This window comes from Budorcas taxicolor, chromosome 19, assembly GCF_023091745.1.
Source record: "Budorcas taxicolor isolate Tak-1 chromosome 19, Takin1.1, whole genome shotgun sequence".
NCBI lineage: Eukaryota > Metazoa > Chordata > Mammalia > Artiodactyla > Bovidae > Budorcas > Budorcas taxicolor.
Window position 1 is genome coordinate 32840121 of NC_068928.1, and position 71879 is coordinate 32911999.

The following is a 71879-nucleotide window of genomic DNA, read 5'->3' on the forward strand; positions in this document are numbered from 1 at the left end:
ATTTTCTAGAAACTGAATATTTGTATTTTTAACGTGAGAACTTGAAAGGGAAGAACTAAGATGACATTTTTCTCAATGAAATTTAAAGATAGTTCTGTTACCCTTAATTTTTAAAAATGGCACAAGATCCAGAATCAGTAAGTACTACTAGAAGGTATAAAATTAGGTCCTTATAGGCATACAGTGTCTTAAGGTTTGGAAGAACACAGTGTTGAGAGGTCCCTGAAATATTTCCTGAATGAGTATGGAGACATGCCCTCCAACCCCCAGGCATGGTAATGATTTTCCAACTGTAGAAAACAGATGGTGTTAGTAGCGTTTGAATATTATTCTTGAGTAAGATAGATAATTTCTGAGAAACAGACTTCATCCTCATAGGAAAAAGAATTATGTGGCATCTAAGACCCCTTATATGTTTATTTTTGTTTTGATAGGTTATTTGTTAGAGCCTTTAAAACCTATACAGTTATATCTTTCTCAGTCTTGTGTGTGTCATTGTCTCAAACAAAATGAAAGAAAGTTATGATTGGATGTTGCTATGGACCTTAATTTCCTCCCTAAATAAAACAGTAGAAGAGATGTATCTACACCACGTCTGCGGTGGACTGGTGGTGCTTGTTGAGGCTGTGCTGTATGTAACAGGTAGGCATGGAGTGATCTTATCCTGTGTCCCCTCAGAGTCCTCAAGTTTTCCAGCCAGAGGAAGATCTTCACCTTCAGGCAGAAGAGCCAGAGTTGGTAAAGGTAATACTTGGCATTGTATCTTAAGGAGAATGAAGTGACAGCTCCTCTTTTACTGCCCTAATTCTTAATGTTCCAATACCATTGCAGGTTCACCATGCATACCATCTTGCTTGATCAATGCAGTAATCCCAGGGCTAGTAGCATCAATTTGACAGATTTTGTTTCTCTTAGTGGTGGCAGCCCTAATTTGACAGGTGGTCTTGTTATAATTCCTGATGAAAAAGTAGCCTGTGTCACATACTTCACTTCTTGCTCAATCATCTGATTCCATTTTATTGCTGTGCAAACTGGATGTTTGCATTGGAAAAGAAGGGCAAGGGTTGCTTCTTTCTCTTTACCAGTCTCCAGGAATCCTCCAAAGTTGATCAATGAGTATCCTTTTAGTTTTATAATGAAATAATAATTTTAAATATATTAGATATTTTTGAAATCCATTACAGTTATTGTTCTTATTGATGCTCAAGTCTTCCCATCTTTGGCTAGTGGGAGCCTCTTCAAGTTGTCTCCAATGTCTTAGATATTTTCCTCTAGTCTTTGAGAGTTTCCTTGCTTTTAATTATGACAGAAAGTTCCAGGTCCTTGTTTCGTTTAGTGGAATCTGTAGAGGTCACAGTCTAAACTGCATAAAAGTACCTTTTTGGTTATCATTTCTAGACCTTTTCAGTGGACAAAGCTAGGAAGTATGATGGGATATTTTCTTTAAACTACTTAGTGAGTTTATACCAATATTTCCAATTCAGTTTTGAATTTCTTGAGTTTATACATAATCTCATTGATATTGAATCTATATGTTCTTTCTCCCATGTCAGATTTATTAACTCTGAATGATACTTGTATTCTAATTTGCTTTATCCAACACTGCACACATAATGTGGGTAAATACTGTGGCTCAGATGGTAAAGAATCTGCCTGTAGTGCAGAAGACCTGGGTTTGATTCCTGGGTAGGGAAGATTCCCCTGGAGTAGGAAATGGCAGCCCACTCCAGTATTCTTGCTGGGGAATTCCATGGACAGAGGAGCCTGGCAGGCTACAGTCCATGGGGTGGCAAAAGAATCAGACATGACTGAGCAACTAACACACACACAACAGTTACAAAATAGCTTAGCATTTCCATCACTGCCACCAGCAATAGGATTATTTACTGAAAATGTGCTGTTTTTTACAATTCTTTTTCTCCTCAGAATATATCTCTCAAGAGATACACAGAAAAATTACTGTGTTTTAAAGATGTTCAAAATAGTTCCTCTCTGATGAATGTGTATGCTACCAGTTGATTTCATTTTACTTTTAATTTTTAGGAATTGCTTTTTTAAATTTAGTTTTTCTTTTATAATAATATAAAGTATTTGTATGGATCAAAAGTCAAATCTGTAAGGCAGGAAATATTCAAGGAAATCTAGCTTCTGCTCCAGTTCTCTTCACTCTGTTTCCTCTTTCCTCTAATAGATAATCATTAAAATAGTTTTATAGCTCATTCTTTGATTTTTTTCTTTACAAGATGCATATACATATATTTTATAACCTGACCAAAAAAGCTCCTCAGGGTCCCATGATTTCTTATTTTTCTTTCTCAGACAGCTTATTCTATAACTACAATCTGAATGATAAACTATGTGTTTTATTAAGCCATATTTTATAGAATAGAACTGAAAAAAAGTTGATAATATACATATGGCAGGATTTTGAGGAAGGAAACATTTGGGTGGAAACTGCTAGTTTTCTTCCCCAGTTTTGTATGTGTTAATCTACCTAATAGATCTAACTGTATAGTCCCCTGAGGGATCTCTGTATTTATTTCAGGAATCAGTGACATTTAAAGATGTGGCTGTAGACTTCACATTGGAAGAGTGGAGGTTGATGGACCCTATGCAGAGGGACCTGCACAAGGATGTGATGCTAGAGAATTATAGGAATCTTGTCTCCTTGGGTAAGGATAAGCTCTGTGCATATGTACCTGACACTGGACCAGATTTACTGAAGATAATAGATTCTCTAAAATACTTAACTGAATTTTGGGTTAGAATTTAAGCATTAAAATCTCAGTCTTGGGGGCATATTGTTAGGAGTTATACTGTCTCTTGCTCTTAACTCAATGGTCTGCCAATTGTAGAGTAAGAAATATGTACTTCATTGTAATCTTAGAGAGTGTTGACAGTCCCTCTGATTGAAGACTAAAGTTTTTTCCAGTCATTTCCAGAGTAAGAGTTATCAGTGCCTCTAGAAAGAATGAACAAATATGTTTATTTTCTTTCTAAACAGATTATTTCCAAACCTAGGATTACAGTCTAGAGCTTCTTTGAGGTACCTTTGTAATTCTCTACAACACTGCTGTACAGTAGGATGTTCTCCTGTGACGGGAGTTTGCTGCATCTGTGCTGTCCAGTATGACAAGCAGTAGACACTGTGGCTACTGAGAACTTGAAGTCTGGCTAGTAAAATGAAAAACTGAATTTTAAATTGTATATAATTTTAACTAATTTAAATTTAGAGTTAAGTAGCCATAGGTGGCTCTTGGCAGCTGCCTTGGACAACGCACCTCTAGAACTTCTCATAGCCACTCCACACAGGAGATAAAGAGCAGTTGACCCTGGTTCTTGCTCATAGGCACAATCAAATCCTATTCGTTTTTCTCTGAGCAGGGCTTGCAATTTCCAAACCAGACATGATATCTCATTTGGAGGATGGAAAAGGACCATGGGTGGTAGTGAGAGAAATTTCAAGAACCCCCTTTTCGGGTGAGTTAATAAGAAACTGGAGGATGAGATTTATTTAAAGTCAGTAGGTCTTGGATGGAGCAGAATATTTGAAATATCTGAGGGATATCTTTGTTCAAAGCTGTCTCAAAGGAAAAGACTCTCCCCATCTCATCCTCTCTCCTTACGCCTCCCTCCTGCCTTTTCTCCCTCTCTCTCTTTTTCTCTCCTTTTCCTTCTCCCTCATCTCTGCCCTGTACTTGTAGTCCCCATCCCATCCTATTTTATTTTCTTGGGAACATGATTTTCATAATTGTTCTTTCATTTCTTCTTCATTCTTTCAATTCTCTCCTCTCCAGTTAACTTTATATTTTTCTCATTTGTTTAACTACTATGTATCTGATATCTCTTCTTTAATTTTCCTGAAAGTGCTTTCTTAAGGATCATCACTGATTTCTTTTACACGAAACCTGTTGACTGATTATTTAACTTTCTTCACTTACAAGCCTGCTGAACCCCCCTCCACTCTGCCAGGATCTTAACTTATTGAGAATATGAACAATAAATCAGTTGGGAATCAAAATACAGTATTTATCTATTTAGCCAATATTTACCCTTTTAACTAAGATTATTTTTCTTCTACTTAAAGAACACTGTTCAATACTCTCTTTTATTCAGATATGCTGGTGTCATATTCTCTCCATTTTTCTTTTTCCCCTAAAAAAAAATTCCTGTCACCTTAATTCATTTAGATATTTAAATCATCTGAGTTTTAGTCCTTGGATTCTAGAGTGGTCTTTTTTGGTGACCCTGAATTCAGACCTGTGTCTCACCCTGTGAATTCATTGAAACTTCTACTTAACTTGAGTTTTAAAATCATCGAACCATTTCTTTTTCCATAAAACCATTTTACTAACCACAGATTTTGATTGCTTTTTTTTTTAAATTTAGATGTGATTACTTGGAAATAAATTTAAAATTTTCAAGAAGTTTGAAAGTGTTTTAAAAAGTAAAATATTAAGTTTGCATATACAAATAAATTATAAGACCACCACCACCCAGTATAATTGTTTAAGAAAATTTTGAAACTGTCAGAAATTTTCTTAAGACCCATAAAAAGGTTGCAGAACTACTCTTGATAAAAGTAATTGTCGTTATTTGTAATATTCACAACTATATTAATTTTGACTAGTTCAGCCTACTTTCTGAAAAATCAGTGTCTTCCATAAATGTTGTGTAAAAAGATACAGAAAAGAATATTAAAAAAAATAACGTATGTATGTATAACTGAATCACTTTGCTGCACAGCAGTAATTAATACAACATTGTATAATAATCAACTGTACTTAAATAGATAAATACAATTTTTAAAATCAAAATTGAGAGCCAAAAAAAAAAAAGGATACATATGAAGACTTGAAGAAGCTATTCTGACAAGGAAATGTCAGAGAAAGCCTTCACAGAAAAGCTAGTGAACAAATAATGAGAACAAGTGAAAAGTATTGTTGGGGGTGAATATCTGGTTTGTGGAGTAAATGGAAATCAAGGAAGTAGTTACAGCTTTTGAAGTAACTCTCTAAAGAATTTGACTCTAAAAGGAATGAGAAAAGGAAAACATATTTGAGAAACTTGGATCGTAGAAGGGTTACTGGGAATAAATTTTTTTTAATAGGAAGAAAACTCCTTGAATTACTACTATGGTTCTTTGCTCAATCAGCCACCCTTAACCCTACCCCCTTCTTCCTAGAAAACAAGGCCAATTTGCAAGCAGTTAAAAACATATGTTCATTATCAATTCAGTTCTCTTTTGTTATGCTGTTAGTACAATCTCCTCAACCTAGGAAATAGGAGTCATTTGACTTTTCTTTTTTTCCTCCCAGAGTTGGAGACCAAACCTACAACCAAGAATACTATACCAACAGAGGATTTTTCTAAAAAACATTTATCACAGGATGCCATTGTAGAGAAACTCACAGAGAATGGTCTATGGGACCCCAGAATGGGAGGATTATGGAAATGGGGCGACAGGATACTGAGACTGCAATATAGTCAGCAGAGTCCTGTAGGCCAAAGAACAGTTAAACACAAAAAAATCCCCACTATTCAGAAAGGCTTTGGGTTTGGATCTGTTCTTCTTCCAGAACCAGAAGTTATCACAGAAGAACCCCATGGCAAATACCAAACACATGATGAAAATTTTACAGAGGGTTTAGATTTGATCACAGATACCCATCTGAGGAAGGAAATTTGCAAGGATACAGAAGGCAGCAAAGTCATGAGCCCTGCCTCAGAACTCACTTTAGAGAAAAAACCCAATAATAAAGAAAAACCCTATAAATGTAGTACATGTGAAAAGGCCTTCCGTTATAGGTCATTACTCATTCAACATCAGAGAACTCACACTAAAGAAAAACCTTATGAATGTAATGAGTGTGGGAAAATGTTCAGCCAGCCTTCTTATCTTAGTCAACATAAAAAAATTCACACTGGAGAAAAACCCTATAAATGTAGTGAATGTGGAAAGGCTTTCATTGCTTCTTCATCACTTATGGTGCATCAGAGAATTCATACTAAGGAGAAACCTTATCAATGCAATGTCTGTGGAAAATCTTTTAGCCAGTGTGCGCGCCTTAATCAACATCAGAGAATTCAAACTGGAGATAAGCCCTATAAATGTAGTGAATGCGGGAAAGCTTTTAGTGATAAATCAAAACTTGCAAGACATCAGGAAACTCACAATGGAGAGAAACCCTACAAATGTAATGATTGTGGGAAAGCCTTTAGGAATAAGTCATATCTTAGTGTACATCAGAAGACCCATACTGAAGAGAAGCCATATAAATGCAATGAGTGTGGGAAGTCTTTCAAGAATACCACAATCTTTAATGTTCATCAGAGAATTCATACTGGAGAGAAGCCCTTTAGGTGTAATGAATGTGGAAAAGCCTACAGAAGTAATTCCAGTCTTATTGTGCATATCAGAACTCACACTGGGGAAAAACCCTATGAATGTAATGAATGTGGGAAAGCATTCAATCGTATAGCAAATTTCACAGAACATCAGAGGATTCATACTGGAGAAAAACCCTATAAATGTAATGAATGTGGGAAATCATTTATTAATTATTCATGCCTTAGTGTACACCACAGAATGCATACAGGAGAGAAACCTTATAAATGTAATGAATGTGGAAAGGCCTTCATGCGTTCTTCATCTCTAATTATACATCAGCGAATTCATACTGAGGAGAAACCTTATCTCTGTAATGAATGTGGGGAATCTTTCAGAATAAAATCACATTTAACTGTACATCAGAGGATTCATACTGGAGAGAAACCATATAAATGTACTGACTGTGAGAGGGCATTTACCAAAATGGTAAATCTCAAGGAGCACCAGAAAATTCACACTGGCGTGAAACCCTACACATGCTACAACTGTGGAAAATCCTTCAGAACTAAGTCATACCTTATTGTACATCAGAGGACCCACACTGGAGAAAAACCATATAAATGTAATGAATGTGAGAAAGCTTTCACTAATACATCACAGCTTACTGTGCATCAGAGAAGGCATACTGGAGAGAAACCCTATAAATGTAATGAATGTGGGAAGGTTTTTACAAGTAACTCAGGCTTTAATACCCATCAAAGGACACATACCGGGGAGAAGCCATTTAAATGTAATGACTGTGGCAAAGCATTTAGCCAGATGGTACACGTTACAGAACATCAGAAAATCCATAGTGGAGAGAAACCCTATAAATGTGATGTCTGTGGAAAAGCCTTCAGGAGAGGTTCATACCTTACAGTTCACTGGAGGACACATACTGGAGAAAAACCCTACATGTGTAAGGAATGCGGGAAAGGTTGTATTACTCTATCACAGCTAACTCTGCACCAGAGAATTCATACTGGGGAGAGGCCCTATAGATGTGAAGAATGTGGAAAAGCCTTCAGAACTAACTCAGACTTTATTGTGCATCTGAGGATGCACACTGGAGAAAAACCCTATAAATGTAGTGAATGTGGAAAAGCCTTTAGGAGTAGCTCCAGCCTTACTGTACATCAAAGAACACATCAGAGAGAAATTCAGTTAGTATAGAGAACAGCAAATCATCGTTCAGACAGTAACAAGAATCTTATAAACTGTATATTTTATGAATGTGGGATAACATCCAGGAGCAATTCACCAGAAAATACACACTGAAGAGATGCTTTATAAGAATGTAGAAAAGTAGTTGGTCATCTTAAATCTTAGAAATTATAAGAAAATTCATAATAAAAAGGGCATGTGAAAGCCTTCATCCAAATTTCATATTTTATTCATTTAACAAGTTGTCTTCAATGATTGCTTATATATATTTTACATATATATATATATATATATATATATTCCTATTGGCCTGTCTATATTTCTTAGGAATCTAGAGGTGCTCTTAATGTATTTGAGATATTAATCCTTTCTCATGTGTGTTCTAAATGTTTTTCTTAACCTAGTATTTGTCTTTGTATTTTTTATATAGTAAAAGATTGTAAGTCTTTAATTTTTTATAGTAAAACATCTTTTCCTTTTTATATTCCTGATTTACTGTTAAAAGGACCCATGTAATCCCCAAGTTATATATAATCTCTTAAATTTGTTTCTAAGGTTTTTATAATTTTATTTTTTTACCTTGAGGTTTTAATCCATCTGGACTAGATGGCTGTTCATAGAAAAACAACTCCAAATGCATTAACCTGTGACAGTGTTATGAACCTAAATGAATAGTACTCAGGGAAGTGCATATTAAAATAACCCATGAGATGTTAACTTCCACTTCGTGGAGTTGGCAAAAATTAAGAGATGTTTTGCTAGTGGAGTTTGGTAAACCATGTGCTCTTGCAAAATGGTTATATCAACTTATATTTCCACTTGGAATCCAGCTATATATTTTTCAGATTTTTAAGTAAAAGTTTAAAAGCATTTTGACCCAGCAGTCTCACTTTGAGAATTTGCTGCACAAAAATAGTAGCATCAGTGAAAAATATATGCATAAGGAGGATGTTTGTTAGAGTGTTATTTATAGAGACAGAGATGAAACCCAGCTGGAAACAAAGTGAATGCCAACTAATTGGGGAATGGGTGAATTAACTGTTATATAGCCATACCATGGAACAACATGAGAGTAATTTTTTTAATGAGTTATATTTACAGTAGTTGACTAACAGGTGTTACCACAATTTTTTGGTAAGTAATTGCTTTATTACAGAGATGTATATGTACAAAATTTCATTTTTAAAGTAATGATCACATGCATTTGTGTGTATATGTGTGCATGTCATTAGATGAGCATGGAAACAGGTAACAAGAATATACACCAAGCTGTTAATATTGGTTACCTTGAAGCGGGGGAGAAAAGGGAAGCATGAGATAAGTGCGGGGAAAGACTAGGATAACAGAAAAATGTAAATGCAGTGTTTATGGTATAAAACTACTATGTATTTGTGTAAACATTTGATAACCATGAATGAAGGGATGGTCTCCTAAAAGTTAATGACATTCATTTCAGATTTTTTTGAGAATCTAGTGTTTGTTTGTTTTACCTTTCTGTGCTTTTCCATATTTTTCAGTTTTTTTCTTTGCAGTGAGCATGTAATTTTTATGTAAACATGAAAAACCTATTTTTCTGTGAAGCTCATTTTTTTTCCTGTGGACACCTGTCATGTCCCAGGAATTACCCTGGATGCTGAGTATACCTTGGCAGAGCAGGAGTGGTGATGGATCTTAAGAGCTTGGGAACTGGTGTGGATGCTTCCTAGATTCCAAAGAAATTATCCAGCGTTTCACCACCACCCCTCACTCTCTCACTTTCATTTGGAGGAGGTAATAGAAATTTCAGGTAGATGCAAAATATATCCAAGAATATCTGGAACTTGTGTCCAGGTTATAGACCAGAAGGCTTGCAAGCCTCAGGACAAGTTCCACTTTCAACATGGCACCGAAGGAGATCACAGTGGTGAAAAGGTCTGTGTACAGCCCCACACAACATTGCAATACTGGAGTATAGAGAGGGAAACAGCCAAGGACTCCCAAGTCCATTTTAAAGTATTGGAAATACTAAGAGAGACCTGCAGTCAAAATGGGAACCCAGAGGCTGTAATCCTGGTCCCAGAAGGCCCTAACAGACCGTGGACCTGACGCCTGAAAAGGACAAGGCATGTAGGGCAACACTTTAATGGAGACTGAAGGAAAGTCAGATACCCTCCCACAATGTTGTAAAGAGGATCTCGGGTGAGTGATGGGAACTGTCTCCCTAAAATGAATTTGACATTGTGGTTAAAGTGACTATTTTGATTGAATTTTAATAGTGAAATTTATTAACTATTACTAGATGTGTCTTCTTTGGACAAAACGTACCACTTTCTGATTGGAAGGTTTTGAGGGTCTAACCTTGAAATACTACCCTTAAGAAACTATATTGTCAAACAGTCTGCATGACTTGATAAACTCTGTTGGCTGTTCCTTTCTGCCTTCAACCCCTCATCACACCTATACCCTGTCTGCCTTACCTCCCCAAGAAAGGAGCAAAGCGGTAAGGTCAGCAGGTTAAAGTGACATAAGAACTGAAAGATGTCCATTGGATTTGGGCACAGAGATAACGCAGGGCACCTTTACTAGAGCAGTTCCATGAACTGGAAGGTGCCAGAGCCTGGTTCCAGTGTGTAGTGTTATCACGTTAGAGGTTTAATCTGCATCACCTTACACTCTATTGATGTTGAGTCCCTTTCCAGGTGTTTACTGGCTTCTTGAATATCCTCTTTTGAGAAGTGCCATTCAAGACTCTCCCAAACTTTCTGGTTATTTGCAGGTTATTAGAATATCTTTCTATATTCTAGATATAATTTTCTTTCAGTTCATGTCTGCATGGTGTGTTAGGCAGAATTCTAAATTGCTCCCTAAACTTCTGGCCCCTGGTATGCAAGAGGTTCCCAATTACTTAGTCAAACACTAATCTAGGTACTTTTGTGAAGGGATTTTGCAAATACAACTGAAGTCCCAAATCAGTTGACTCAGAATAATGAAATTACCCCAGTGGGCCAGACCAAATCAGTTGAGATCTTAAAAAGTGTGGTGCTCCTCCTGGTGAGTGAGATTGGGAATATGAGGGGGAGTCAGTGTGAGCTATGTTCTTCATTGCTGACCTTGAAGACAAAGGGGCCACGTGACAGGAATGTGCACCCTGTAGGACCTGAGAGCAGCTTGTGACTGAGCCCAGCAAGGAAACAAGAACATCAGTCTTGTAGCTTCAAGGAGCTGAATTTTGCCAACAAGTTGATTTAGCTCAGAAATGGATTCTTCCTCAGCCTTCAGACAAGAATCAACCCTGCTGACTCATTGATTTCAGCCTTTGAGACCAGAGCAGAGAATCCAACCTCACTGTGCTTGAACTCCTGACCCACAGAGCTGTGGGCTAATAAACAGTTGTTGTTTTAAGCCACTGTTCCCATTAATGCATTATGCAGCAGTAGAAAGCAAATATACATGATATATGTCTTTCCCCTATTTTTTACTTTTAACCTAATCTGTGACCTTATATTTATAGTATGTCTCCTGTAAGCAGCATCCATTTAGGGTCTATCTTTAGTCTGACAATCTCTGTAGTTTAATTAGTGAGTGTAATCCATTTTCATTTCATGTACTTACTCATTGGGTGTAAGTCTGCTTGTGTTACCTTGTTTCTTCCATTTCTCCTTTATTGCTTTTTTTGTATTAATCAAATATGCTTCATTATCTCATATTCTACTCTATTCAACTTAATTATACATTCAGTTATTATTTTGGTTGCTACCCTAGAGCAGCAGGACTATTTTCATAATCTAAGGCATTATTTACCTTTCTCATTCTCATTTTTCATACTCATTTTCTCATGAATGTAGATTACTGTTTTTCGGAAGCTGCATGGCATGAGATATTGCAAAATATTTAATGCAAAAGAAGATCTCAGAATTCAGCTATCTTCTATTGAGCCATTGTTATTGAGTGAACTGTGTCCCTCACCCCTCAAATTCATGTGCTGAGACTGACTCCCAAGTGCCCAAGAATGTCTGCTTTAGGACATAGGCCCTTTAAAGAGGTGATAAGTTAAAAGCCACCTTTCCACAAGGAGGCTTTCCTTGTGGCTCAGATGGTAGAGTCTGCCTGCAATTCAGGAGACCCGGGTTCAATCCCTGGGTCCAGAAGATCCCCTGGAGGAGGGCATGGCAGTCCACTCCAATATTCTTGCCTGGAGAAGCTTATGGACAGAGAAGCCTGGTGGGCTACAGTCTGTGGGGTTGCATTGAGTCAAACACGACTGAGCAACTAACATAACAAGTTAAAATGAGGCTGTTAGGGTGGTTCCTAAATAAAGTCTGACTGATGTCCTTAAGAGGAAACATGGATGAACAGAGAGTCCACCAGCAGTGCACACTCAAAGGGACAACCATGTGAAGAGGCCCCAGGAGGGTAGCTACCAGCAAGCCGAGGAGAGGGGCCTCAGGAGAAACGAGCCTTGCAGACACCTGGCTCCTGGACATCTGTCCCCAGAACCGTGAGTAGATAAACTGTCATTTAAGCCATTTCATCTGTGGTACTTTTGTTATAGCAGACCTCGCAAACTATTCTAGTCAGGCATTAAAAGAGATTTGCAAAAAATTTCAGACACCATCACTCTTAGCACTAATTTTTTGTTTTGAAGATTTTTTTTTCAAAAATATATTTCAATATCATATTGTAAGTTTAGTATTTTTAATCAATAAAACAGTAAACATTTTTCCAATTTTGCTTTCAAATACAGTAAATATTGATATAATTTATAAAAATAAAAAGTCTTTGGTTTCCTTAATTTTTAAAATTGTAAGGTTGTCCTAATATTGAAACATCTGAAAAATCATTACCCCTAAAATGTCTTTGACTCGTTGGAGCACTCTTGAAATTAGTATTTCAATATTTCAAAGCAATGAAAAAAAATAATGATTTAATTCCCTTGATACTCTGCCTTTTGTTCCATTGTAGTCATATATTTTATTTCTGTTTTAAACTCCAAAAGATATTATTATCACTATTTTAAACAGTGTTTACTCATATTTATTCACGTATTTGCCTATTCCTGTGTTCTTAGTTCATCCCTGACTTTCCTCATTCTAACTGGATCATGCTCCCTTTGCCTGGTTATCAGAGCATCCAGTGGCTTATCTCAGCTTTTGTCTTAACTGTATCTTTTTTTTTTTTTTTTTTTTGTATATTTACTTTGCATTCACTTAGGTAGGATATTTTCACTGGGATAAGGGTTCTAATCTGGCATTTGCTTTTCATTATAGTTAGTTTTGGGGATCTTTTTCATAACCTAAAATAAAATGGCATTCCACTGTCTCTCACTGTGGTCCAGGTCTCTCTTAAAGCTTCTTCTGTCTCCCATCTCTCTCTTCTCTGTGTGCATCAAACTATATACCTCCACTATCCTAATCTGCTAATAAACCCACATTTTGAATTTTTAACTTTAGTCAGATTTTCTTTCTGGAATTTTTGTCCGCTCTTTATATGGATTGTAGGTATCTGCTGAAATTCGCCATTCTTTTCTCCTGAATATATTAATAATATTCATTTCAAGTCCTGGGCAGTTAACTACAGTAGCTACACTTTGGAACCTACTCCTATGTCTGTTGTTTTTCTTGCTATCTAGTCAGCTGTTATCTTTTTTTTTTAATGGAGGATATTTACTTTATATGATTTTTTAATACACCTACTAAATATTAGTAAAATATTTCATTTGATGCCAGCTATTGTAAGTATAAAAATTGCAGAGATCCCTGGTTTATCTTCCTCTAGAGAGAATAAGGTTTTATTTTAACAGAGTACTAGTGGATCACGTTAAAGTTGGTCTGTCTCAGTTTTGTCCTTGCTCTAGAGCATGGTCCTCTTGGAGTCTCAGCGCAAGCTCCAAGGCCTTTACCAAGCCCGTCTAACTTAGTAGAGCTTGATCTTGAACTGTAATCTCTATCTTCCCTGTACTGTGCCAGCTGCTGAAAGCAGCTCATCCATTTAACCTCTCGTAACCTCACTTTGCCGACTAAGGTCCGTCTAGTCAAGGCTATGGTTTTTCCAGTAGTCATGTATGGATGTTGAGAGTTGGACTGTGAAGAAGGCTGAGCGCCAAAGAATTGATGTGTTTGAACTGTGGTGTTGAAGAAGACTCTTGAGAGTCCCTTGGACTGCAAGGAGATCCAACCAGTCCATTCTGAAGGAGATCAGCCCTGGGATTTCTTTGGAGGGAATGATGCTGAAGCTGAAACTCCGGTACTTTGGCCACCTCATGGGAAGAGTTGACTCATTGGAAAAGACTCTGATGCTGGGAGGGATTGGGGGCAGGAGGAGAAGGGGACGACAGAGGATGAGATGGCTGGATGGCATCACGGACTCGATGGACATGAGTCTGAGTGAATTCCGGGAGTTGGTGATGGACAGGGAGGCCTGGCGTGCTGCGATTCATGGGGTCGCAAACAGTCGGACACTACTCAGCAACTGAACTGAACTGAACCTCACTTTCCCCGGTGGCTTCCCCAGTGGCTCAGAGAGTAAAGAATCTGCCTGCAGTGCAGGAGACCTGAATTCAATTCCTTGGTTGGGAAGATCTCCTGGAGAAGGAAATGGCAACCCACTCCAGTATTCTTGCCTGGAAAATCCCATGGACAGAGGAGCCTGGCAGGCTACAGCCCATAGGGTCGCAAAAAGTCACAACTGAGCAACTAACACACACACACAACCTCACCCTAAAAAGGTGCCACTTTTTACAGGGTTTCTCTTGTTTCACTGCTTGGAAGTCAGCTAAAGGTTTGATGGGAAATAACACTAAACCTTTCTCCTCTAGTATATCGCCCCTTTGTCTCCCAGCAACACCCCTAAATTCTGACAGTAAGAGAGGAATTTTCTCCCTGCTCTCCATAAACAGAGGTAAAGCCAGGTAAATGTAAGCCCAGCTCCTACACTTCATTTCTATCCAGGATCTAAGTTGATGTCCATCAACTTTTGTTCAGTCGCTCAGTGCTGACAACACAAGCTTAAATTTTGAAGCCCTGGTGGCAGAGATGGAAGCTCTGCATATATGCCCATCATCCCAAGCTGCCCCTTCCCAAGGCTTGTTCACTTTCTGCAACTGCTGACTGTCCAGCCTTCCAGCCACAGGCTCCCCAGTGCTAGGTCCCTAATATGGTTACCACCCCGCTAGGAGACCAGTCAGACACTTGGTGGCAAGTTAGTGCCACTGGATCCCTTCTGTTATGAAAACAACAGCAATTCATATGACTGAATCAACTCATATTCTAGCTATTTGCTTTCCTTTCCTGCTTGCAAGGTCTCAGACAAAACCACTCACTATCGTGGGGCTCATAGAACGTTTGATTCATCCACATGACAACAACCACATAATAAACAAGGAATTTTATCCTTGTTTATCCTTTATCCTTTATCAAACTTTACAGCAGAGGAGGTTAATGCAGTGTGCATATTCTCACAAGATCCACTAGTCCTATCACCAACCACGTCCCCAGAAGCTTCCAGGGTGATGGACACTGGAACTGGAATGGCCTGTTGAAGGCATGCCATAAGTGCCAGTTTAGGCCGCACTTTGTGGAACAGTTAATTCAGGAAACACATTGATAGTCATTGATAATCCCTTTGAGATGTAAACTGCAGCTGCTGCCAGGGGACCAGGCACCAACAAGAGGAGCCAGCACTGCTACAGGGATATCTGATCTGATCTCTAGGAGAGGGTGGGGCTGTTACTGCAGTGGGGGAAGGGAGGCATATGTTTGGCACCCAGGTAATTCCACATTGTCTTAGAATACCTCCTAGTACCAACTCACCCATCTTGGTGGTGAATAACGAACACAGCAGTCATAGCCTGAGGAGCACACAGCAACCAGGGCCCCAGGGATGAATGTCTGAGTCTTGCCACTGGGTAAGGCACCAAGATGAGTGCAGGTGCTGGCTGAGGTTGAGGAGGCAACAGTGAATATAAATTAAAACCTTAAGACCAGCAGCAGAGGGAGAGGAGACTGTAGTTCATCCCCCTTGTAAGTTTCTTCCAGGAAAACAGACCCTCCAGAATCCTGGTGTTTCTTTTCCCAAAAGTCATATGAAGTGAATCCAGGTGATGAAACAGTGGGCTGCCCTGTCCCCACTTTCAGAACTGAAGTGTTTATTCTACACACCCTAGACATACCCTAGACATGCTGTTGGCAGGCAGTCCTGAGGTTGAGAGTCACCTCACCCCTGAAGCAGACCCATTCCCGGGACAGCCCACATCCAACAACTAGTTGACCCAGGAGTAGAAATCTGGCCTTTCCACTTAACGCTGAGGCAGTTGTGAACTTGGAGCTCTTCCTGGGGTCAGTTGATGTGTTCATTGAGTCTGCATAACAGCCGTCTCCTCTCTCTATCCAGTCCTGCTTCCTTCTCTTGTGATCCCAAAACCCTCCGTGCAAAGATCCACTCAGAGTCGGCTGGGGAACCCAACCTGGAGTATTCTTCCTCCTTCCTCTCATATTTCAAAAATCTAGACTCTGCTTCTGGAAAGGAGCAGCTAAAACTGCTGCTAATTCTTCACTGTTATAAACAATTTTAATAACCCTACAGGAAAATCACTGCAAATATGCTTAACTGTTTTCCATGGGGTCATAAAAATGGAATTTCTGGGACAAAGTGCACATATTAATAAGGCCTTTTAATACACATGCCAAATGCCTTCTAAAAGCCCTGACTCTGACCAGTCACATATGAGGGTGCCTTCTGCCCCATATCTTTGCCAATACTGGGCAATTGCATCCTTTTTAATAATTGTTATTTTGACACTGCCTTTACCAAGTTGGAGAATTTTTGCATCCCATACAAACTGGAAAAGGAATCTCCATGTAAAATCCTTTCCATGTAAAATCTCTATACATTCCATTGAATTCTCCAGGCCACAATACTGGAGCGGGTAGCCATTCCCTTCTCCAGGGGATCTTTCCAACTCAGGAATTGAACCCAGGGTCTCCTGTATTGCAGGCAGATTCTTTACCAGCTAAGCTACTAAGGAAGCCCATGAAATCTCTAGAAGAAGGAAATGAGCTTTTGAGAACAGCAAAATAACAGAGGAGAGCAGGATCCCAATCTTCAAAAGAAAACTCTCAACTCCTGCCAACCCATCTGCACCAGGGATTTCCCTGAAACCACTATGTGAGCAGAGCACCACCCTGTCACTTTAGTTGATATTTTCACCTTAGAAAATCCTGACGTTCCACATCCCCAGGCAGTAGATCCACCAGGAAACCCAGGTACATCCAGAAATGTGATAAGAGGATTGGTGCAACAGCAGATTCTGGACTCGAGTCTCCTGAGGAGAAAGCTGTTGTCTCCCTCACAGTGGTTTCTCTGTGGGGCCAGTGCTCATGGCTTTACAAGGCAGAAGGGAAGGAAGTTAGTGTAATCGGGCCAGAGCTTCTAAAATTTACGTTCATCATCCACATTGTCCAGAAAAAAAAGTTAAATCAACATTCACCAGAGGGGAAAATTGGTGAGCAATAATAAATGGAACAGTCAATAGAAACAAATCCAGAAATGATTCAGACCTGGAGTGAACAGTCAAAACTGCTGTGATTCATATGTTTAGAAAGCTAGAAGGAAAGGGGGTTACAACTGATTTTTAAAACATCTGGGATAGAATATTTCAAAACAATTAAAACCTGCCAGAAATCAAGTGGACATTTTAGAACTGCAAGATAAAATATTTGAAATTCATATTACTAAACAGAAACAGACGGACATTGAGAAGAGACTTGTGGTTGCCAAGGGCGAAAGGAATGGGGAGTGTTGGATTGGGAGTTTAGGATTAGCAGATGTAAATTATTATATGGGGCTTCCCTGGTGGCTCAGCAGCAAAGAATCCACCTGTAATGGAGAAGAGATGTGTTCAGTCCCTGGAGAAGGAAATGGCAACCCATTCCAGTACTCTTGCCTCCAGGACTCTTCCATGGACAGAGGAGCCTGGTGGACTACAGTCCATGGGGTCACAAAAGAGTCGGACACGCCTTGGTGACTAAAAACAAAAACAAGTGGATTACTACAACCTTCAACAATTTTTTAAAAACCTGTAAAGGGGAGAATCTGATTACTCCTCTATTTGAAAAAATCTCCATTTGGTATTTTGGTAGATTTTAACTGTACCAATCTGATAGACAAAATTTGATATATCCATGCAATGGAATATTAGGCACTAAAAAAGAATGGAGTGTTGAGACATACAGCAACATGGATGAATCTTGGAAATATGCAAAAACTATGGGAAATTGGTTGAGTAAGCTGTGCTTGCATCCACACCAGAAAGTACTGTGTAGCTGTAAGAAAGAAAGATCTCAACAAACTGACGTGGAGTGATTTCCTTTTCACTAAGCTAAAAAAAGCAAAGGGCAAAATAATAATTATAGTGTGCTATCCTTTATCTAAGAAAGAAAAGGGTGTAATAGAATAAACATATACCTGCTCATTTGTGCAAAAGAATGCAAGAAAGATCAACCAGAAACTGAAAAGATTAGTTACCTGCAGCTGTAGTTGATGAAGAGCTGGAAAGAAGAGGGCAATGAGTCTGGGTAATAGAGATGACAAGAGAGTGACACAGTTTTTAGTATACCCTTTCACACAGCTCTGGCACTTAGAACCATGGTAATATTTTACAAATGCTGAAGTTTAAAGAAAATAACAGTAATCAGGTGTGTTCCTGCATGAACCAGAAATGGAATATAAAAGTAACAACCTAACTGTACTACAGATAAATAATATAACCAGGCATGAAGGACTTGGGGAAGAGAAGAACTAATGTTAATGACTTTGCAAAACAGTATTTTGCCTGTAAAGCTAAAGGCAAAAACAAAAAGCCATACACATATAAGGTAATCCTCTTAGTAAATCTTTTTCTTACAGGTGTGCTGCTAAGTCGCTTCAGTCGTGTCCAACTCTGTGCGACCCCATGGACTGCAGCCTACCCGGCTCCTCCGTCCATGGGATTTTCCAGGCAAGAGTACTGGAGTGGGTTGCCATTGCCTTCTCCTGTAACTGCACAGTGATACACCAATTCAACTTACTGCTATGGGGGGAAAACACCATTCAATGAGACATGAAGACAAAGCACAAACCCGACTAAGGGCACACACACTGTGGACCACAGCATGGCTATGACCAGAGCAAGTTGGGGGATGGGGGAAGGGAGATGGATGGGTAAACTACAACCTTGGGGGCAGGGGAGGGGTCTGGATTGACGACAACTAAGCAGACAACTGGATGAGACGGGACATCGAAACCAATGATGAAAGCAGACACACCATCAGAGAACTCCAAAAGCAAGGAAAACATACAGAACTGTTCTTTAACAAATATTCGGAAAGAAATCAAGCATGAAACCACAAAGAAATCAAAGAATTTAGGTGTATAGGTTAGTAATTCTGAAACACATATATGTATGTTTACATATGTATCATAAGTGCATATATTATTACTAATGAGAGCTGTATTTCTCAGTGTCCGAGAAGCTACAAATAATGAAAAGGAGGGTGACAGCCCATTGTAATGAGCACACCCAACAGCCAGATCTTGATTTCTTAAAACCATACTCCAAAAACAGGAACCAGAGCTCCTTGGAGAAATGGTTTTCTGGTTAATTCCTGGTGCAGGGAAACTAAAAAATAATCCTGGAACATCTTGTGTCAGAAACTAAAAAAGTGCTGAAAACAGGATGCAGATGTCAAAAGGCCACATTAACTAACCAGAAGGACTTGTAGCCAAAGCTGGGAGACTTTCAGAAACATTATTAAAAATGATATTCTATGGATTAAAAGAGTTTCCCTGGTAGCTCAGATGGTAAAGAATCTGCTTGCAATGTAAAAGACCTGGGTTCAATCCCTGGGTTGGGAAGATCCACTGGGGGAAGAAATGGCAACCCACTCCAGTATATTTGCCTGGGAAATCCCATGGACAGACGCGGCTGGCGGGCCCCAGTCCATGGGGTCACCAAGAGTCAAACAGGACTGGGCAACTAATACACATGGATTAAAACTATAAATTTTAAAAATACCCATGAATCTGTATTGATGCAAATAAATAAATGAATATGTAATACCTAAGTAAATGGAAGAGAAGTACCAGTTCTGTTTTTGTTTTCAACTTTTTGATCCTGAGGGATCTTAGTTCCCCAACAAGGAATCGAACCAGTGGCCCCTACAATGGAAGTGCAGAGTCTTAACTAACCAGTCACCAGGAAAACCCCAAGAAGTACCACTTCTTTCCTGTAGAAGAATTATGTTGATGAACATAGATGGAAAAAGGGAAACAGAAAATGACCATGAGACAACACCACAGTCATAGTTGTTGCAGTCAAGTCTGGATGCTAAAATTGGTGCAAGTTTGAAGAGAAACAGCTTGTATACCTTGAAAGCATTTATCCCCAAAATATTTATTAATTACCAAGGGGGAAATAGTAGCATACAGTGGAGGACCACCATGGAAAGCATAACTAAATAATGTAAGTCAGCATTCTCCAGTAACAAGACACACTGACAACAGAAATGCGAAACCTGAGAACAGGGTGGATGAAAAGTGACATATGCCCCAGACAGAACACCACCACAGTTTTTACTGATGCACATTTGGGTGATTAAACTATGAAGCAAGGAAGTCCTTTCCATAGACATCCACGTGGACTGCTTGTCAGGGAGGAAGGCAGATGTCAAGCTCTTGGGGTGGCTGGCAGGTCTGGGGGAAGCAAGGGTTTGCGATCCTTCTCTTTGTTTTGTGCCAATTTCTGTAACTGCTGTACTTTACAGCAAAGAAGGTTTAACACACAGGTGGACACTCATGTATGTGGTGGTGGTTTAGTTGCTAAGTCATGTCCGACTCTTGTGACCCCATGGACTGTAGCCTGCCAGGCTCCTCTGCCCATGGAATTCTCCAGGCCAGAATACTGGAGTAAGTTGGAAATCTGGAAAGAAAGACATCAAAATGCTTTACAGCGGGTAGTGGGATTATTGATTTTAATTGTTACTGCACATTTATGTAATGTTCAAAAATGACGGATGGGGCGAAGGGTGGACACAGGAGCATCTAATTTTATGCTAAGTTCCAAAGTCATCTCCCAGCTGTGCCCGCTGATTTCGGGTTTTGTTCCCCTCTTTAACGGTTTTCAGCGGCGGGAATGCGGTACTGCACTCACCCCACCCCAGCACCGGCCGGACTTTGGGTTTTGCAGCTGTTTCCCTCCTTGGGCTTGGGTGGGCTGGGAGTCCCGGGAGCTCGCACAGCCAGGTCCTCCGCCCAATTCTCGCTCTTTTTCTGTTTGACCGGAAGTTTACCAGAAAAGCAAGGAGTTTAATCCAAGAAGCGACCTGGATGGGCGGAACTGAGGAGCCTTAAAGGATCAAAAGTCAGGGATCCTTTGTGACCTCGTGGCGCAATGGTAGCGCGTCTGACTCCAGATCAGAAGGTTGCGTGTTCAAGTCACGTCGGGGTCATAGTTTCACATTTTCGCACCGAGCGAACCGGGGACTTTGGACCGTTCGTGCTTCTGTGCTCCTATTTCTCTGCAATAGTGTCGTTTTCTTATCTGACAGGGGTGACTTGGAAGACTCCTGGGGGTGTGAACCGAGCACTGCAGCCCCTTGTCACCCGAAGAGCTATTTTAAAAAGAAAGAAACAGTACAGGCTTTCCTGGTGGCTCAGTTGGTAAAGAGTCTCCCTGCAACGCGGAAGACCTGGGTTCAATCCCTGGGTCAGGAATATCCCTTGGAGAACGAAACGGCAACCCACTCCAGTATTCTTGCTGGGAGAACCCATCCCATGGACAGAGGAGCCTGGTGGGCTACAGTCCAAAGGGTCCAAATGAGTGGGACTGGACTGAGTGATTAACACACAAACAGCACAACAGAAGACAGGACAAGAGAGTTATTGGGAAACTAAATGTAAATTATTTTTAAACACATGAAAATAACTTCTTTATATGATTAGAGAAATGCAAATTAAAATTCAACAAGTTATTTTTAACCTGTGAAACTAACCTATGATCAAAAAGCTTTTATTAAATTGCAATGCTCACATACTCAAAGCTATGGAGATAAAGGAACATAGCCCAAGACCAGAGGAAATTTAAATTATAAAAGACTACTTTTCAGCCAGTTTAGAGAAGTTTCCTAGTGTATTTTTCAGTATTGCTTCAGTTCCTTTTGCTCTAGACTTTTCCCGGGAGTGTGTTCACCTTTCCATAGGGTGGATAATTCCCACCACCTGGATGGATAATCATGCTGCTCCATCCTCTGCATCAGTAATCTCCTCTCAGATTGTCTCCAGTTTTCATATTCTCTCTGCCCTTTGGGCATCTTCTCAGGCATGTCCGCCATCTGGGATTCCATGCTCTGCAATTTCAGAGACCACTTGATCCTGCTATTGTCATTTCAGTTTCCAAAAGGCCTCCCCTGTCTTACTCTCCTCTCTTTTAAACTCAAAGTCAGTTGCCCCATAAAGCTTTTCAAACCTCATTTTAAGGAGGCCACACCTTGAAGGAAGTCTCATACTATTTTTCTGAGGAAAAAATCTGAACCTTTCCATCATTTTCACTGTTATATCTTTCTTCTGTCATGAACTAGTCTCTTTTCCTAGTTCTTCAGAATTTAAAAATAAACAAACAACATGCTTTTCTCTCTTACTCATACTCTGAAATTACTCTTGGCCTTCTCTAAAATCTGTTCAGAGCATCAGATGGGGCTGTGCTATGCGTGGTCTTGCTCTCTGTTCCCTGGGGGTTGGTGGGGCAGATCCCTTCTCAAATCCACTGACCAGAGAACAGGCTGGGGCATAGCACCCATCCCCATCTCCCAGTGCTCAGGAGGCTATCCCCTAGGGCTTTCTTGCAGTGACCTTTTCTCCTCTTCTCCTTGAGGTTCCCCTGCTACTGTGAACCAGTGGAAGCAATACTTACTCCAAGAGATGTCACATTTCAGCATGAGTTTAAACTTAAATGTCTTAAGTGGGTCTTGCCTCCTTGGCTAAGGCAGAAAACAACCCCTTTCTATTCACTTAAATCTCCTAAAAGTAACATTTTAATTTAATACCAAACAAACACTCCGAAATCTCTTAGACTGTTCTTCTTTCAAGAATCTTACATTCAGGGACTTCCCTGGTGGCCCAGTAGCTAAGACTGCACTCCCAGTGCAGGGAACTGGGTTCAATCTCTGGTCAGGGAACTAAATCCCACATGCCATAAGTTCCACTGCAACTAAGGGTTCATGCTGAAACTAAAGATCCTGCATGCAGCTAAGACTTGGTGCAGCCAAATAAATAAATAATTTTTAGAAAAGAATTTTATGTTCAAATCTATTTTGTAGATATTCTAGCCTAAGAATTAGTTCTAAGCAAACTTTATTAAAGTTTTAATGGTGTCCTTCAAGTTTCTCATGGAATTAATAAAATTCTTTTTGTGTATTCATAAGTCAAATTGTAAAAGGTTGTAATTGTCAGATAATATTTTACCAATACAATCTCATTTTTGTTATAAAAGTGGATTTTCAGTTATCAGTTTTAACTCTCAGTTCATTTATTACACATGAATAAGCACTTGTTCCCCCAGTTGAGAAAACAAAGCAGCATACATTATTATAAAAACTGGGGCAAGGGTATTTTTTTGTGGTTAAAGTATCACTTTTTAGAAAGAAAAAGTAGGGATGAAGAGAAAGAAAAGGAAAAATTGTCTTAAACTTAACTTCAAAGGTTTATTCCACCAGCACCAAGGCATCAAATATTTTAAAAAAATTTTAATTCCTAGATATTATTCTGTTCCATTAATCTACTTATACATTCCTGCTTCACACCAAACTAGCTGTACTGCTTCATTTTGAAAGGAAGATAGCATTTTAAAATGGCATACAGGCTTCCCTGGTGGTCCAGTGGCTAAGACTCATGCTCCCAGTGCAGGGGACCTGGGTTTGATTCCTGGTCAAGGAACTAGGTCCCACCCACATGCTGTAACTAAGACCCAATGCAACCAAATAAATATTTTTAAAATGAATTTTTAAAAATGAAGCTGGCACAGCCTTGCCACAAATACAGTATATGATAAAATTTTTCTTTGGCCCATTGCCTCTCCCACTGAGGATGTTTTCTTATCTCCAGACCTGGGACACATCAACTGGCCACAGAGTTGCTCTCCCGATAGATGCTGAGCTACCGGTGCTGTATGTGTTGTCTCCAAGGAATCAGGATTGGAAGCAAATGGGACTGGCCGTTTGTTTCAGAGGGTGTTCTAAACATGTACAAGGTGAGCTGAGATCATAAAGTGACTGTTTCCTATCATTCCTCAAAAAGGTGTTCAGTTTCTAGTTCTTCTCATGGATGACAGAGCAAAGGTGGGTGAAGAGAGTGAGAGACAAATCCAGTTAAGAAACACTCCCCCAGACTGTGATTACAACCATCCTATGTAACAGTCAAGACTCTGAACATGAATTAAAGTTGAAGCCGCTTCCCTCCTGGTCTTGCTGAAGTTTCTCTGAGCGCTTCTGAGTCAGAGCAGGGAAGGGAGGATAAACAGAGGTGCAGAGAACTCTCCATGGTCAGTATCTCTAGCAGCACCCTACTCTCTCTGACTTGGGTGGAATTTTAAGAGACTCCCTCAGGGCTGAGGATTTCACTTAGCCTTGGAGAAAATAGTATTTCAGCTCGTTGCTCTCTACTGGGGAAGCCTTAACCTAGATAATATATTCAAAAGCAGAGACATTACTTTGCCGACTAAGGTCCGTCTAGTCAAGGCTATGGTTTTTCCTGTGGTCATGTGTGGATGTGAGAGTTGGACTGTGAAGAAGGCTGAGTGCCGAAGAATTGATGCTTTTGAAATGTGGTGTTGGAGAAGACTCTTGAGAGTCCCTTGGACTGCAAGGAGATCCAACCAGTCCATTCTGAAGGAGATCAGCCCTGGGATTTCTTTGGAAAGAATGATGCTAAAGCTGAAGGTCCAGTACTTTGGCCACTTCATGAGAAGAGTTGACTCATTGGAAAAGACTCTGATGCTGGGAGGGATTGGGGGCAGGAGGAGAAGGGGACGACAGAGGATGAGATGGCTGGATGGCATCACGGACTCGATGGACGTGAGTCTGAGTGAACTTGGGGAGATGGTGATGGACAGGTAGGCCTGGCGTGCTGCAATTCATGGGGTCACAAAGAGTTGGATGCGACTGAGCAACTGAACTGAACTGAACTTTATGTCAGCCCTCCAGGCCACCCCTCAGATGGCACCTAAGAGGACCTTCCCCCAAACTCCCAGCCCCCTATCCCCTACCCCAGGCACCCAGAACATGTCTAGATCATGGGAAGAATTCTTGCATCTTTTGCCCTCAAATTTGTGCTTTAAAAAGCATGCAGATACCTTTTTACTTGGGGGCTGCACCATGCAACAAGTCGCATCTTGGTTCCCTGACCAGCAATCAAACCCACACTCCCTGGAGTGGAAGTGCAGAGTCTAAATCGCTGGACCACCAGGGGAGCAAAAATATACATCAGGCCACTGAGTACGCCCCCAAACACCAGGGGACCCATGTCAAGCTGCCCAGGCGGCCTGTTAAAATCACTGTCACTAGGTTTGATCTGTGGGACAAGCCACCTCCCCACCATCTTTCCAAAAGCTTAGAAATCCTTTTCAGTCCTTTTCAGGACTGCTTTGATGTTCTCATTATAGGTGAGGGGCGTAAGAGTCCCCCAAGAGTTTCTCAGCAACTTTTTTTTGCGGGGGAGTCAGTTTTGCATGGCATCCTGCCTCACATCTCACTTTAGGTATCTGATCTCTGCTGTCTTAGATTCTTAGCAGAAATACCCATTTTAACACCATGTTGCACTTAGGCAATGGAAGAGGTGGACATGGGCAGCATTCTTATCTGCACAAGAGTGGAGTAGCCCCAGGGTCATGCCTGGCACGCTGCTCTGGGGCAGCTCTACCAGGATCTGCCTCCCATCTGTCCCTGAGACGTCAGCGCGGCAGGCCCGGCTCCCTCCCTGGCCTCCCTCGCCAAACCCACACTCCCGTTGAGGGGTGTGTACACCACCCCTTAGGGCACCTCCAGCCCAGACGGAGGGCGCTGTCCAGACCTCGGTGCTGAAACACCTTGGTTCTCGCCGCCCTTGAAGGAAGTGGAGCCACAGCCTGCAGCAGCCTCCCCCCTACCCCTACCCAAGCCCCAGGACACACAGGTTCAATGATCCACAGCAATGCACTGATGCCTCAGCCCTTCCGACCACAGACCACACCAGGCCTTTGAACCCTCAGCATCTCCTCAGGAGGTCTGATCTTCCCTAAGGAATCCCACAGAGAGCCAATGGCTTAGCATAAACTCTCAGTCCACTTCCCCGAACAGGGGGAAGGCTCAAACTCTGACCTAATGTGCGAGTTGGGATTTGGGGGCTGGCCACGAGGGAGCTCCTCCCTCTTTCTAGGGACACAACCCTTTCCAACAAATCCTAGAATTCCAAGAAATCCTAAACCCCTCACAGGCATATTCCAGGTGTAAAGACACCTCACTGTCTAGTCTGGGTGATTCCCAGCTGTGTGTAAGTTAGCACCCCTTGTCCCCAAGCTCAGGGAGATGTATCCCTAATGAAGGTCATCCTGGAAGCTTTGTAAAACCTGGAAAGCAGTGATGTTGGGGACCACGAAGAAGGAGCAGCAGCCAGCTTGGAAAAGAAGGGCTAATGGGAAGCAGAATAAGCAGCTAGAAGCTGGCAGCCAGGAACCAGATTCTACCGCACTCACCAGCTCCACAGCCCAGGACCTCCATCTCCTTAAGCAGTGTAAAGGATCAGTGTGGGACCAGGTCGTGGTTGAGGGAACAGAGTTTGAGAGACTATTGCAGGGAGCCTATAACAGGCCCTCTGGAGCCTGGGCAAGGGTCCTCTGTTGGCTGCCTCTGAGTTTCACAAGAGGACATTGCCAAAATCCAACCATTGCTGGTGAAGCCCCAATCTGGAGGCTCAGCCTGGTGTAGACAGCAGTGCTCCGCAGGCCCCAAGACTGTTGAAACATCTCAAGACATCTGCTGACAGCTAATGCGTGTAACCGGACCCTTGCACCATGCACCCTACTTTATCCTGGAGACCAGCTCGGATGGGAAGAGGCATTTCAGGAGTCCTAACTGAGGACAGCTGATGCCAGCCTTACTAGCAAAGGCTGAGAGGTAATTCAAGTCTTCACTTCATTTATGGGGATGATGTTCAGGACACATGGGGGTAATCAGAGTGGCAAGTCTTTTGTGCAAAAATACCTTGATCTTCATCCGTTGCCAGATGGTTGTTGAAATGTATGATTTTGTGACACTTTAATACAGAATACATTTATAGTACCTTTAACAGAGCTAAATTTTTTTTTGTTTTTCCCCCTAGCCTCACCAAAGTGTAATAGACAAATCATTTAGCAAATTTTTAAAGAGCAATTTTAGTTAAATTCTTGGCTAACGTTATCCAGCAATATAATAGCTTTGAATAATCACAATATTTAAATACAATTAACATACAGCAGTAATTCCATCAGCATTTTGTTTCATTTTCCTCAGTTTATAAGAGTCTTACCCTTTTGGTTTCATTGTTAGGGCTCATGTGAGCATAGGCAGAATATATAGAACTGTATTCAGTGTTGTGATTTAGCTGATGAAAGCAATAGAAACTCACAGGTGAAGACAGAGGAACGGCTCATTCAGACTCCAGGTAACATTCAGTCTGCTCTGCAGAACTCTTCACTCCCAAATGGAGATAATTATAATGGACTGTGAAGAAGGCTAGGCGCCAAAGAATTGATGCTTTTGAAATGTGGTGTTGGAGAAGAGTCTTGAGAGTCCCTTGGACGACAAGGAGATCCAACCAGTCCATTCTGAAGGAGATCAACCCTGGGATTTCTTTGGAAGGAATGATGCTAAAGCTGAAACTCCAGTACTTTGGCCACCTCATGGGAAGAGTTGACTCATTGGAAAAGACTCTGATGCTGGGAGGGATTGGGAGCAGGAGGAGAAGGGGACGACCAAGGATGAGATGGCTGGATGGCATCATGGACTCGATGGACGTGAGTCTGAGTGAACTTCGGGAGATGGTGATGAACAGGGAGGCCTGGTGTGCTGCGATTCATGGGGTCGCAAAGAGTTGGACACGACTGAGCAACTGAACTGAACTGAACTGATAATGGCCTTTGAAATCTCTGATCACATATTCTTTGATGTGTTGTCTTCTTGTGATCACTACTCTTGCCAAGAAACATCCTGGCAACTGGATAAGATTTTGTCTTATTTTACAAAATGCTCCCTCAAGTTATGAGTACGACATTCAAACGCCTCAATGAGCGGCTATTGTTGTAAAATAAATCCTAGTACTGAGAGAAGGTAAAGAATGAAACATAGGGACAATCTATTAAACGAAAACTTCTGCAAGATAAGTCGGGAAGCTCACACTAAGCGTTTTCCTCCCTCTTGGACTAGGTGCCCCATCCATGGGCGGAACATGCCTGCGCTCCAGGAGGGTCATGAAGGGCGGGTTCGCGCGCCCTCTTGTGGCCAAAGGTGGGCAGCGCAGGAAGGCCGGCTGCCTGCCGAATCCGGGAAATTGAATTTTCCGTTTCATCTAAATTACGTAAACTTGTGGGCAGTTCACAGCACTCTTATATTATCTTTCCTTTGCGAAGAGACCGCAGCAGTGTCCCCACTTTCCAACATAGCTTGATCAATTTCTGTTTTTCCTCTTTTTCTTGGTCAGTAAAGGTAAAGACTAACCTCGACCTCCCATCATCCAGCCTTGATCTCGTTGGTTGTGTAGACTGAACACCACCCTGTTGTGCCTGTGAAGACACTGTGTTCAAGTAATTGTCCCCATCACTCTCTGAGGATAAAGCGCTCCCCTCACCTGCTCACCGGCCTTCCACGTTGGCCTTTCTGCTCTTTCTTTTTTTGTTTTTTCCCACCCGCCACCCTTTTTTCTGCTCTTTCTGTAAGCCTGATCTCTGAGATTTGGTGAGCCCGGTTCTGTAAGGAACCTCCTACATCAGCCCCAGCAGAGCTTCTCAATGACGCTGGTGCCCCCTCCCACCAGACCTTTCTGTATCTCCACAGAGGGGTTTCCCCCATCTTCCGAAGAAATGGAGCGGGGACGTTTTCCACCCCTACATTCTCTGCCTGTTCTGGACTGTCCACTTCTTTGAGCATTTTAACCGTCTTTTCCACCATTTGCCAAGTGATTCTGCCCTCTCTGCTCAGTGTGGAGCTATCATTTCTCCAAGCTTTTCTCACCACCAGTGTGTTAGCACCACCTCCTGACACCCTCAGCAAAGTGTGTAAACCCTTATCACAGGCGTGTGCTCCTTTCCAATTAGCTCTCCACAGCCAGCTGTATGTTCTACGCTCCATGGTCCAGCATCCTCGGGATCCAGACCGCACTCACCTGACTCCTTCAGACGCAGGTTGACCAGGGCCCACAGCAGCTGAATAGCCGTCTTCATCTTTTACCATGTCCAGTGTTTCTCTTGTGGGCTGTCATGGTGACTTGACCCTAGTTATGGGTCTAGGGATCAGGAGGGGAGGAAAGTAGATTGTGAGGGGACACAGGTCTTATCACAAAATAGAAGCTTCCTCTGCATCATCTTCAAACAAGACCGAGAGGAGTGGGTCACGTTTGCAGGCCCCAAAATCCAGAGGGATTGGTGTTTACAGATATTTGTCCACATCAACCCAAATGTCCCCATCCCGAGTCTCTGGGTTTCCTCCTTTGAGAACAAGGTCCTGACCTTGGCATAGAAAACTTCCTGGGATCACGAATCCAACTTAGCCAAAGTTATGCTACTCTTACATTTTTGCCTCAGGCTTCAAGCCCTCTGCTTTTCACACTTCACCTTAAATTGGTGATTAATCACCCTCAGCCTTTTCTTGTCAATGGCTCCTAGCAATAACCACTCAATTCCAGTCCTAAAATTGCTCCCTCCCCCATCCTCATGAAAGGTTGTTGCTGAACCACGAAAGACGTTGGGATTCTCGGCCTCCAGAGGAGAATTCAATCCAGGGCCAGAGATGGGGCTTGATCACTTAGAGCTTTTGTGTAATAAAGTTTTATTAAAGTATAAAAGAGATAGAGAAAGTTTCTGACATAGACATCAGAAGGGGGCAGAAAGAGTGCCCCTGTGCTAGTCTTTAGCTGGATGGCCCTTTAGAGAGATTGCAAGTTGAGGCAAGGGGAGAAGGTCTTTGAACCCCCACAGTGAGCACCACTAGATGTGGCTGCCCCAGGGAGGGCGTGTGACCTGAGACAGGATGCTTGCTTCATCCAGGTCAATTCCCAGGGAAATATTTTATTGTGAACCATTAGCAGCCAAACACACAGATGGCTGGGGAGGGGGGTGCTACAGCCCATCACAGTGTGCTCTACAGGGTGTACTAAAGTTTCTAGCTTCAGTTTTGATTTCTGTTTTGCTCTCTGCAGTTACATGAGTTATTGCTTGGTATTTTTTGAGGCATTATTGTTAGAGACATGTATTTAAGATGATATGTCTTCTCTGTCAAGTTTTAGAAGTATTATGAAGTTGTATCATGCTTATCTTTTCCCCTAATGATTTTTAAAATATTTTATTTGCTTATTTGGTTGTGTCAGGTCTTGGTTGCAGCATGTGGGATCCTTGTTGCATCGTGTAGGACCTTTCCTTGCTGTGCAGACTCTCTAGTTGTGGCGTAGGGGCTCAGTAGTTATAGTGTTCTGGCTTAGTTGCTCTGAGGCATGTGGGATCTTAGTTCCCCAGCCAGGGTTTGAACATGCGTCCCCCATATTGCAAGGCAGATTCTTAACCTCTGGACAATCAGGGAAGTCCCTCCCCTAATGATTTTTTAAGATTCTATTTTGTTAGAAATTAGGCTTATTACTTGCATCAGTTAGGGTTCCACCAGAAAAGCAGAACCAGTAGGGCATACATACTAAAAGTTTCTCTTTTTTTGCAAGAAATTGGCTTACTTGACTGTGGAGACTGACTAGGCAAATTCAAAACCTGGAGGGCAATCTTTTGGGAAGAGCAGGCTGGAAGCTTTGTCCAGAGTTTTTTCTTCATCAAGAAAGCCTCAATTTTGCTTTTAAGGCCTTGAATGATTCAGACCCAACCTATTTAATAAGATAATTTCCTTTACTTAATTCATCTCAGTTTATGGATTTTAACCACACTTACAAGTAGCTTTACAACACCATCTAGGTTAGAGTTTGATTCAATAGTGGAAGCCTGTAGCCTTGCCAACTTGATACATCAAAGATCATCACACTACCCAACTTTTTTGTTGTTCAGATTTGCTTGGTGAGCTAATAGTAAGACTCTGACACTCCACCCGTCATGAGATGGAGTCGACATCTGCCTCAACTTGATTCCACACAACTTGTGATGCCTTTGGCCAGGAGTATGATGGAAGTCATGCTTTGTGACTTCCACGGCTATATTCTAATCAGCCATGGGCTTCTCTCTTGTTCACTAGGACACCTGCTTTTGAAGCCCAAAGCCACCATCTCAGCTGCCAGCTGAGTCCTTCATGTCAAAAAGGCCACATGTCCAAACTGAGCTTATCCTTAAGCCATCTCAGCCCAACCAGGAGACATGTGAGTGCAGATACAGCTTGAAAGGGGACCCTCCCTGCCATCAACTGAGGCTCCAGAAACAAACGGATCAGAGAAAAGCCCCAGGCACTGTTCACCTTCCAAATTCTTGACCCACAGAATCCATAAACATAATAAAATGCTTCTTCTTTAACACCATTAAGTTTGGGGGTGATTTGCCAACACAGCCGTAGATAATGAGAACACTTGCATGTTTTTCATTCTTTTATTTTCAGGCATTTTTTTGTTATGTTGTGAGTATTTATAAACGTGATGCAGGATGTTGTTCTTGTTTCCAATCTGAGAATCTCAGAATCAGATTCCTGAGGAGGGACTCGGAGTCTTTAACAGTGAATAGTAAAGAACCAGCACTTTGGGTCTTTCTATCTTAAGACCCACATCTTCCCTGCCCATCCTTCCTCTAGAACTCAGGCACCAACTTTCTCAGGTTGATTCGCGCAGGGTTACAACCGCCCCCCATCCCCACCCCTCTCATCCGCACCCCTTTTTCCAGATACTGTTGCTCTCCGACCTCTCTCACAGTTATCTACCAGACCTGCCTCTGCCCGGGGGAACTTTAAAGCCCGCTCAGAACTTCGCCGGCTACTGAGCAATTCACAGTGGGTGGGTGGAGGCGGTTGCCACGGAAACGGGTTCACTATCCGCGGCTCCGGCCCGGGGGCCGGCGCGGTTTCCGATTGGCTCTGCGGGCGCGCAGCGTCCTCCCTGCGCACATGCGCAGTGGTGCCGAGGCGAGGTCGCGACGGAGCCGGGCTCGGTGGTTCCGGGCCGGGCTTCCTAGGACCGGGCTGGGCGGGCGGCTCCGGCCGAGGCTCCGTGCCGCCTGGGACGAGACCTGGCGGGCGGAGGCCCCTCTGCAGCGCGGAACCGAGCCCGCCACGCAGGCGCAGCGCCCGCCGCCATTGTTGCCCGGGGCCTCTAGGGCCGCTCCGCTGCGCGTCCGCCGGTCCGGCCACAGGTTAGGATGCGGGCGGCCTGAGGGGTGGGGGCTGCGGGGCAGACCCCACGCAGCTGCCCGCGACCTTCAGACTGCGGAATTAGGGGGACCCCGCCGGGTGAGGAGGCCAGGGGCGTCTCTGCCCTGCAGGCCTAGTGAGCAGCCGGCTTTAGGGGACACTGTGCGGTTGAGGGGGGCTTGGAGGTGGAGACCGTGGACAGGTGGTGTCAGGCCTGCAGTGAGGTTTTCCGTGGGAAAACTGGTTCCAAATTCCTAAGGAATTGTCCTGTAGAAGCTGTGCACGGGCTTCAAGTCACACGGGTCCCCTCTGCTGCTTTTCTGTCCCAGACCTCAGGTAGTGATGGGCTTGGACTGGCCGCCATCGATACGCAGAACAGGTGGATGGCTCGCCCCTTTTCCCCACCCTTGAGCGCTTTAAAAAGTTCTCCGAGTTTGTTCGAAGTAACAGATTTGCTGTTGTTTTTGAGAGTCACTTCAGTCATTACAGCTTGTGTAATATCAATGACTAAAATACTGAGGCTTTTTTTTCTTTTTTTTCCTGTACAAGTTAGAAGTTTGACTTGTGTTTTTGCTCAGGATTCAAGTCGTTGCATCTAGCACCACTCTTTTATGGCCGTCCCAACTGGTGCCCAATTGGTAAGGTCTCTAGGTGGGCTGTTGGTTTGTGTGTCTGTCAGAGAGCTCCAGGAATTCCTGACCTTGTGGTCTATTCCTGTGTTTCAGGGTCTCTTCCCCATCCCTACGAGTTCTGGGCTCAGAATTTGTAAGCAAGACAGCTGACTCCTCCTTGCCTCTGTTCAGCCCCTGGCTGCAGCAGCCCTCTGTAAATGTCTTGGTGGCTCTAGCATGTGGCTTCAAGCACTTGGCTCTGACCTGAAGAAATAAAGGCTGTTGCCAGATTGACTCTCCTGTTTGTAGCAATGTTCTCCCCAAGCAGGAGGACGACCAGTTCTTCTCGCGCGCAAGTCCTGCTAACATGGAAGATGGACAAGGCTCAGAGTGGACCCCGAAATGCTGAGAAGGAAATCCTCGCCTTGAGACTCCTGCGTGACACTGAGACCTGTCGGCAGAATTTCAGGAACTTCCCGTACCCAGACCTGGCCGGTCCTCGGAAAGCCTTGAACCAACTCCGAGAGCTCTGCCTTAAGTGGCTGAGACCCGAGATCCACTCAAAGGAGCAAATCCTGGAGCTGCTGGTTCTGGAGCAGTTCCTGAGCATCCTGCCTGGGGAGGTTCGGACGTGGGTGAAGTCCCAGTACCCGAGGAACAGTGAGGAGGTAGTGACGCTGGTGGAGGACTTGACTCAGATTCTGAAAGAAGAAGGTAAGACTTGTAGGGCAGAGTTGGGAGGAGCCCAGGGTGGTACAAGGAAACAGCCATCACGTCAGAGAACAGTCCTTGGAGGTGATCAGGAGAACAGAGCTCAGGGAGTGAGTGAGGACCTGCTTCACCTGAACCCCCTTCTGTACGCATTCCCCTTCTACCTGCTCAGAACCCAGCCCATGTTCTCTGAACGCAGACGATGTGTCTTGTAGAACAGTGGCCAGGCACAATAGATGACCCCTGTTGCCTCAGGAGGTTCCCTACAGATGTTTGAACCTTTTGCCAGTAAATAATTTGTTTTGTGAACTGGATTTTATTTAGTTTTTTAACTATGCTTCCAAATAGCTAGGAAAGTGTCCAGGGAATATTTCTTTACTAAGTGAAAAGAAAACTCACAAAATTTCTGTCACATGAGAGTTTAGTGGGAAATTGTGAGTTTGGCACCTATTCTGAGGAGTCCCAGAGCAGACTTGTTTTTGAGGCCTGCGCCAGGGTCTTCAGGTGAATCACTGCCCCTTCCCTCTAGTTCTTTGAAGCAGGGGTGCTGTTTCTGGTTTCCTTCTGACTCCTCTTCACTTTAAGAAAACATAGACATCTACTGGTGAAGAGTTTCCTAGGCTCTTCAGACACCTCTGATCTCCATCATTGTCTCTCTCTCTTTTTCCCAGCTGCTCCTCAGAACTTCACCCTTTCCCAAGAGACCCCAGAGGACGACCCCAAAGGAAGACAAGCTTTCCAGGCAGGGTGGTTCAATGACTTGGTTACCAAAGTGAGTGTCACTTTCTTCCTTTCTAAAACATTTATTTATTTATTTATTTGCCTGCCGGGAGTCTGAGTTGCAACACTTGGGATCTTTAGTTGCAGCATGTGGGATCTAGTTCCCTGACCAGGAATCAAACCTGGGGCCCCCTGCATTGGGAGTACAAAGTCTTAACCATTGGACCACCAGAGGAATCCGAGTGTCAGTTCCTTCTGTGATTGTGTGGACATATTCTAACCTGGCCCTCTACCTTCTGTGACCCCAGAAGTCCTATCAAAGGCCTAAGCCTCAGTTTTCAGCTTAAGTCTCCCTGGCCTGTTAAGGTAGGTGAGTGCCTTTTACAGGAAACGGGACCCATTGCTTCTTCTGATCATCCCTTTCCTTACCGTAGGAAGGGGGTGCTATTTTATTTTCAAGGAGCAGTATCACATGGAGGCTAAAGCATTGACCTCCAGAGCCATGTGGGTCTAGATTTGGTTCCGGGTTCTGCCATGGAACCGGTGACTTGGGGCAAAGATGCTTAACTACTCGTAGCCCGAGTTACTCAACTCCAATGAAAGAATATTCCTCTTGGATTGTGAGCATTAAGTATTATGAGACCCATTAGTCTGGACTACAGTAAGTCATCAAGAAGACCACAGTGAGATTAAACAACAGTTATTATTTTTCTTTAACAGGTAATTAAAGGCCATGACTTGTGCAGTGTTCCTGTTAATTATGAGTTTCTGTTATCTTCAGGAAGAGCAGCTCAGGCCGTCTTAAGAGAAAGGTTTACTGTAAAAGTATATGTGGTCTAAAATTGATAACCAGGGTAAAATTATTATTTGTAGATAAAATGAATGTTTACAAAAAACCTGAGGAAATCAAGGGGAAAACTGTTAGAAACAATAGTGGAAAATTTGAGTAAAGTGACAACTGCAGAAAATGGCTTACAAAAATTAATCATTTTATTATTTACCTGAAAAAATCAGATCATAAAATGAAATAAAAGATTCCATTCATAGTATTATTCCCTCAAATTTAAAATAGCCAGAACTCAACATAGTGTAAATTTTGCAATCCTGTGTTATTCTATGGGACATGAAAGAAGAAGCCTTATATATTGTAAAATTGTCAGCTCTCCCTAAATTTTACACTTAACTGTGATTTGAAAATCCCAATACAGTTTTTTAAAGAAAGAAAATTTATTTGAAAAACATGTGAGAGTAACCAAAAAAAAAATTTTTTTAACAAAGGAAGAACAGAAGGATGCTAACTTTACCAGACTGTAAGATGTATCTGTAAGTTCAGTAGTTCATTGTGGTTATAAGTACCAGTTTTATTTTAGAAAGAGGAAGGGCCCTGCTTTCCATAATAGAACAGACAAAATATCTTAAAATGTCAAATTATAACGCATTTTATTAATTCATAAGACAGCACTTGAAAAACCGAACCTTGCAACTCTGTCATCTATGTTCACATCCCTTTCTTCTTTAAGATGGAACTGCCAATGCCTGCACTAAAAATGGTAAATTTTATTTTATTTTCATACTTCTAGGCCATTTGAGTTTGCTCATCCGTACACTGGGTGAGTATTGGGTGGTAACCCTTAGGGTCCTGCCAGCGCTCAAGACTCTGTGGTTCCCTCACCATGCACACGCCTGTGCCATCACTGTGCCCTTCCAATGTTTCAGGAATCTATGACATTCAAAGATGTGGCAGTGGACATCACCCAGGAGGACTGGGAGCTCATGCGTCCTGTGCAGAAGGAATTGTACAAGACCGTGACCCTGCAGAACTACTGGAACATGGTTTCTCTCGGTGAGTGTCTGTCTGTGCCCCGCAACCACACACATACCAGAGTCTGTCTTTCCTCAGCTCTCAAAAGTGGGTTGGGCCTAGAGGTGAACATGCTCATCTGTTCAGGCACAGAAACAGCCAATTTCTGCTCCCTTTTCCCAGATGAAAGGTTTCAAAGTGAAAGGTCATCAGGAACCACGATGCACGGCCCCCCAGGACCGCCACCCCACGCCTTGCCCAGCGCCTGCCTCCCCCACAGTCTGCACACGCATCCTCCAGGGTGGTGGGAAATTTTTGTCCCTGCTCCAAAAGGGCAGTGACCTCATTCATGAGATCGTGTCTGTGAACCGTTCTTTTCCTGTAAGAGGTCTGTCCTCATGGGTAAGAAGGAGTCAGTTAATAAAAGTAGAATGACTGTTTATCTCCAGGGTAAAACTCATTTTGTTCCTCCTGGACAGGACTTACAGTGTATAGACCAACTGTGATCCCCATGTTGGAAGAACCATGGATGGTGCTAAAAGAAATTCTAGAAGGCCCAAGTCCAGGTGAGAGAACCACCAGTGGACAAGATTCTTTGTGCTTAAAAGCCTGTGTTATCCTAAGTGTGTGAGATGTGTTTTTAAATATGGCTGAGTCACTCACTGTACACAGAGACACCCCAGCTTGTCAAGATGACTGAGCTGCTCGGTGATGCTTCTTTCCAGATCCCATCTTCAGGAAAAGATTACCATATATCATCTTGTACTTCTCCATGACCCTTGGTTTCCCTCTGTTAGAGCTCTGTCTGGGGCTTTGCTTGTGTTCCCTCCCTGTATTCTTAAGTACGCATGAACGTCCCCTAAGATCTTAAATTTCAAACCCTTTCGACATCTTTTTGAATTTCTTTTACTCTATTGACAAAATCCTGTATCCACCTGCCTCCAGTCTCCTACCTCAGTTCTTCGTTTTTTATTTTCTAATTAGTTAAAAAGATAACATGTTGACAAGACCAGAAACTGCAAAATATATAAAGCCAGAGCTATACGGACAGAAGTCTCTACCTGTTTGCCACATTCACACAGTTCCTACATCTGTGTAGTCATCTGTGGATTGACACCTAAATGACTATGCTAGTCCCTGATGATCTTTCATTTAAGGTTCGTAGTGTCCAGTGAAGATCCTTGCTTTATTACATTGCAGGTTGAAAAAGGGTGATTTTTCTAATTCTTGATCTCTTCGAAATTATTTATCTTTAAAAAACAGTTATCCCTCCTCTCATCCCGTTCTTATGTGTGCGTGTCACTATGGACTAACGGAATTTTTTAAAATTCAGTGTATTATTGGTCCATTCCCTTTGTGGGGTGGGGAAGTTGCTTTTGATTATCAGTTGTCCCAAATGTGGGTGATGGCCGCCTTTCAGCCCAAGGCCATGTTCTTTTGAGGCATTTCCATCCATGTTTCAGTGCTTCCTGGCTTCCTGGCGGAGGATGGTCTGCAGGCACACCTCATGCCCACTTTAGACCTGGAACTTCTCTGAGGAACAGTGGTTCATTGTAGTGGAGATGAGCGATGAGAAGCCAGAATCTGGACAATGAGGGGGTGTTCACTATCCTGGGTACCATTGCTTCTAGATTGGTTCAGTAGGTAGAGCTGTGAAATATGTGTGTAGGTTTCTTGAAACATGGATTCATACTGGTAACTCAAATTCCAGTTCAGCATCACAAGGTCCATCTTGTACCTTCCCATATCCATTTTCTACTTCCTTTCCCACACAGTGAGTCACCTGGTTCCCAGCATCAGTATATCTGTTTGCTCATTTGCTCTGTCATAATAATACACACAAGAATGGTTTCAGAATTATATCGCTGAAATAACAGACTGTTCAGGTAATATTCAGAACACCTTCTTGTCCTCAGGAAATATTCCACCAAGGATACACAAGGATATCTACCAAGGATGGTGGGTTCAGAGTTACTTGAATTCTTCCCTTCTGGTTTTCTTAACAGTTTGATGTACATTTAAACTTGTTTGATTCCATCTGGGTTCAGTTTTAGTATTTTCTTATTTCTTGATTCTTTTTTATTTAATCTTACATTTCTGAGTCTATAAAAGCATTAACATGGTTCAGAAGTCAAAAGTGTAGAGAAAAGCATGTGCTGTCTTCCGTCCTGCCCTGTTCCAGCCCACTCTGTGCAGTTTACTCTGTTCACTTGTCTCTGGTTTATCCTTCCTGTATTTCTCTTTGCAGAGATAAATCATAAATATAGTCTTAGCTCTCCTTTTGTGTAGAAAAGAAGTACATTGTACTCGTTTGCATTTCCTTTCCTATCCACCACCCCTCCTTTTTTAAGGCACTAACCTCTGGTTGTCTATCAATATCAATGCTGGAATATAGTAGTAACAGTAAATTAAATAGTAATGACAGAGAATAATATGCTCCCTTAGAGGTGATTGCTTCACTTTTTTAAAAAGTTAACTTTATCTGATCACCAGGTATTTTAAGGGTGCTACCTGACAAACTAATTCTTCTTATAATTTATGGCCTATTGGCTTTAGTTGGCAGAGTGACACAAAATATACACCAAATTATTTAGGGAGTGATTTCAGCACAGTCTAAATACTGAGAAAACATGTGGCAGAATGGAACTACCCCTGCACTGCAGTCAGAACAGTCTTCTGGGAGGCACTGCCCCTCTGGGGCCACTTCAGTTTTTCAGATGATTCAGGTTGAATTAAGGCTGTAAACCCCCAAAAGGGGGCCTATTGGTAGGGGGTGGTTTGCTCCCACCAAAGAGCACAAAACTGAGAAAGGCAAGTTCCTCTTCTCCTTCAGTTGAGGTGAGCTTTGCGTTTTGTTTGTTTTTCTAGCCCATCCTCTATAAAGAGGGTGTGGCACAGAGCATACAGGCTCCTGCCCTCTGCCCCTCCTGGTTGGCTACAAGCTCTGTCTTCTGGCCCCCAAACCCCTTGCACCCTTAATGGGCAGCTAGAGGCCATCAACAGGATGAAAGAGTTTTTCAGGCAGTCAGCATCAACCTCCAAGACTCCCAGTCTTCTGCTTTTACTTGATTTGGGGCCTCTAAGGGTTTTACTTTCTTAGTGGCTCAGAGTGGTGTAAGTTGAACCTTTGATTACAACATCTCATCAGTCATACTTGAGGAGTGGGATCTTTGATGACTCACAAATCGAGCATCTGTGTTGGTCTCTGATGGCCAGTCCTGTCTTAGAATTTCATGGTTCTTTACATCATACAGGACCACCTATTTCTTCAGGTTCAGACCAGATCTCCCCCCATCCTTGATATCCCTCCCTTGATAGCCTGATCAACACTGATCTCTTCTGCTAGAAATATTACACCACTGTGTGATACCTTATGCTTTTAATCCATCCTTTCTGGTTAGTTATATATACATATTTAAGCCCTGCTTAGTGGTCTCATTAGTTTAAGAATGTGTGCTTATAATAGCGATTTCTTTGTCATCATCATTCAGGCTTGTTAATTATAACTTTATTTATTTATTTATTTGGCTGCACCAAGTCTCTAGTTTGCAGCATGTGGGATTTAATTCCCTTACCAAGGATTGAACCAAGGCCCCTTGCTTTGGGACCTTGGAGTCTTAGCCACTAGACCACCAGGGAAGACCCTAATTATAACTTTAGTACTTCCTTCTTAGGTGTATGGAACATTCTGTCATAGACTGATTCTGATCACATAGAAGCTAAGCCCAGTTTCTGGGACTATCTTGTCTTTATACACACACATACACACTACTTGTGTGCTTGTGCTCAGTCGCTCAGTTGTGTCCAGCTCTGCGACCCCATGGGATGTAGCCCTCCAGGCTCTTCTGTCCATGGTATTTTCCCAACAAGAATACTGGATCAGATTGCCATTTCCTGCTCCAGGGGATTTTCTCAGCTCAGGGATGGAACCCGTGTCTTGCATCTCCTCCGTTGGCAGGTGGATTCTTTACTGCTGAGCCACCTCAGAAGCCATATATATATGTGTGTGTATATGTGTGTGTGTCTATCTATATACACATACACACACGTACACAAACACACACACATATACACATACATGCTTTCTCATGCATTCCATTAACATTCTCATTTTATTTTTTTTAAGGAGGGAGTAATAAATCCTGGTTTAAGAAAGTTGTTTTTAAAGTTTTTTTCCACTAGATAAAGTAATACATTTACATTTGTAGTACTAAATAACAAAGAAATACAGGCAATTTCTTGAAAATCAGAAAATATTTTTGAAGCTTAAAAATCCCATTGTTGGCATCTTGATAATATTTACCTAGTTCTAATGAGTTTTCATGTTAGTCACAATACTGCTTTTTTCATTTAATATTACTCCTAAGCATTTTGTAATGTCTAATTTTTGTATTTGAATCAAAGTAATAAAAGTAGTGTGTAAATCGAAGCAGCACAAGGCAGAGTAATGAACTATATGTCTCCCTTTCCTTAACCACATGTATGTGCAGGCATGCAGAGAACGCTGATCTGAGGGGAGAAGGCCCTGATTTGGGGTGAGGAGTTGGAGATACACATCTTTACACTGATGGGATCTTTCCCTACATACCATTTTCTCTTTTTTTCCTGTTAATATGTCCTGCACACTTCTTCATGTCAATGTACCTACTATTCCATTATCTCCTATTCTAACTAGTCCTTTATTGATGGATGAGTCTACTGAATGGATATATTTGTAAATATCCTGCTTTGATCTGCATCTTAGAAAGTTTCTGAACAATCCATTATTGTTTGTACTGTATTATAAACTCTATTTGATGTTTCATTATATAATTCTTAATATTTTCAAGTTACAAGTTTCTTACCTGATTTCAAAGGTGTAGCTTAGATTTGTTTTCAGTCATCATAATGAAACATAGGCATCAACAAATGAATATTTGATGGCTTTGCAATCAGGTTTTGGGCTCCCTGTGTGTGTGTGTGTGTGCACACATGCGCATGCTTTCATTTGAGTTCACCGTTTTACAACAAGGTATTGTCATTTATTTTACCAGGTTCACTTGAGTGGCCTCCGTATCCAGAGTCTTACGCTTTTTTCTGAAGGAAATGTAAAAGAAGGATAAGCCATTTCCAGAGTTTGCATCTGAGTTGGAAATAAACACACAAAACTATGAAATAATGTAAGGCCAACTTCTGCCATAGGCCCAACATTATATTAAGTTGAACTATATGAAACTGCTGATATTCTGCCATATTGACCTATATACAAGGCAGTTTTGTATGATTCAACTTAATCTGTACTTTAGGATTCTAAGAAGAAGAAAGAAACATGAGCTGGGCCATAAGCATCTTTCTTAATAGGTGAAGGTGTCATAAGAAAAATCTGGAGTCTGGAATTAGTGGCACCTTCAGAAGATGATGAGGACACAGTTGTAAGTTATGTGGATAACGTGGAACTTCAAGGTGAATGTGAGGTGTGGAAGAGGGAGAGTACAATAGAAAAGGGTAGATTATTTGGGGCGTGAGTACCGAATGGAGGTATTTTAACTGTTTTTCTTTACCTTTCATCCTTTAAGCCACTGATCCTGAAACTTCAGTGTGATTTAAACCTCCTGGAGGGCTCAGTCCTACTCCCAGGGTTTCTACCTCAGGATGTCTGGGAGGGTCTCAGTCACTTGATGTGTTTCAGGTGACAGTGATGCTTACACTGAGGGTCTGGACCACTGCTCCAAGGCTGTAGGAGTTACTATAAGAATTAAAACAGGGACACACGCCATGAAACTGCCCAGGATATCATGAGGATGTCCAGGGTAGATTGAAAGGGTAGGGGTGGTGACAGCCAGCCTGCTTTATGACCTGTTATGTAAATTAACTTATATGATTATAAATGATTATGTAATGGAAGTCATGCCACGTTGTTCATCATTTGTTTTCACTTCTCAGCTCTGTTGCCTGACCTCACCTATTCTAGTAACTCCACGCTGGTGTTAAATAGAGAGGAGCTGCTCCTCCTTCAACTATTTAGGCCTGTTATCTGCTGTTTTATCCTCCTTGCCTGAACATTGAGGACCATGTTATGGGGCTGTCAAAGCCACAGTCTTTTTAGGCATTTTTATTCATGTTCATTATTTTGTTTCTACTTTAATAGTTTCCTTCTCCAAACAGGAAGACTTTTTTATGTGTATTTTTTAAATTTCAGAATGGGAAACCAAAGCCCAAGAGTATACTCTGGTGGAAAATGTTTCTAAACTCAAAAAGGATGGAATCAAGCTCATCAAACTGGAAGAACCCTCTGACTATGATGACAGAATGGAGGGACAAGCGGCAGAGACCTTCAGGAGAATTCCCACCAAAAGGAGACATTTCAGTGTGAAGAAGTCAGTCCTTTCACAAGAAGATGGTCCTGTAGAAGACTATAAATATGATATATATAGAAGCGATTTTGAAAAGCATTCAAACCTAATTATGCAGTTTGGTACCCAGTCAGACAATAAAACGTTCATGTACGATGAAGACAAGCCCTTCAGCCCCGGCGTCGTACACAGGAAAATATACCCCGGAGAGAAGCCTTATAAGTGTAAGGTGTGTGGGAAGAAGTTCAGGAAGTACCCATCCCTCATTGCACACCAAAACAGCCATGCCAAAGAGAAGTCTTACGAATGTGAAGAGTGCGGCAAAGAGTTCAGACACGTCTCATCCCTCATCGCACATCAGAGGATGCACACAGGGGAGAAACCCTACGAATGCCACCAGTGCGGGAAAGCCTTCAGCCAACGTGCCCACCTCACCATCCACCAGCGGATCCACACGGGAGAGAAACCCTACAAGTGTGATGACTGTGGGAAAGACTTCAGCCAGCGTGCCCACCTCACCATCCACCAGAGAACACACACGGGAGAGAAACCCTACAAGTGCTTGGAATGTGGTAAAACCTTCAGCCACAGCTCATCACTCATTAATCACCAGAGAGTTCATACAGGAGAAAAACCTTACATATGCAACGAATGTGGGAAGACCTTCAGCCAGAGCACACACCTCCTCCAACATCAGAAGATACATACAGGAAAGAAACCATATAAATGCAATGAGTGCTGGAAAGTATTCAGTCAGAGCACTTACCTTATTCGACATCAGAGAATTCACTCTGGAGAGAAGTGTTACAAATGCAACGAATGTGGAAAAGCCTTCGCTCACTCCTCCACACTTATTCAGCACCAGACCACTCACACTGGAGAGAAGTCCTATATATGCAGCATATGTGGGAAAGCCTTCAGCCAGAGTGCAAACCTCACCCAGCATCACAGAACACATACTGGGGAGAAACCCTATAAGTGCAGTGTGTGTGGGAAAGCATTCAGCCAGAGCGTCCACCTTACTCAGCACCAGAGGATTCACAATGGAGAAAAACCGTTTAAATGCAACATATGTGGGAAAGCGTATAGACAAGGTGCAAACCTTACTCAGCATCAAAGGATTCACACTGGAGAGAAACCCTACAAATGCAACGAGTGTGGAAAGGCATTCATTTATTCCTCATCACTGAATCAGCATCAGAGAACTCATACTGGAGAGAGACCCTATAAATGTAACGCATGCAACAAAGATTTTAGCCAGAGAACATGCCTTATTCAGCACCAGAGGATTCACACAGGAGAGAAGCCCTATGCGTGCCGCATATGTGGCAAAAGCTTCACCCAGAGTACGAACCTCATCCAGCATCAGCGCGTCCACACAGGTGCCAAAAATCGAAACTAATGCATCCGGGAGACTGCGCATAGGTTTTCAAACCTAATCGTTCTACATTTTATTTTGTACTCTGCTTGTTGAAAACATTATTCAAAAGAAGTGCAATATGGGTTAGATTTTCACTCAGCAGAAGTATCAGAATTAGTGATGGGAGTATAACCTATTTAAATGTACTGTGAAATTTCAGATGAAAACATTCACTTCATAATAACCTTTATTTGATACCGGTTTAGTTCATTCCAGAAAGAAACCCTAGGAAAGGAAGAGTGCCAGAAACCTGTTCGCCACTAACTCAGAACGAGTTTCAAGTACTTCTTCATGAGGCCTTAAGAATGTACTGTAACAGGAAGGCTTCCATCCAGTAGAGCTTCCACACCAGAGGGTAATCCCAGGGTGACAGAACAGAAGAGCTGCCCTCCGGCCTTTAGTTCTTCCCAGCTTTGAAGCCTTAAATACGTAAAGGGCCCCCTTCCCTTTTCCTGTTATGCCATAACTGCTACGTGAAGCCAGTAGGTTTGCCAAAAAAGAAAATGGTTGAAAGTATGTTAAGGAAGGACTTCTGTGTGACCACTCTTTATGTTTTCCTCTGAATACTGAGATGTTAAAGGAAGAGCAGCCTAGTGAAAGATGATCTCTTAGGAGAAGCTAATGTGTCTAACCCTTAGACATGTGCACAAATTTTCTTGAACAGGCAAAAATTAAACAATTTAAAATTTAGATATGTTTAGTATCTAAAACATAATAGCCTGAGTCTCACTAGTTTCTGACAGGCTTCCCAGGTGACTCAGTGGTAAAGAATCTGCCTGCCAGTCAGGAGACGCAGGAGACCTGGGTTTGATCCCTGGGTTGGGAAGATCCCCTGGAGGAAATGGCAACCCACTCCAGTAGTTTTGCTCCAGGCAATGGGGTTGCAAAGAGTTGGACACAACTGAGCACACACTAGCTTTCAACAGCTATCATCCAGAAGAAAAAAAAAAGTACAGTTCTTAACCCCACCTCCCATCTGATTCCTAAATTCACAGTTCCGTTTTTTTCCCCCCATCTGACTCCTAAAATCATACCCTAAGGCTCCCCCATGACTGTCTTACTGTAGAAAGTCCATTTCTTCCTTTGAAACATGTTTCTTGAGTGCCTGCTGTGCTCAGGGCCCAGAGCTCCTAGTTGGATCCTTCCAGGGCTTACCTGCTTAAAGTCACAGCTGACTGAAGCAATAGAAGGCTTTCTAACATAATGAAAGGTAACAAAGTCAAGGACATGATCTTAACCAGTGCTTCATGGAATGAACCTAAGAAACCTGCTGAAATGGGTTGCTAAATGCAACCCCATTATCTTAAGAAAGTAATGAATGAAAGAAGCTAAACAGTATGAGGAAAAAATAAATACTGGAAAATGGATTTGAGTTTAGTGCAGAAAGTGGGTCAGGCAACAAATCTAAAGACTTAAGGGGGAGGAAAGAGGATACAGAGATTACCTAAGAAAATAAGAGCGGCCACGTGAATGAAAAAGCAAACCAGCCTATTTATGTAAGAAGAAATTAAAATTGAAATGACTGGTTTCAAAAGAATCACTGAAATTCGTACTCCTTGTACATGTTAAGTAAAATAGGGATTACTCTTAAGATAACGGGACGTTTCATTGGAAAAAGCATTGATGCAGAAACTATCACCATTGCAGTAATTATTAAACAGTAATAACTGGGGCCCCAAGCAGCACACAAGGAAAACTGGTAGAAACACAATTAGAAATAGGTGAAACCACTACTGTATGTACTGTCCACAGCATTGCACTCTCAGAATTTCAGACCATGTGCTGACAGCTGACCTTCCCTTCTGCTTGTGTTCCTTCAGTGCCTTGCCTTTGGTAGGTGATTGAGATATGCTGGTTGAATTAATGAATATGTAGTCAAGTTAGGCTGGAGTAATAAGGTAGAGTAACTGATGTGGCGTGAAATTGGCATATCTTTATAGTTTTTGGTGCATACATGCAAAGAAATACATAACCAATATGGCCATTTGTTACTAATAGGAATGACTTCAAAATGAAGAACTGTAATCCCCAAATCTTTCTAGCGGGGGTATTCTTAAAAAGTCATGGGACATCTTTATGTAAGAAGCTTTTCTGAGCTAGCTGAGGAAAACCTGATATAAATTCTGGTGCCATTAATAACACTGTAAGCATGTGTGAACCATGCAGCTTCATTTGGATATTGGAAGGACCTGAGGGGGAGGTGGCAAAGGACCTGGAGTGCCAGCATCTTCCAGGTCCTCTTCAGCGTTTTCTTCAAGAAGCTGCTTTCCCCTTGTCTTCCTAGTAGTTAACCTTGATGTCATGGAATCACCCTTTACAAAGTGCAGGTTTTCTCGAGGTTGCATAATTCTCAGTTTATGCTCATGCCATAGTTATGTTAAAAAAAAAATAACCATTGTATTTAAGGTGCAATTTTTGTAACAGCACTTCATACCTTATACTTTATTCTCCTGGAAAGAAAGTGTGGAGTGTTAGAGTCCATAGCGCCTTTCTTTGCATTAATCCGTGTTTCCTACCTTTGTGTGTTTTATGTAAATAATACATTTATAAGGTCTTCCGCTGAAAACACTGAGGCAGTTGATGCCCTTATAATAATAATCGTGGAGAATCCTAGATCTTCGTTTTTTTCCCACTTTTACAGTTGTCTGATCCATGCTTTGAAGTTTTTTTTTTAAACAGGTAGTCATTTTCCACAACTTTTTATTATGAAATGTTCAAATATACAGAAAAGTTAAATAATAAAATGAACTATATATATCCACCTAGATTCAAAAATTAACATTTTGCCATATTTTTTACTGAACAACTGGAGAGTAACTTACAGACATTTCACCTCTAAACACTAACCATGCATCTCATAAAAACAACCACAAAAACATTACATATCTCAAAAAATGAACATTAATTCCCGACTACCAAGCACTCAGTCTGTGTTTCCATCTTCAAGCCGTACAGATGTTTGTCTGTTCCATCCACCCAGAATAGCTTCCTGCCTTGAGGTTTGTTTTCCAGGACTTTGTTTTTTCTCCTATAAATAGAGCAGGTCAGTTGTAGAATGTCTTTCAGGATTTAACAGATTGTACATGTGGTTTATCTTGTTCCTGTAGTTTCTGTAAATTAGCAGTTAGGCCCAAAGGCTTGGTGTATTCATGTTACACATTTTTTACATTAACACTTCACAGATGTATTTCATATTGCATCCCATCAAAAGTCTCAATATCGGGTTGACTAGGGACTTCCTTGGCAGTCCAGTGATTAAGACTGCACTCCCAATGCAGGGGACATGGGTTTGATCCATGGTTGGGGAATTCTGCATGCTGTCTGGCACAGCCAAGAAAAACAAGGATGACTCACTGTGATGCAAAATTTGATCACATCTTCCCAACTTAAAAGGATGTCCTTGCTGTTGCAGGTAACAGATAACCTGTGCAGTGACGTGGTAGTGCATAGGTAGACCATTTACCAGCAACATTTTCCCTGGTGGTTTTGGGGATCCAATGATGATGATCCTTGCCAGAATCTATTATTTCAGCAAAACTTGCTGAAATTTTCTAATTTTGTCCTTCTTCCTACATTTATTGACTGGTATTCTGTAAGGAAGAGCTTTCCTTCATCAGCTGGGACTGCAGTAGAGACAGGATCACACTCGAGTCTTTCCTTAAATTACCGATTTTTCAAGAGTCAGGAGTCACCAGCAGTGATGACATATGATTTGGTGCTGCACAGTTATGATCACTGTTTCAGATTCTCTGATTATCCCAGATTTGGCCAGTTAGAAACCTTTAGGTAGCCCTTTTGTCCACTGTCGTTCCTCTCCAACCTTTGGGCACTTAATGGCCTTTTGACAAAGCTATCTCCAGTTCACCTCGCACTCTGAATACCTCAGGTATGGGATGAGCCCTTTCTCCAGGAATCCCTGGCTCTTTTTTATAGGCAGCAATTTAGAAACCAGATCTGGGCAATGGGCATGCTCTCTGCTACTGGGCATACTTGGCAAGTGGGCTGAGTCCTTCCAACCACTGGAAGAGTCTGCAGAAAAGGCAACTGCCCTTCTTTCACCAGTTACATAATATCTAATTCTGTAATGGGGAGACATAATTACATAGCCAGGCAAACGATTTGGGGAGCAAATAAGTCCTGTTGAGCCAACAAAACCGGGGGGAACACAAGGTTTATGTGTACCTGGAAAACCACACACTTAACCACGAGAGGTCTTGTGCCAAGGCCATGAGCAATAAGTTTTCAGAGGGATGGAGCTTTTCAGTTAACCTGGCAAGCACGTTAAGTACAGAGCTGCTGCTGCTGCTGCTAAGCCGCTTCAGTCGTGTCCGACTCTGTGGGACCCCATAGATGGCAGCCCACCAGGCTCCCCCATCCCTGGGATTCTCGAGGCAAGAACACTGGAATGGGGTGCCATTTCTTTCTCCAAAGTACAGAGCAGTTGAGAGCAACTGAGTGAATGATACCAACTATGTGGTGGTCTATGACGTGTCTTGATGATTTACCGTGTTGGGCTCATCACACTCCCTTCCCATCACGTTAAAGCAGGTTTCTAATCTAAATCAGAGTTCTGAGGATCTGTTTCATACAAAGTACTAGTTTTTCTTGCTAAACTTTTATTTGGTCTTTAAAAATTAATGCCATTAAGTTTCATTCTTTTATTCTAGTATGAATTCACTTGCATGTGCCTGTAAATGTACTTTCACCCCTTTATTTCTGTTACTCTCCTCATAGCTCTATATTTCACTATAATTACTACACCTTTAGAACACAGTAGCCATTAAAAATGGCAAGCATGTGCACTACAGTGATATGTATAATGTGTGTGTAAGCTTGTCAGCAGGACTGAGTCCTTTGTGTGGACATGGAAGGTGAAGCCCACCCAGATCACATACACCCAGTGAGGGAAAACCCTTGGCTCCAGCACTTGGTTGAGTTCTTTCTTTAAAGTAATGATAAAACTCAGAATACAAAAAGTATGTACCTACAGTTTTATAAAATTACATTATTTTGATGAGAGTTCAGTCGCTCAGTTGTGTCCGACTCTTTGCAACCCCATGGACTGCAGCACACCAGGCTTCCCAGTCCATCACCAACTCCCATTGAGTTGGTGATGCCATCCAACCATCTCATTCTCTGTTGTCCCCTTCTCCTCTTGCCTTCAATCTTTCCCAGCATCATGATCTTTTCAAATGAGTCAGTTCTTTGCGTCAGGCAGCCAAAGTTTTGGAGTTTCAACTTCAGCATCAGTCCTTCCAATGAATATTCAGGACTGATTTCCTTCAGGATGGACTGGTTGGATCTCCTTGCTGTCCAAGTTACTGTCAAGAGTCTTCAACACCATAGTTCAAAAGCATCAATTCTTTGGCGCTCAGCTTTCTTTATAGTCCAACTCTCACATCCATACATGACTACTGGAAGAACCATAGCTTTGACTAGATGGACCTCTGTTGGCAAAGTGCTGGTCAGCACTTGACGAGATGACAGCACTGAAAGTTTTTTTGTCTCCCGTCCCCTTGGGTCTTTTAAATGAAAATCTTTATATGAGAATTGCCTAGCAAATGATGCACTCCCCCCTCCTCCAATTCTGGTATCTCATCCAGATCTTTCCCACGTTTCAGAGCCATGTGATCAGTGACTCCCTGGACCATCAGGTTTGGGTTTTACCTCTTCATATTATAGTTCATTCTTCTACATCCCCACAGCCTTTCATCAACTCTTGTTTAGATTATTTCGTAGCCAGGTAAGTGTTCACTCCAACCCTGATCCTGCACCTCTCAATTATCTCCCACAGGCCACAGGGAGGTGGCTCCTCGGCACTGAGTCCTCCCCTCCCGCTCTGAGAACGCTAAATAAGCCCCCTCTGCCTGAAGCCCGCCCCGAGCGCTGCAGTTCATCCAGTGGCGGGTGACCCTCGCCCGTCCCGGTACGCCGCCATCAGACTGAAGGGAGGGAATTACCAGAGGCCAAGCTCACCTCCTGCGGGGAGGGGCTCGGACCAGAGCCGCCCTCCCTGGACCGCGAGAGCAGGAGCCCCAGTAGTCCCGGGCGGAAGCCCAGCTTCCGGCTTGAAGGGGATTCTGGGATGCTAGGCGGGGCCAGGCGCACGGGCGTTCCTGAGAAAAGCGGGGAGAGCTTCGCTACGCAGGCGCATCGCCGATTACGGCGACTCTACCCCTCGGCTCGCGACCACCTGCCGGCGCGCTCCCGGCCAGGCTGGAGAGCTGAAGGGAGGGGCCGTCCGCGCGCCGCCGAGGCGCGTGCTCGGACATCAAGCTTCGGCCTGAGCTCCCCTTAAGGGGCCGAGAGGCTTGGTGACGAGGCTATTCAAACAGCCCCTTATAGCCGCTACCATCGCATCCTTCCAAGAGTGCAGCAGCCTCTTCTCTTTTCCGGTGACCCTCACGTACCTGCCCACCTGCCTGGACAGCCAGCCGGCCTTGCTTCCGGTCTATAGTCCACCACTGACACTCGCCTCCTGTTATTTTGGAGCAAGTCTCAGCATCATATTATTTACCTGCAAACATTTCAGTGTACAGATTTAAAGGTAACTTTTTAAACACAGTGACATAGATTTGTTGCATTTAAATTTTTTTCTTAATGTTATCAAAAAGCAATCGAATGCTTAGATTTCCCTGCTTGGTGTAATTTTTTTTTTTTTTTTGCATTCTTACAGTCTGTTTGATCCAAGATCCAGGAGTGTTGCACACTTGAAGTTAATTGATGCTTTGTAAGTCTTTTTCAATCTGTAAATTTCTCTGACATTTCTCTTTTATTTCTGTTAATATATTTCTTGGGCAAACTAGGTCTTTTGTCTGGTAGCATTTCTCATGATCCAGACTGTGGTGTTAAGACACTAATATACACAGTTTCATTTTATTTTACAAAATTGGAAAATTGCATTTTCTTTATTGTATTTCTGTGTTATAATTAGGTGAAGTTTTTTCATGCTATGTAAAATCTGTAGAACAAAGTACTTCAAGAAATCCAACTTCTATCCCTGTCCTGTCTACCCAGTTTTCTCCCTCCCCCAAAGCTAACCATTTTAAAAGGTTGTAGTTTATTCTTCTATTTTTTAAAAAAATTTGAGAAAATATATTGACCCTTGAACGATTGTGGGGGTTAGGAGCAACGGCTGCCCAGCAGTGTGACGTGTAAGGTTCCTTCCTCCCCTCTGTTCAGCATCTGCTTATTCAACCAACCACAGGTCATACAGTACTATAGTTCATACTTACTGGAAAAAAAAATCCACATGTAAGTGTACAGACAGCTCAAAGCCAGGTTGTTCAAGGGTCAACACCCTTTCTTAGATACACTGTAACCTAGTATACACGTCTCTCCACCTCTTCCACATAAATATATACTCTAGAAATCACAGAGATGGTTTCATCCCTCTTTTCACAGTTGCATATGACTTTGGTGTTTGGATGTACGGCAGTATATCCAGTCGTTTAATGATGGACACTCAGGTTTTTTGTAAAAAGAGATAAGAGAAAGAAGCATAGATTGGGGTTGGACAAGTAGAAAAATAGGAAGAAGGTGGATTGATACCCAAATACATCTATATTTACATGTGGTATAAATGGACTAAATACTTCAAGTCAAAGACAAACATTGTCAAACTGGATTTTTGAAAAATTATTCTGTTTAAAAGAGATGAAGTTTAAGGACACAAGTAAGAGTATGGAAAAAAGATATACAGTGTAAACACTAATCAAAAGAAAGTTAGTGTCTTGATATTACTATCAGACAAAAGAGATTTTAAGCCAGGAAGCATCACTAGAATTGAGCAAAATTCATAATGACTGAAGGGTTAATCAACCAGGAAGATAAAAATTCTGACTTTGAAATTCACTTAATAATATAACTCAAAATACATAAAGCAACAACTGTCAAAACTGAGAAAAGAAATAAAAGCTCAATCACACTGTGATGATGTGACATGTCTGTCAGTCACTGGTAAAATAAGCAGATAAAGATCAGTAATGATGTTAGAAATTTAAAGAATATTATTTTCCTGCTCCAACAATTGCATGATTTGTTTCCATTTAAATCCTTCTCAGTTAAGTTCAGTCGCTCAGTCGTATCTGCCTCTGCGACCCCATGAATCGCAGCACACCAGGCCTCCCTGTTCATCACCAACTCCCGGAGTTCACTCAGACTCATGTCCATCGAGTCAGTGAGGCCATCCAGCCATCTCATCCTCTGTCATCCCCTTCTCCTCCTGCCCCCGATCCCTCCCAGCATCAGAGTCTTTTCCAATGAGTCAACTCTTCCTATGAGGTGGCCAAAGTACTGGAGTTTCAGCTTTAGTATCACTCCTTCCAAAGAAATCCCAGGGCTGATCTCCTTCAGAATGGACTGGTTGGATCTCCTTGCAGTCCAAGAGTCTCTCAAGACTCTTCTCCAACACTACAGTTCAAAAGCATCAATTCTTCACTGCTGAGCTTTCTTCACAGTCCAACTCTCACATCCATACATGACCACTGGAAAAACCATAGCCTTGACTAGACGGACCTTTGTTGGCAAAGCAATGTCTCTGCTTTTCAATATGCTATCTAGGTTGGTCATAACTTTCCTTCCAAGGAGTAAGAATCTTTTAATTTCATGGCTGCAGTCACCATCTGCAGTGATTTTGGAGCCCCAAAATATAAAGTCTGACACTGTTTCCACTGTTTCCCCATCTATTTCCCATGAAGTGATGGGACCAGATGCCATGATCTTCATTTTCTGAATGTTGAACTTTAAGCCAACTTTTTCACTCTCCACTTTCACTTTCATCAAGAGGCTTTTTAGTTCCTCTTCACTTTCTGCCATAAGGGTGGTGTCATCTGCATATCTGAGGTGATTGATATTTCTCCCGGCAATCTTGATTCCAGCTTGTGCTTCTTCCAGCCCAGCGTTTCTCATGATGTACTCTGCATAGAAGTTAAATAAGCAGGGTGACAATATACAGCCTTGATGTACTCCTTTTCCTATTTGGAACCAGTCTGTTGTTCCATGTCCAGTTCTAACTGTTGCTTCCTGACCTGCATATAGGTTTCTCAAGAGGCAGGTCAGGTGGTCTGGTATTCCCATTTCTTTCAGAACTTCCCACAGTTTATTGTGATCCAGACAGTCAAAGGCTTTGGCATAGTCAATAAAGCAGAAATAAATGTTTTTCTGGAACTCTCTTGCTTTTTCCATGATCCAGCGAATGTTGGCAATTTGATCTCTGGTTCCTCTGCCTTTTCTAAAACCAGCTTGAACATCAGGAAGTTCACAGTTCACGTATTGCTGAAGCCTGGCTTGGAGAATTTTGAGCATGACTTTACTAGCGTGTGAGATGAGTGCAATTGTGCGGTAGTTTGAGCATTCTTTGGCATTGCCTTTCTTTGGGATTGGAATGAAAACTGACCTTTTCCAGTCCTGTGGCCACTGCTGAGTTTTCCAAATTTGCTGGCATATTGAGTGCAGCACTTTCACAGCATCATCTTTCAGGATTTGAAATAGCTCCACTGGAATTCCATCACCTCCACTAGCTTTGTTCATAGTGATGCTTTCTAAAGCCCACTTGACTTCACATTCCAGGATGTCTGGCTCTAGGTGAATGATCACACCATCATGATTATCTTGGTCATGAAGATCTTTTTTGTACAGTTCTTCTGTGTATTGTAGCCACCTCTTCTTAATATCTTCTGCTTCTGTTAGGTCTATACCATTTGTGTCCTTTATCAAGTCCATCTTTGCATGAAATGTTCCCTTGGTATCTCTAATTTTCTTGAAGAGATCTCTAGTCTTTCCCATTCTGTTCTTTTCCTCTATCTCTTTGCATTGATCGCTGAGGAAGGCTTTCTTATCTCTTCTTGCTATTCTTTGGAACTCTGCATTCAGATGCTTATATCTTTCCTTTTCTCCTTTGCTTTTCGCTTCTTTTCTTTTCACAGCTATTTGTAGGGCCTCCCCAGATAGCCATTTTGCTTTTTTGCATTTCTTTTCCATGGGGATGGTCTTGATCCCTGTCTCCTATACAATGTCACGAACCTCATTCCATAGTTCATCAGGCACTCTATCTATCAGATCTAGGCCCTAAAATCTATTTCTCACTTCTACTGTGTAATCATAAGGGATTTGATTTAGTTCATACCTGAATGGTCTAGCGGTTTTCCCTACTTTCTTCAATTTAAGTCTGAATTTGGCAATAAGGAGTTAATGATCTGAGCAGCAGTCAGCTCCTGGTCTTGTTTTTGTTGACTGTATAGAGCTTCTCCATCTTTGGCTGCAAAGAATATAAACAGTCTGATTTCAGTGTTGACCATCTGGTGATGTCCATGTGTAGAGTCTTCTCTTGTGTTGTTGGAAGAGGGTGTTTGCTATGACCAGTGCATTTTCTTGGCAAATCTCTGTTAGTCTTTGCCCTGCTTCATTCCGCATCCAAGGCCAAATTTGTCTGTTACTCCAGGTGTTTCTTGACTTCCTACTTTTGCATTCCAGTCCCCTAGAATGAAAAGGATATCTTTTTTGGGTGTTAGTTCTAAAGGGTCTTGTATGTCATCATAGAACCATTCAACTTCAGCTTCTTCAGCGTTACTGGTTGGGGCATAGACTTGGATTACTGTGATACTCAATGGTTTGCCTTGGAAGCGAACAGAGATCATTCTGTCGTTTTTGAGATTGCATCCAAGTACTGCATTTCGGACTCTTTTGTTGACCATGATGGCTACTCCATTTCTTCTGAGGGATTCCTGCCTGCAGTAGTAGATATAATGGTCATCTGAGTTAAATTCACCCATTCCAGCCCATTTTAGTTCGCTGATTCCTAGAATGTCGACGTTCACTCTTGCCATCTCTTGTTTGACCACTTCCAATTTGCCTTGATTCATGGACCTGACATTCCAGGTTCCTATGCAATACTGCTCTTTACAGCATTGGACCTTGCTTCTATCACCAGTCACATCCACAGCTGGGTATTGTTTTTGCTTTGGCTCCATCCCTTCATTCTTTCTGGAGTTATTTCTCCACTGATCTCCAGTAGCGTGTTGGGCACCTACTGACCTGGGGAGTTCCTCTTTCAGTATCCTATCATTTTGCCTCTTCATACTGTTCATGGGGTTCTCAAGGCAAGAATACTGAAGTGGTTTGCCATCCCCTTCTCCAGTGGACCACATTCTGTCAAGGGGCATGAATTCAAGCCCTGGTTGGGGAATGAAGACCCCACATGCCATGCAGTGCAGCAAAACACAATAAATTAAAAAAAAAAAAGAACCATATGAAATAGGCTTTCTCAGGATGTTCCTGGTGGTCCTGTAGTTGAGACTTCACCTTTCAATGCAGGGAGAATGGGTTTGATCTCTGGTTGGGGAGCTAAGATCCCACATGCCTTGAAGTCAAAAAACCAAAACATGAAACAGAAGCAATATTGTAACAAATTCAATAAAGACTTTAAAAATGGTCCACATCAAAAATTCTTCAAAAAAAAAAAAAAGGGAAGTAGCCTCTCCCTGCCCACCGATTTCCAGGCTGGCAGCCTGACTTCTCTTAAAATTGTAAATTGTGGGGGTACCAGTGAAGCCCAAGACAAGAAAACTTAAGGTAATGCGATTGCCCAGTTGTCACCAACCCTCCTGAGTCTGGCCCAAAAAGGGTGCTTTGAGCTAATAAGAGACCCATCTCAGTTCAGAACCAAAGGAGGATTTTTTTCCTCAGGTCAGAGGGTGGAGAGGACAAGATTTTCTGACATGCCGGTCAGTTGATGGTGGGGCTGCTTCATAGGGTCTCCAGGGTGGGGAGGGGGCAAAGTTCTCTGTTTACCACCCAGGTCTGCAGTGCCCAGCACAGCGACTCTGCACACAGCCCACTGCCACCATCTTGGATTGAGTGCTGTGTGCAGAGTCTCTGCACACAGCTCACTGCCTCCATGTTGGATTGAGTGTCCAGCCAGGCTTCTGTTTACAGCCTGTAGCTGAGGTGCCAGGGCAGCCATGCCCCACAGGGTGCTCTGGGCCGAAGACACAGGTGTGAGGCCTCTGCCTGCAGCCCCCAGTGAGCTGGAGCGACCAGACTCAGTACAGAGGAAAAGCAAGGTAAGACTTTATTCTATTGCCCAGATTCTATTTTTATTTCTCCAAAACTGTTTATGGGCTTTGCTGGTGACACAAAGCCTTGAAGGTGGTTGAAGCATAAGCCTTGTCAGTGCAAATAGGTGTTAAACAGTCTATAATAGGAGTACAAAAGGGTTTTATTTGAGAGAGCTGAGGGCTGTGGCCCAGGAGAAGGCCTCTGAGTGGCTCTGAGGACCTGCTCTGGAGAAGCAGGGTTTTCAGCACAGTTTTGTGGCTTGTCAGAACAACAGTCAAACCTGACAGGGGTACATTCCATCAGGGTTTCCAAAAAAACAGTTGAGTATTTGGGACATCTCGGCAGTCCAGTGATTATGACTCAGCACTTTCACCGTGGAGGCCTGGGTTCAATCCCTGGTCAGGAAACTAAGACGCCAGAAGCCAAGAGGGGAAAAAAAGAAAAACTAAGCAACAACTAAAAGAGACCAGCACCTACTCAGCAGATCAGTATAGCCTTGGGAACCAGGAAGGGAGTCTGGTCATGGAAGGAGTCCCAGCATTGCCATCCGAGTAAGGGGAGGCATTTCATCCTTATTTTTAACATAGACATTCTTTGCTTCTGGTCAGTGCACCTTTTCTTTCTTTGTTATTATGATTTTTTAATATTTATTTATTTGGCTGTGCTGGGTCTTGGGCTTCCCCAAGTGACTCAGCAGTAAAGAATCCACCTGCAATGCAGGAGACGAGGTTTGATCCCTGCATCAAGAAGATCCTTTATTCTTGCCTAGAGAATCCTATGGACAGAGGGGCCTGGCAGGCTACAGTCCACGGGGTCCCAAAGAGTCGGACACGACTGAAGTGACTGAACATGCACACCGGGTCTTGATGGCAGCATGTGGGACCTTTTAATTTGGAAGTGTGGGATCTTCCCTTTAGTTGCAGCATGCAGACTCTTTGGCTATGGCATGTGATATTTTAGTTGTGGCATGGGGGCTCTAGTTCCCTGACCAGGGATTGAAGCCATGCCCTCTGCATTGGGAGAATGGAGTCTTAGCCACTGGACCACCGGGGAAGTCCTTGTACCCTTTAATGGTTAAATCAGATGTATGATTTAGCTAACAAACCCGGGTTCGATTCCTGGGTTGGGAAGATCTCCTGGAGAAGGAAATGGCAATCCACTCCAGCACTCTTGCCTGGAAAATCCCATGGACGGAGGAGCCTGATAGGCTACAGTCCACGGGGTCGCAAAGAGTCAGATACACACACGACTGAGCAACTTTCCATTCCATTCCATTTCCATATATAACCAGAATGACTCCCCTGAACCTCAGTATGTAAAAGCTCCTCTCCTTCTCATCAAAGAGTGGGATCAGGAATAGCCGTTCCTTTAAAGATGGTGATGAACTTCTAAGCAGGATGTTGGTTGCAATTAAGATGAAAGGAATGGCCTGGGGCCTTAGACGGTGGCTGCTTGCCTCTGACTCACAGTGTTGAAAAGAAACATCTAGAGAACCTCCTAGCAGCTGCAGGAGAGGCAGCCTGTGAATCAATGGAGAGTCGGGTCAGAAATGTGAAGCCAGTCCTTATAGCTGGGGAGCAGCTTCCCACCCCCACACCGGTGGGAGCAGGACTGAAGAAGGTGGGTGTCCACAGGTGACAGGCATTCTCTGCAGTGTCACCTGGTTAATCCTGGTTCCCTCTCATCCTTCTTATCTGCCTGTACTTTGACAGCCCCTCGCCCCCACCACCAGCCCCACCAGCCCCACCACCCACACTCAGCAAGGGTAGAATTAACTGTGTCTTTGCAGTTCCTACAGATTTCAGTCCAACGTGCCAACCAGATACTTTACAAATACTAAAAAAAAAAAAACAACCCTACACTGACACCTCTTCCAGTGAGCAGAGACCCTCCTCCCACCACCCCAGCCAGCTTGATTCCAGGGAGGGAGGCTGGTTGCTGCGAAGCACCCCTGGCTATCTGGAATCCCACTCCTCTGGACTTCTTTGCATCTACCTCTCACTTGTGTGTCTTTCAGTCTTTTCAGGTCAGTCGCTCAGTCGTGTCCGACTCTTTTGACCCCATGGACTGCAGCACACCAGGCTTCCCTGTCCATCACCAACTCCCGGAGCTTACTCAAACTCATGTCCATCGAGTCGGTGATGCCATCCAACCATCTCATCCTTTGTCATCCCGTTTTCCTCCTGCCTTCAATCTTTCCCAGCATCAGGATCTTTTCAAATGAGTCAGTTCTTTGCATCAGGTGGTCAAAATATTGGAGCTTCAGCTTCAGCATCAGTCTTTCCAATGAATATTCAGGACTAATTTCCTTTAGGATTCATTGTTTGGATCTCCTTGCAGTCCAAGGGACTCTCAAGAGTCTTCTCAAAAAAAAAAAAAAAGAGTCTTCTCCAGCACCACAGTTCAAAAGCTTGCTGCTGCTGCTGCTAAGTCGCTTCAGTTGTGTCTGACTCTGTGCAACCCCATAGATGGCAGCCCACCAGGCTCCGCCATCCCTGGGATTCTCCAGGCAAGAACACTGGAATGGGTTGCCGTTTCCTTCTCCAATGCATTAAAGTGAAAAGTGAAAGTGAAGTCGCTCAGTCATGCCCAACTCTTAGCAACCCCATGGACTGCAGCCTACCAGGCTCCTTCATCCATGGGATTTTCCAGGCAAGAGTACTGGAGTGGGCTGCCATTGCCTTCTCCGGTTCAAAAGCTTAGAAGTGTCATTTTTAAAGTTTCTTCTGCTTTTCTCCATGCTGTCGTGGTGGCGCTGGTCAGTTGCAACCCTGTACTTCAGACCAGAAGCTCTGCAAGAACCACTATTATGTGGAAAGATGAGTCCTGGTAGCAGAGGACTGGAGAGTGGGGCAGGCTGCCAACCATAAGGAAATGGCCGTATTTATGGGTGTGCTGGCTTGAGTCTTTTGATCGGGAATTTGAAATAAGCAGTTGTTTGAATGTAGGCCTATAGAAGGAGGCCCCCTGAGGTCATCTAAAATGTGGGTTTTATGTGAGATGATGAGTACCCACTATACTTGCTGTGATAATCACTTCATGATGTATGTTAGCCAAATTATTAGGCAAAGTAAAGTGTTAGTCGTTCAGTCATGTCTGACTCTTTACAACCCTATGGACTGTAGCCCACCAGGCTCCTCTGTCCATGGGATTTCCCAGGCAAGAATACTGGAGTCGGTTGCCATTTCCTCCCCCAGGAGACCTTCCCAACCCAGGGAGCAAACTCAGGTCTCCTGCATTACAGGCAAATTCTTTACTGTCTGAGCCACCAGGGAATTATTATATTGTACACCTTAAATTTATACAGTATTATATGTCAATTATATTAATATAGCAATAAAACTGAAAGAAAAAAATGTGGATTTTTTGAGGCAGTTGGGGGCATTTCAGGAAAGTAAGTGTCCTGAGGAACCAGGTGACCAACTTGTTGTGGGGGGTGCATGGTATCAGTGTCTGGAGGTCTCCCAGAGGTAGAAGGGCCTGAGCATCTCAAGTTCTTTTGAGCTGATGTGGGAAGAGAATGGGCTTCTGACGTGGATGTTCCAGAAGGAGCAGGCTTCTGGTGGTGGAGAAGCCAGTGGGTACAGCCTCAGCATGACGGCTCAGGTGGGCGGCCAGAAGATACTGAAACAGCAGTGTGTCTGGGTGGGGGTCGGTCATCCTGTGGACCCTGACCTCGCAGAGCAGGAAGCTGAGACTTGGAGTGGAGAGGGAGTTCATGAGCAAAAGTCTCCAGTAAATGAGGTGGGAGGAGGGCGGCCAGCAGGTTTGCAGGAAAGGAAAACACAGCAAGCATGAAGCTGTCCCCTGGGTGCCATGAGGTTTAAAGGAAAATAAAGCAAGTAATTGAAATCTGGTTAAGCCTCCTAACCATGCCATCCTATCCTCTGTATTTTTCTCGTGAGGATCAGAGAAATGGAGAGTCTGAGGAGTCACAGTGCATATTTCTGACGTGCATTGAATGTAGACGTTTGCCATTTCTCACATATCAGAGACCTTAAACTTGTAAGAAAATGGAGACAATGTTTAAAATGTAAATTTTTTGTATTGTGAAAACAGTTATATCCTGGAGAATTAAAGTGCAGTGGAGGGACTTAACTGGCGGTCCAGTGGTTAAGAATCTGCCTTCCAGTGCAAGGGACACAGGTTCTACTCTTGATTGGAGAACTAAGATCCCACATGCCATGTGGCAACTAAGCCCACTCACTGCAACTAAGACCAAAATTAAATAAAATAAACATTTTTTTAAATCAAAATGGTTTATGTCTGTAGGGATCTTTTTACCAAGGCATTATGGAACATTGTCTCTGACAACTTTGAAAAAGTAAAAAAAGCAAATAAAAATCAGTGGTAATCAAAGGAGTGGCTTTGCTAAAGTCTTTTACACTGAGTAGGTTAAGATCCCACAGCTCCAATGCCGCTGCTGCTAAATTGTTAAAGACAGTGGTGTATACAGATAATTTTATTATTGATTTAGAAATTAACTTCACCTCATTTCCAGGGTTTGTGAGTATTGTCACTGAACAGAACTTGTGTCTGCTCGCTTGCCACATGGCAAAGCCAACTTACTGGCCCTGGACTGTGGTGAAGGGAAGGCCAGGGCTTATTTGCAGGGCATCAAGCAAGAAGTACAGACAGCTTATGCTCAAAAGACCCAAACTTCCAGGCAGCTCTCTGGGAAGGGTTTTTAAAGACAACATGTAGGGTGAGGGCTGCAGGGTGCATGACTTTCTTCTGATTGGCTGGAGGGGAGGTAACCAGGTGGTATTTCAGGAATCTTAATTATCAACCTTCGGGTTCCAACCAGCCTGGGGACTACCAGCTGTGGTCAGCATCCAGCTGGGGGTGGTGGATGGTCTTAGTTCCTACAGAAACTCTAGGATATGTATCTGATTGCTATGTACATCCCTTGGGAAGAATTAGGTCTCTGTTTTACTACTGACCTATTGTCATTACTTTTCTTCAGTTTAGTTCAGTCACTCGATCGTGTCCAACTCTTTGTGACCCCATGGACTGCAGCATGCCAGGCTTCCCTGTCCATCACCAACTCCCCGAGCTTGCTCAAACTCATACCATCAAGTTGGTGATGCCACCCAACCATCTCATCCTCTGTTGTCCCCTTCTCCCCCTGCCTTCAATCTTTCTCAACATCAGGGTCTTTTCCAAAGAGTCAGTTCTTCCCATCAGGTGCCCAAAGTATTGGAGCTTCGGCTTCAGCATCAGTCCTTCCAGTGAATATTTGGGACTGATTTCCTTTAGGATTGACTGGTTTGATCTCCTTGCAGTCCAAGGGACTCTCAAGAGTCTTCTCTAGCAGCACAGTTCAGAAGCATTCATTCTTCTTCATCAGTTACTTTTCTTGCTTAACTGCTTTTCCTTTGTGTCTGTATTCCCTCACTTCCCTAATTAGTAACTGCTTGTGCCTGTTCTTTGGAGCTCAGGGCAGGCCTAGGAGACTAAAGTCTTTTTCTACAAACAAGAAACAGGGGACACAGAGGGGTTTTGTACCCTTTAAGGCCCCAAAGGATCCTGCTCAGTCTCAGTATCACCCTTCCGGTGGGAGAGTCCAGCCTCAAACAGAGCAGCTTCCAGTGTGATAGGAACAGGCCCTTCCACAGTGGCCCCGTGTCAGCAGCAATGGTGTTGCTCTGTCTGGGCTGTTGGCCAAATGCAACCATACAAATTTAACTACAGTTTTAACTGTGATGTTGGAATGTAATAAGAAATACACATTTGGGGCTTCATCCTAAGGTCCTGGCCAGAGCTCCCAACACCACTATAATTTCCTAAGTGATAAAAGAAATAGCATCGTTCGCTATAATATTTGGGTTCTGTGAGTGATAAACATGAAAAGAGCATCCTTTGTTATTCATAACAACACCTGCGTTTATATGAATAGGGTGAATTTTGGAAAGCCCCTAAGGATGGGGGCTGATTGCCAGGGAAACCAGCCATGTGATTAGATGGTTGGAATGTCAGCCCAAAGGGAACTTGAGCTCTGAGATGCTGGAAGGTGATGTGCCGAGTGGATGTGGAAGCTCCGCACCTGTAGGGATGGGGGTGCTTTGCCCCATGCAACTTCTCCGTTCCACTCTTCCTGGGTTGTATCCTTTATAATAAACTGGTGAACATAAGTGGATGTTTCCTTGTGAGCCGTTCTAGCAAACTATCAAATCCTATCGTTGTAATAAATATGGTAAATACTTGTACTCATATTTTATTCAACATCAGAAAATCCACTCAGCAGAGAAATCTCTTCAGTGCAAAATATGCAAAAGTATTTCAAGCAGAATAGACATCTAATTCTGCACCACAGAACTCAGATGGGCAGGGAACCCTTTGAATGTAAGGGATAAGAGAATGCTTTCATCCAGAGCTCATCTCTCAAGCATCATCTGAAAATTCATACTGGAATGAATACATGATTCCCAAGCACGTGTTAAGAATTACACGAATGCCTCAATCCCAGCTTATCTCTTCCACTGACTCTGAAATCATACAGAGAGAGGCTACCTGTGTACTGAATGTCTAGTGTCTAGAAAAAGGTCACCTCTTACTTCCCATCACAGTATTCAAACTTGGGAAAATCGCTGAATATCGTGAATAAAGTAGCATAACTTCTTCCATGATTACAAAATCCTTTTCGAACACTAGATTTATAGTGGAGAAAGCCTTATGGGTTTCCCTGGTGGCTCAGATGGTAAAGAATCTGCCTGCAATGCGGGATACCTGGGTTTGATCCCTGGGTCAGGAAGATCCCCTGGAGAAGGGAAAGGCACCCCACTCCAGTACTCTTGCCTGGAGAATCCCATGGACAGAGGAGCCTGGTGGGCTACAGTCTATGGGGTTACAAGTGACTGAGCAACTAATACTTACTTATGAATGTGTGAGAAAGTCTTCACCTAAAAGGTGGATTTTATTCTCCATGTCCTCACACTAGAGAGAGGCTCTATGAGTGTAATAACCGTGAAAAGTCTTGAATCATAGCTCATCCCTTATTGTCAACTGAGGACTCCTATTACCAGAAGGGGGGCACCCTCTAAATATCCCCAATGTGACACAGTTCTGAAGCACAGTAGATATCTTATTAAAGATCAGATCTGAAAAATCTCACTAGAAAAAGATCTTACCACTGTAGAAACTGTGAGGAAATCTCTTCACCAAAATACACACCTTCCTGAATAGTAGAAAATTCATAGTAAATAAATACCTCTTTTTTTTTTTTCTTTTTGGCTGCTCAGCTTATGGGATCTTAGTTCTCTGACCAGGGATTGAATCTTATGATTCTTAATTAATGTACAAACACTGACATGATCATTCAGCCCACTTTGACCTCAGAAGATTTTCACTGGGAGAAATCTAATGAAGTATGGGCAAAACCTTCAGCCAAGGGTCATACCTCACTGTGTTTCCTTCATTGCCTGAATATCATCATATTTAGATGATAGAAGGAAATTTTTAAGTGGTGTTGAATGTGAGAAATCCTAAGATTTCCCTCCCCTATAGTCTGTCCCCAGATCATGGTGAAGTGGAACACATCAGAGGAAAGAGGGGCTGTTTTGTAATGTATAGTCACAAAAATCCAGACTTCCCCTAAAAACAAATACATCTGCTAAAACTAAAATTGTAACATTTCATTTAACAACTAGAAATGACCTTTTAGTTCAAAAAAGTATATATCCATTAACCTATAGACGTGTTTCTAATGTTATATTATCTTCCCAATCTAATTACTAAATCTATTTATTCCAATGAATAAATAATAGTCTTTAATCTCATGGTAAATTTTAAAGTTTTGTTTGGCCCCCAAATATAGTAATCGATCTATGTTCTTATCTAGTTCTCTTCATTCTCCAACATCAAGGTGGTTATCAATTTTTTTAATATTTATTTGGCTGTACTGGATCTTAGTTGCAGGATCTTCAGCCTTCCTTGCAGCATACAAACTCTTAGTTTTGGCACGCGGAATCTAGTTCCCTCACCAGGCATCAGACCGAGGCCTCCTACATTGGGAGCAGGGTCTTAGGCACTGGACCACCAGAGAAGTTCTTCAGTTTGTTGCTTTTTAGCATCACCGGTTCTGCTTTATTTCTGAATGCTTTTTTTTAGTTTCTCATTCTTTTTTAAATGGAAATCATCCTTTTCTCTATCACTCTGAGCATGCCACATACACTTATTTTGAAATCTTTATCAGTCTATTCCAAAGTGTAAATTTAGAGTGAATTCATATTCTAATTTTTTATTTTCTTGGAAAGCTTTTGTTTTATTCTTTCCCTGTTACTCTGGGCTCACACTTCTCTGCCTAGCATTCCACACTTGTTTGCACCTGACCCTTGGCCCAGCTAAAGTCCTGTACACGACACTTCAGGCCTCCCCTGCCCCATGCTAGTCTCACAGTCTCACAGAATCAGGAAATGGGCCAACTGGAGGCTTGGCTGTGAGGCTCCTCTGTGTGTTCCTGCCTCCCCAGTCTCATGGTTTTGGAAATGCCACCTCCCCAGGTGGCAGTCAGAAGTAGTTGTTTATTTTTTCCAGCTTCCTTTCAGGACCTGTTCTGCCTCTCACTTCCAGCAGTGAGTCTTGTGTGGAACATCTTTAGTTCTCTTTATCCCATAGGATTCAAACTCCCAGTCAGTTTTCCTGACTTCTGGACCACAGCACCACACATCCCAGGCTGCAGTCTGCTCTGCTTTGCATTTCTGCAAAGAGTGTATTATCTCTTTTCTGCTTGATCTTTTCAGTCTTCAGCTATTCATCTTATCCTTGGGTTTATCTAGGAATACTGGGTTATGTCATTATTTTGTCTGTCACTGCTGTATGTTTGGAGCAGAGAAGGTACATCAAGCATGAATTCTTTCTCATCCCTGGCCATTCTTCTCTGCCCAACCAAGTCTTTATGTCCAGTGGCTACTAAGCAAGGGAAGTTTTATGTCTGTTGAACCAGTGGTGTATCTGGGTATGTGCTGACTACCATTTGCCACATAATCAGCTGCCAGGTCTTTGATGAGACAGATGGGGAAAGTTTACCACAGGTTGATTAGTTCTGAATGACTTAGCAGATTATAAACCAGTTCTCTCCTTCATGTCCAAACCACTAAGAGAGAGGTTGGATTACAAAACCTGAGAGATCTGTTCCAGATTTTAATGACCTCCCATCTGTATTAAGTCATCACTTCAGAGGATATACAGAGCACCCAGGTTGTTTTTGAGAGTTGACTCCGTGAATTTGTAATTACTACCAAACTTGAGTATGAGCTTGTTAGCCGGTCTCATCCTAGGATGTATATACCACAGCGCAAGTTACAGCCTCACTACAGAATTTCCAGGCCTGTGAAGGACTAGGGAAAAGCTGAACACATCTAATCTCTAAAGATGGACCACTTACAAGCAAGGTGCCTCTTATTTAAGAAGGCCCTTTAGGGACTTCCCTGTTGGCCCAGTGATTAAGACTTCCAGTGCTGGGGGTGCATTAATGTTTGGAGGAACATACATGCTCTTCCAGGCTAGTGCTTTACACACACTAGTTCACTAGTTCAACCCTGGTTGGGGTGCTAAGATCCCGCATGTCTCATGGTCAAAACCCCAAAAAAACATTAAAAAAAAAAAAAAAGCAATATTGTAACTATTCAATAAAGACTTTGAAAAATAGCCCACATTAAGATCTTCAAAAAAAAAAAGGTCCTTTCCCCCAACTCAAGGCAGGCCCTTCACCCACCAGAGTGAGGGAGCACCCCCCAACCCCCCACCCTGCTTCTGGAAGAAAACAAATGCAGCACAGGGCTCAAAAGCGTGGGTTTTGGAATCTAAATGTGAGCCTCAGTCCCAGCTCACCGCTGATTGACTATGAAATTGACAAGTTAACTTTCTCTGCCTTCATTTCCTCATCTGTTGAGAAAGAAATGAAAGTGTCAGTTGCTCAGTCATGTCTGACTCTTTATGACCCCATAGGCTGTAGCCCACCAGCCTTCTCTGTCCGTGGAATTCTCCAGGCAAGAATACTGGAGAGTGCAGCCATTCCCTTCTCCAGGGGATCTTCCCAACCCAGGCATCAAACCCGAGTCTCCCGCACTGTAGGCAGATTCTTTACCTTCTGAGCCACTAGGGAAGTCCCACGAGAAAGGACTAATAGAAGTCTTCCTTCCTAGAGCTCTTATGAGCACTAAGTGAACTGGTGTGTGTAAAGCACTAGCCTGGAAGAGCATGTATATTCCTCCAAACACCAAAAAACCCAGAATCACCATATGATCCAGCAACCTGGGTACATATTCAACAGTATTGAAAGCAGGGACTCGAACAGGTACTTGTACTTCCACATTCACAGCAGCATTATTCACTGTAGCCAAGAGGTAGAACCAAGCCAGGTGTCTATCAATAGATGAATAAATAAACAAAATGTGGTCTGTCCATAAAGTGCAATATTATTCAGTCTTAAACAGGAAGGAAATTCTGACACAGGCTGCAGCATGGATGAGCCTTGAGAGTATTGTGCTCAGTGAAATAAGCCAGACACAAAAGCACAAATAGTGTACGTTTTCACTTACACGTGCTGTGTGCTTAGTCGCTCAGTTGTGTGTGACTCTTTGCAACCCCAGGCTCCTCTGTCTGTGGGGATTCTCCAGACAAGAATACTGGAGTGGGTTGCCATGATTTCCTCCAGGGAGTTTTCCCAACCCAGGGATTGAACCCAGGTCTCCTGCATTACAGGTGAATTTTTTATCCTGTGAGCCACCAGGGAAGCCCAAGAATACTGGAATGGGTAGCCTATCCCTTCTCTAGCAGATCTTCCCAACCCAGGAATTGAACCAGAGTCTCCTGCATTGCAGTCAGATTCTTTACCGGCTGAGCTACCTAGAATGTTTGACCTCTATCAAATTCATAGAGACAGGGAGTCGAAGGGCGGGTGCCAGGGCTGAGAGAAGAGGGGAAGGGGAGTTAGTGTTTAATGGGTAGACTTTCAGTTTGAGAAGATGGAGAAACTCTGGGCACACACGATACTGATGGTCGCACAAGGCTGTGAACACACCAAACACCACGGAACTAGACAATTAAAAGTGGTGAAGACGGTAAATGTTATGTTCTGTGTTTCTCACCACAATTTTAAAAGCAAGGAGCATCACATGACAGCATAACATTTGCTATAAAATGACTGTTGATTTCTTTGATCGCTTTCACTGATCAGATCTTCTCCAGATCCTGTGCTGGGACTGCTGCTCCCAAGAGGAATGGGACTCAGGCCCCGCCCTCAGAGCTTGTGGCCCAGCACGGGTGAGGCATCTACACGGTGTGTCCTAGGTAATAAAGGCTGGTCAGCGACTTGAGGGACACTGGGAACAACTGGCCAGCATTCCTTGAGAGACCAGTGAAAGTCAAAAAGCCTTTCTGGATAGCGTCAGCTATGACCTGAATCCTGAAACTTGACAACATGGTCATCAAGCTCTGGGGTTTGGGCGGGGAGGTGGAGACAAATCTGGGCACTGCGGGGACTGGTGCATGGGTGGCCATGTGCTTGGTTCTCCTGGTCTCGAGGTGTCCAAGGAGGCAAGACCACGCCAGCAAACAAGGCTCAAGAACGAGGCAGAGGCCGGACCCCAGAGGGCTCTGGGCTCTGGGGAACCACCCCTCAGCTGCTCCAGATTTGTTACTCGGGTTTTCATTGTTATTTCTCCTGCACTGCAGTCGGATTCTATACTGTCTGTGCCACCAGGGAAACCCTCCAGACTAAATAGCAACTGGTAAAAAGCCGAAAAGTCTAATGTTTTCAAGCCTGCTCAGAGAGAATGATCCACATGGGTTTGTGAGACATCAAACACGTATTATTCAGACCCAAATTGCTCATCCTCAGGAGTACTGAGCTATTTGCACACAAACCTCGGCCTAACGTAAACTTGTTATTTTGTGCAGCTCCAGGGGCAGAGAAAATGTTTCTCTCTTCTTTTTTCTCAGCAGTGTTTCAAACTGAGCTTTATTGATTATGACCTGTATTCATTTCAAGTAGCTTTCAAATAAAAGACTTACATAACTAGTTTTACTTAATGTTCAAGAGGGTGCATGTTCCCAGTGAATCAAGAAACTAATATTTTTACGCTGGAAGCCACACACAAATCTAGACCTCATTGTTGGAGACTACAACCCGAAGTTCTCCTTGGGATATGAAGGAATCCCCATCAGCTACAGCCAGGAAATGTTTCCTGTGAAGTCAGAGCAGCACTGTTGGGTTTCTAAGAGATAAAGCAGACTGTTGGCAGCCTAATGCTTTGCTGGATGGTAGTACTTCTGGTATAAAACAAGCTGCTAGAAATCCTCCCTGCAGCCCACTTCCTGCAAACAAGTATGTTCTAGGGGTCTGTCCAGTCCTAGTTCACCAAGTCCATTCAGGACAACTCACTAGGTGCTTACAAATTTGCCTCATGTTAGGAAAGGTATCAAACAAATCTTATTTCTCCCAGAGATTTTAGTGAATTTGCACCAAATAATTCAGAAAATCTGTTTGTTGCAAATAAGTCAGTGCCCTTTGGGTTTTGAATTGAGTGGAAGCCATAGAGCATCTCTTGTGCAGGCTATCCTGGCTATGCACAAGGCACCCGCATGTTCTAACATTGTTCCCATCATGCACTTGAGAGTCTGAGAGCTGGGGTCCATATCACTTTGTTCTCTCTGAAACTTCAGCACCTCGGCTAATCTGTCACTCCCAGGAGCAAAAACTAGCATCCACACCACGAGCTTCCCAAATGACAAGTGAAGAAAGTGAGAGTGTTAGTCACTCAGTCATATCCAACTCTTTGGGACTCCATGCATTGTAGCCTGCCAGGCTCCTCTGTCCATGGGATTCTCCAGGCAAGAGTACTGGAGTAGGTTGCTCCCTCCATCAGGGGATCTTCCCGACCCAAGGATCAAACTCATGTCTCCTGCATCACAGGCAGGGTCTTTACTGTCTGAGCCACCAGAGAATCTCCAAGTGACAAGTGAGAGGAGAGCAGGTAATTTTGCTGCCTTTCATCCCTGGTTGACAAACACTCTGACATTGCTCTCGGTGTATGGAGCAGTGATTCTCAACTAGGGATGTCTTTATGCCCCAGGGACTGATGGCAATGTCTCCAGACATTTTGATGTCATGACTAGGAGTGGGTGAAGGGATGCTACTAAATGTTCTACAATGCACAGGGAGCCTTCCTCCCACCCTCAAAGAAGTGTCCAGTTAAAATGTCAGTATTGTCAAGATTAGAAACACTTGAGTGCCTCCCATTTGATCCTCTCAGAAAGTCAAACTTTTCTGCCCACCAAAATCATTCTCCCCTTTGGTAGCAATGGGAGTTACAGCAAGGTGCAAGACTGGACTACATTCCCCAGCCTCCTTTGCAGTTCAGTGTGGTCATGTGATTGGTTCTCACCGATACAACATCACCTGAAGTGCTATTCCTCCCCCTTCTGCTGGCAAGATGTAAATTAACAGCCAAGCTATGCTGGAGCCTCAGTTTGGATCCTGGATCCCTGAATCACTATATAGGAGAGAGCCCCTGTCGCTAAAAACACACACTGGAGTCTGTTATGTGAATGAGACATTTCTGTTGTATTTGAGCCAATAAACATCTTTAGGTCTGTTTGTCGCAGCAGCTGAGCTCATCCTAGCTAAAAGCAGACATTCCCCTGAAAGTCCATTTTGGCCCTAGGAGCCTTAGGGAGCCGAGACCTCTGAATGTGGTAGGAATCTTTGCCCTGGGGTTAGCGTGGGCACCCCCCAAGCGGGGTAGGGGGGCAGTACCTGTCAATGCCCACTGCTGGGGCTCCTGCCGTGCTCAGCACAGCCTCAACTCAGAACTGATCCCAGTTCTATGTGATTCAGCTGCATCATAACAGTTGGGGCACTTGAGTTGACAGTGGCAGAACTTCAATTGGGACCAGCTTAGGCAACAGAAGGAAGAGGCGGCTCAGGTAACCAAACCTCATGACCCAGCAATCCCACTACTGGGCGTACACACCGAGGAAACCAGAATTGAAAGAGACACATGTACCCCATTGTTCATCGCAGCACTGTTTATAATAGCCAGGACATGGAAACAACCTAGATGTCCATCAGCAGATGAATGGATAAGAAAGCTGTGGTACATATACACAATGGAGTATTACTCAGCCATTAAAAAGAATACATTTGAATCCGTTCTGATGAGATAGATGAAACTGGAGCCGATTATACAGAGTGAAGTAAGCCAGAAAGTAAAACACCAATACAGTATACTAATACATATATATGGAATTTAGAAAGATGGCAATGATGACCCTGTATGCAAGACAGCAAAAAAGACACAGATGTGTATAGCGGACTTTTGGACTCAGAGGGAGAGGGAGAGGGTGGGATGATTTGGGAGAATGGCATTGAAACATGTATACTATCATGTAAGAATCGAATCGCCAGTCTATGTCCGATGCAGGATACAGCATGCTTGGCGCTGGTGCACGGGGATGACCCAGAGGGATGTTATGGGGAGGGAGGTGGGAGGGGGGTTCATGTTTGGGAACGCATGTACACCCGTGGTGGATTCATGTCAATGTGTGGCAAAACCAATACAGTACTGTAAAGTAAAATAAAAATAAAAATTAAAAAAAAAAGAAAAGCAGCAAGTGGACCTGCCCCCGGGACACCTGGAGCAGTGGGACTCACCTCCTCCACCTCCTGCCTCCGCTGTTCTAGGGAGTTGGCTTAGTTTTGGATTTCTGCAGTCAGGCCACTTCACACAGGATGGAAAGGTTTATTCATCCTCGAACTCATATACACATTTTGAAAAACTTCAGGAGGGTCTTGGGTTGAGCATTCATGCTATGCTGTGTTTGGGAAGCAGTGAGAAATGGGACTGCCCCCACATAAACAATCCCATACGAGCATTCTAGTCAGTAGAGATCCACTCACCTTCTCAGTGACCCATCTTTGTCCCCACCCATGATACTCAGCCAGGGATCAGGGTGTAGGCACAGGGAACATATCACAGAATTATTTTCCTCACAACTTTACCCCCCACCCCTACCATTGCCAGTGAGGGTTGTCTGAAATGCAACAGGAGACGATTAGAACAGTGCAAGATGTGATCAATCATAAAATATGATGGCACGTGAAGTCTGCTAGGTGACTAAAGTTGGAAATTCTCCAGCAAGATAAACTGACAACCATCTGTCTCAAGTAATCCTCTCCTGTTTCTACTGGCTCAGCCTAGTTTATTTCATTCATAGCATTTATCCCACTTTGGTTATTTGGTTTATCTGTTTACTTGTTTATTGTCTATCCCTCCTACTAGAATGCAAGCCTCTGGGGGCCGGGATCTTGTCCATCTTGGTTCCTGCAGTGTCCTCACTCAGCCAGGTGCCAGACGTGACGTGTGCAAGAGAGCATTGCTTCTGCCAAAGCTCGGGCGTGTGGGGCTTTGCTGAGGGCCATTCCACCTGTCCTCTCTGTGTGATGACCGAACTGTCTGCAGGCACTTCGTAGAATCTGCTCCTGTTTGCATCACCCCTTGTAGAGAAGTTCCTTGAAGTCTCTGAGACCTGAAAGTGTGTTTTCAAGTGTAATTTCCCATGTTTTGTAGCTCTGTTTTATTTCTTTCACTAGTCACCTAGAAGATGGAGATTTCTGGTACAAACAGAAGAGTCAAAATTAGAAAGTTGTGAATCCATTTAACAGTGATTGCCCTTTGGAGATGGTGTTCAGAGTCTCATCTCCCAAGTTTTTTCCATTCATTCCATACATTTTTATTTCTTGGCAGGGTCTCAATTCATTCTCTTGAAATCAAACTTTCAAGTCCTAAATCAAACTTTCAAGTCCTTCCAGTGACCTGTTCTTCAGCATTTGTCACCACTGACTGCTCTTTCTGGAACTTTCTCCATCCTTAACTTCCACACCAGTCATCCAAGACCCTGTTTCTTCCTCCTTTGCTGTCTTCCTCTGACATCTCCTCTGAGTTCTCTTCAAAGTTCCCCCCTGCCCCACCTCCTCCAGTGTGTTAAAGGATGCAGTGCCCGCTGGTCTGCTTGTCCTTGCCCTCATCCCCAAACTCACTTGGGTTCAGTTACTGCTCAATGTGGGGTTCTCGACCTCACACTCTAGTTAGGTCTTGTGCTGTGCCAGCATGCATCTCGGACTCAGCATGTGCAGGACA

The 71879-nt window shown here is 43.0% G+C and overlaps 2 protein-coding genes and 1 non-coding gene across 3 annotated transcripts; all 3 read left to right on the forward strand.

The window, feature by feature from the left end:
• Window positions 1-5878: 5878 nt before the first annotated feature.
• On the forward strand, window positions 5879-7543 carry ZNF624 (zinc finger protein 624). The gene is made up of 3 exons (XM_052658615.1): window positions 5879-6057; window positions 6394-6817; window positions 6902-7543. Exons 1-3 carry the CDS (start codon window positions 5879-5881, stop codon window positions 7541-7543), a joined length of 1245 nt encoding a protein of 414 aa, XP_052514575.1.
• A 13379-nt stretch (window positions 7544-20922) lies between these two features.
• Window positions 20923-20994, forward strand: TRNAW-CCA (transfer RNA tryptophan (anticodon CCA)). Its single transcript has one exon. It is a non-coding gene; the product is annotated as a tRNA-Trp (tRNA).
• A 12013-nt stretch (window positions 20995-33007) lies between these two features.
• Window positions 33008-44368, forward strand: ZNF287 (zinc finger protein 287). Its single transcript, XM_052658395.1, has 5 exons — window positions 33008-33410; window positions 34079-34179; window positions 35844-35970; window positions 36408-36494; window positions 42107-44368. The coding sequence occupies exons 1-5, from the start codon at window positions 33008-33010 to the stop codon at window positions 43660-43662; spliced, it is 2274 nt and encodes a 757-aa protein (XP_052514355.1). The 3' UTR covers window positions 43663-44368.
• Window positions 44369-71879: the final 27511 nt, after the last annotated feature.

What these genes read in the sequence shown, in the direction of transcription:
- ZNF287 (XM_052658395.1), top strand. Translation starts at nt 33,008, where the DNA reads ATGTTCTCCCCAAGCAGGAGGACGACCAGTTCTTCTCGCGCGCAAGTC. An exon ending in TCAATGACTTGGTTACCAAA is followed by an intron (nt 34,180 to 35,843) that starts GTGAGTGTCACT and finishes CCAATGTTTCAG; the next exon opens with GAATCTATGACATTCAAAGA. An exon ending in CTGGAACATGGTTTCTCTCG is followed by an intron (nt 35,971 to 36,407) that starts GTGAGTGTCTGT and finishes CCTCCTGGACAG; the next exon opens with GACTTACAGTGTATAGACCA.
- ZNF624 (XM_052658615.1), top strand. Translation starts at nt 5,879, where the DNA reads ATGTTCAGCCAGCCTTCTTATCTTAGTCAACATAAAAAAATTCACACT. An exon ending in TGTGGAAAATCTTTTAGCCA is followed by an intron (nt 6,058 to 6,393) that starts GTGTGCGCGCCT and finishes AGCCTACAGAAG; the next exon opens with TAATTCCAGTCTTATTGTGC. An exon ending in AGAGGGCATTTACCAAAATG is followed by an intron (nt 6,818 to 6,901) that starts GTAAATCTCAAG and finishes TTCAGAACTAAG; the next exon opens with TCATACCTTATTGTACATCA.